Genomic DNA, 62,083 nt, shown 5'->3' on the forward strand with positions numbered 1-62,083 from the left:
ATGGGACTTACTGCACAAAAACGAAACTGGGGGCATCATGTACCTACATCTGGGGCTCACTCCAAAAGTTTCAAGTCTGAAGCCTTGCCGATTTGTCAGCATGTTGGCCTATTCATCCGCTATCCAACAAGATAAAGTTTGTCAAAATCCATCCATGTTAAGGTACCTCTAGACCCAGACTCATGAGAGCCATGTCGGCTGGCGCTGACAGCCCTTGCTATGGGACTTACTGCACAAAAACGAAACTGGGGGCATCATGTACCTACATCTGGGGCTCACTCCAAAAGTTTCAAGTCTGAAGCCTTGCCGATTTGTCAGCATGTTGGCCTATTCATCCGCTATCCAACAAGATAAGTTTGTCAAAATCCATCCATGTTAAGGTACCTCTAGACCCAGACTCATGAGAGCCATGTCGGCTGGCGCTGACAGCCCTTGCTATGGGACTTACTGCACAAAAACGAAACTGGGGGCATCATGTACCTACATCTGGGGCTCACTCCAAAAGTTTCAAGTCTGAAGCCTTGCCGATTTGTCAGCATGTTGGCCTATTCATCCGCTATCCAACAAGATAAAGTTTGTCAAAATCCATCCATGTTAAGGTACCTCTAGACCCAGACTCATGAGAGCCATGTCGGCTGGCGCTGACAGCCCTTGCTATGGGACTTACTGCACAAAAACGAAACTGGGGGCATCATGTACCTACATCTGGGGCTCACTCCAAAAGTTTCAAGTCTGAAGCCTTGCCGATTTGTCAGCATGTTGGCCTATTCATCCGCTATCCAACAAGATAAAGTTTGTCAAAATCCATCCATGTTAAGGTACCTCTAGACCCAGACTCATGAGAGCCATGTCGGCTGGCGCTGACAGCCCTTGCTATGGGACTTACTGCACAAAAACGAAACTGGGGGCATCATGTACCTACATCTGGGGCTCACTCCAAAAGTTTCAAGTCTGAAGCCTTGCCGATTTGTCAGCATGTTGGCCTATTCATCCGCTATCCAACAAGATAAAGTTTGTCAAAATCCATCCATGTTAAGGTACCTCTAGACCCAGACTCATGAGAGCCATGTCGGCTGGCGCTGACAGCCCTTGCTATGGGACTTACTGCACAAAAACGAAACTGGGGGCATCATGTACCTACATCTGGGGCTCACTCCAAAAGTTTCAAGTCTGACGCCTTGCCGATTTGTCAGCATGTTGGCCTATTCATCCGCTATCCAACAAGATAAGTTTGTCAAAATCCATCCATGTTAAGGTACCTCTAGAACCAGACTCATGAGAGCCATGTCGGCTGGCGCTGACAGCCCTTGCTATGGGACTTACTGCACAAAAACGAAACTGGGGGCATCATGTACCTACATCTGGGCTCACTCCAAAAGTTTCAAGTCTGAAGCCTTGCCGATTTGTCAGCATGTTGGCCTATTCATCCGCTATCCAACAAGATAAAGTTTGTCAAAATCCATCCATGTTAAGGTACCTCTAGACCCAGACTCATGAGAGCCATGTCGGCTGGCGCTGACAGCCCTTGCTATGGGACTTACTGCACAAAAACGAAACTGGGGGCATCATGTACCTACATCTGGGGCTCACTCCAAAAGTTTCAAGTCTGAAGCCTTGCCGATTTGTCAGCATGTTGGCCTATTCATCCGCTATCCAACAAGTAAAGTTTGTCAAAATCCATCCATGTTAAGGTACCTCTAGACCCAGACTCATGAGAGCCATGTCGGCTGGCGCTGACAGCCCTTGCTATGGGACTTACTGCACAAAAACGAAACTGGGGGCATCATGTACCTACATCTGGGGCTCACTCCAAAAGTTTCAAGTCTGAAGCCTTGCCGATTTGTCAGCATGTTGGCCTATTCATCCGCTATCCAACAAGATAAAGTTTGTCAAAATCCATCCATGTTAAGGTACCTCTAGACCCAGACTCATGAGAGCCATGTCGGCTGGCGCTGACAGCCCTTGCTATGGGACTTACTGCACAAAAACGAAACTGGGGGCATCATGTACCTACATCTGGGGCTCACTCCAAAAGTTTCAAGTCTGAAGCCTTGCCGATTTGTCAGCATGTTGGCCTATTCATCCGCTATCCAACAAGATAAAGTTTGTCAAAATCCATCCATGTTAAGGTACCTCTAGACCCAGACTCATGAGAGCCATGTCGGCTGGCGCTGACAGCCCTTGCTATGGGACTTACTGCACAAAAACGAAACTGGGGGCATCATGTACCTACATCTGGGGCTCACTCCAAAAGTTTCAAGTCTGACGCCTTGCCGATTTGTCAGCATGTTGGCCTATTCATCCGCTATCCAACAAGATAAAGTTTGTCAAAATCCATCCATGTTAAGGTACCTCTAGACAGACTCATGAGAGCCATGTCGGCTGGCGCTGACAGCCCTTGCTATGGGACTTACTGCACAAAAACGAAACTGGGGGCATCATGTACCTACATCTGGGCTCACTCCAAAAGTTTCAAGTCTGAAGCCTTGCCGATTTGTCAGCATGTTGGCCTATTCATCCGCTATCCAACAAGATAAAGTTTGTCAAAATCCATCCATGTTAAGGTACCTCTAGACCCAGACTCATGAGAGCCATGTCGGCTGGCGCTGACAGCCCTTGCTATGGGACTTACTGCACAAAAACGAAACTGGGGGCATCATGTACCTACATCTGGGGCTCACTCCAAAAGTTTCAAGTCTGAAGCCTTGCCGATTTGTCAGCATGTTGGCCTATTCATCCGCTATCCAACAAGATAAAGTTTGTCAAAATCCATCCATGTTAAGGTACCTCTAGACCCAGACTCATGAGAGCCATGTCGGCTGGCGCTGACAGCCCTTGCTATGGGACTTACTGCACAAAAACGAAACTGGGGGCATCATGTACCTACATCTGGGGCTCACTCCAAAAGTTTCAAGTCTGACGCCTTGCCGATTTGTCAGCATGTTGGCCTATTCATCCGCTATCCAACAAGATAAGTTTGTCAAAATCCATCCATGTTAAGGTACCTCTAGACCCAGACTCATGAGAGCCATGTCGGCTGGCGCTGACAGCCCTTGCTATGGGACTTACTGCACAAAAACGAAACTGGGGGCATCATGTACCTACATCTGGGGCTCACTCCAAAAGTTTCAAGTCTGACGCCTTGCCGATTTGTCAGCATGTTGGCCTATTCATCCGCTATCCAACAAGATAAAGTTTGTCAAAATCCATCCATGTTAAGGTACCTCTAGACCCAGACTCATGAGAGCCATGTCGGCTGGCGCTGACAGCCCTTGCTATGGGACTTACTGCACAAAAACGAAACTGGGGGCATCATGTACCTACATCTGGGGCTCACTCCAAAAGTTTCAAGTCTGAAGCCTTGCCGATTTGTCAGCATGTTGGCCTATTCATCCGCTATCCAACAAGATAAAGTTTGTCAAAATCCATCCATGTTAAGGTACCTCTAGACCCAGACTCATGAGAGCCATGTCGGCTGGCGCTGACAGCCCTTGCTATGGGACTTACTGCACAAAAACGAAACTGGGGGCATCATGTACCTACATCTGGGGCTCACTCCAAAAGTTTCAAGTCTGAAGCCTTGCCGATTTGTCAGCATGTTGGCCTATTCATCCGCTATCCAACAAGATAAAGTTTGTCAAAATCCATCCATGTTAAGGTACCTCTAGACCCAGACTCATGAGAGCCATGTCGGCTGGCGCTGACAGCCCTTGCTATGGGACTTACTGCACAAAAACGAAACTGGGGGCATCATGTACCTACATCTGGGCTCACTCCAAAAGTTTCAAGTCTGACGCCTTGCCGATTTGTCAGCATGTTGGCCTATTCATCCGCTATCCAACAAGATAAAGTTTGTCAAAATCCATCCATGTTAAGGTACCTCTAGACCCAGACTCATGAGAGCCATGTCGGCTGGCGCTGACAGCCCTTGCTATGGGACTTACTGCACAAAAACGAAACTGGGGGCATCATGTACCTACATCTGGGGCTCACTCCAAAAGTTTCAAGTCTGACGCCTTGCCGATTTGTCAGCATGTTGGCCTATTCATCCGCTATCCAACAAGCTAAAGTTTGTCAAAATCCATCCATGTTAAGGTACCTCTAGACCCAGACTCATGAGAGCCATGTCGGCTGGCGCTGACAGCCCTTGCTATGGGACTTACTGCACAAAAACGAAACTGGGGGCATCATGTACCTACATCTGGGGCTCACTCCAAAAGTTTCAAGTCTGACGCCTTGCCGATTTGTCAGCATGTTGGCCTATTCATCCGCTATCCAACAAGCTAAAGTTTGTCAAAATCCATCCATGTTAAGGTACCTCTAGACCCAGACTCATGAGAGCCATGTCGGCTGGCGCTGACAGCCCTTGCTATGGGACTTACTGCACAAAAACGAAACTGGGGGCATCATGTACCTACATCTGGGGCTCACTCCAAAAGTTTCAAGTCTGAAGCCTTGCCGATTTGTCAGCATGTTGGCCTATTCATCCGCTATCCAACAAGCTAAAGTTTGTCAAAATCCATCCATGTTAAGGTACCTCTAGACCCAGACTCATGAGAGCCATGTCGGCTGGCGCTGACAGCCCTTGCTATGGGACTTACTGCACAAAAACGAAACTGGGGGCATCATGTACCTACATCTGGGGCTCACTCCAAAAGTTTCAAGTCTGAAGCCTTGCCGATTTGTCAGCATGTTGGCCTATTCATCCGCTATCCAACAAGCTAAAGTTTGTCAAAATCCATCCATGTTAAGGTACCTCTAGACCCAGACTCATGAGAGCCATGTCGGCTGGCGCTGACAGCCCTTGCTATGGGACTTACTGCACAAAAACGAAACTGGGGGCATCATGTACCTACATCTGGGGCTCACTCCAAAAGTTTCAAGTCTGACGCCTTGCCGATTTGTCAGCATGTTGGCCTATTCATCCGCTATCCAACAAGCTAAAGTTTGTCAAAATCCATCCATGTTAAGGTACCTCTAGACCCAGACTCATGAGAGCCATGTCGGCTGGCGCTGACAGCCCTTGCTATGGGACTTACTGCACAAAAACGAAACTGGGGGCATCATGTACCTACATCTGGGGCTCACTCCAAAAGTTTCAAGTCTGAGCCTTGCCGATTTGTCAGCATGTTGGCCTATTCATCCGCTATCCAACAAGCTAAAGTTTGTCAAAATCCATCCATGTTAAGGTACCTCTAGACCCAGACTCATGAGAGCCATGTCGGCTGGCGCTGACAGCCCTTGCTATGGGACTTACTGCACAAAAACGAAACTGGGGGCATCATGTACCTACATCTGGGGCTCACTCCAAAAGTTTCAAGTCTGAAGCCTTGCCGATTTGTCAGCATGTTGGCCTATTCATCCGCTATCCAACAAGCTAAAGTTTGTCAAAATCCATCCATGTTAAGGTACCTCTAGACCCAGACTCATGAGAGCCATGTCGGCTGGCGCTGACAGCCCTTGCTATGGGACTTACTGCACAAAAACGAAACTGGGGGCATCATGTACCTACATCTGGGGCTCACTCCAAAAGTTTCAAGTCTGAAGCCTTGCCGATTTGTCAGCATGTTGGCCTATTCATCCGCTATCCAACAAGCTAAAGTTTGTCAAAATCCATCCATGTTAAGGTACCTCTAGACCCAGACTCATGAGAGCCATGTCGGCTGGCGCTGACAGCCCTTGCTATGGGACTTACTGCACAAAAACGAAACTGGGGGCATCATGTACCTACATCTGGGGCTCACTCCAAAAGTTTCAAGTCTGAAGCCTTGCCGATTTGTCAGCATGTTGGCCTATTCATCCGCTATCCAACAAGCTAAAGTTTGTCAAAATCCATCCATGTTAAGGTACCTCTAGACCCAGACTCATGAGAGCCATGTCGGCTGGCGCTGACAGCCCTTGCTATGGGACTTACTGCACAAAAACGAAACTGGGGGCATCATGTACCTACATCTGGGGCTCACTCCAAAAGTTTCAAGTCTGAAGCCTTGCCGATTTGTCAGCATGTTGGCCTATTCATCCGCTATCCAACAAGCTAAAGTTTGTCAAAATCCATCCATGTTAAGGTACCTCTAGACCCAGACTCATGAGAGCCATGTCGGCTGGCGCTGACAGCCCTTGCTATGGGACTTACTGCACAAAAACGAAACTGGGGGCATCATGTACCTACATCTGGGGCTCACTCCAAAAGTTTCAAGTCTGAAGCCTTGCCGATTTGTCAGCATGTTGGCCTATTCATCCGCTATCCAACAAGATAAAGTTTGTCAAAATCCATCCATGTTAAGGTACCTCTAGACCCAGACTCATGAGAGCCATGTCGGCTGGCGCTGACAGCCCTTGCTATGGGACTTACTGCACAAAAACGAAACTGGGGGCATCATGTACCTACATCTGGGGCTCACTCCAAAAGTTTCAAGTCTGAAGCCTTGCCGATTTGTCAGCATGTTGGCCTATTCATCCGCTATCCAACAAGCTAAAGTTTGTCAAAATCCATCCATGTTAAGGTACCTCTAGACCCAGACTCATGAGAGCCATGTCGGCTGGCGCTGACAGCCCTTGCTATGGGACTTACTGCACAAAAACGAAACTGGGGGCATCATGTACCTACATCTGGGGCTCACTCCAAAAGTTTCAAGTCTGACGCCTTGCCGATTTGTCAGCATGTTGGCCTATTCATCCGCTATCCAACAAGCTAAAGTTTGTCAAAATCCATCCATGTTAAGGTACCTCTAGACCCAGACTCATGAGAGCCATGTCGGCTGGCGCTGACAGCCCTTGCTATGGGACTTACTGCACAAAAACGAAACTGGGGGCATCATGTACCTACATCTGGGGCTCACTCCAAAAGTTTCAAGTCTGAAGCCTTGCCGATTTGTCAGCATGTTGGCCTATTCATCCGCTATCCAACAAGCTAAAGTTTGTCAAAATCCATCCATGTTAAGGTACCTCTAGACCCAGACTCATGAGAGCCATGTCGGCTGGCGCTGACAGCCCTTGCTATGGGACTTACTGCACAAAAACGAAACTGGGGGCATCATGTACCTACATCTGGGGCTCACTCCAAAAGTTTCAAGTCTGAAGCCTTGCCGATTTGTCAGCATGTTGGCCTATTCATCCGCTATCCAACAAGCTAAAGTTTGTCAAAATCCATCCATGTTAAGGTACCTCTAGACCCAGACTCATGAGAGCCATGTCGGCTGGCGCTGACAGCCCTTGCTATGGGACTTACTGCACAAAAACGAAACTGGGGGCATCATGTACCTACATCTGGGGCTCACTCCAAAAGTTTCAAGTCTGACGCCTTGCCGATTTGTCAGCATGTTGGCCTATTCATCCGCTATCCAACAAGCTAAAGTTTGTCAAAATCCATCCATGTTAAGGTACCTCTAGACCCAGACTCATGAGAGCCATGTCGGCTGGCGCTGACAGCCCTTGCTATGGGACTTACTGCACAAAAACGAAACTGGGGGCATCATGTACCTACATCTGGGGCTCACTCCAAAAGTTTCAAGTCTGAAGCCTTGCCGATTTGTCAGCATGTTGGCCTATTCATCCGCTATCCAACAAGCTAAAGTTTGTCAAAATCCATCCATGTTAAGGTACCTCTAGACCCAGACTCATGAGAGCCATGTCGGCTGGCGCTGACAGCCCTTGCTATGGGACTTACTGCACAAAAACGAAACTGGGGGCATCATGTACCTACATCTGGGGCTCACTCCAAAAGTTTCAAGTCTGAAGCCTTGCCGATTTGTCAGCATGTTGGCCTATTCATCCGCTATCCAACAAGCTAAAGTTTGTCAAAATCCATCCATGTTAAGGTACCTCTAGACCCAGACTCATGAGAGCCATGTCGGCTGGCGCTGACAGCCCTTGCTATGGGACTTACTGCACAAAAACGAAACTGGGGGCATCATGTACCTACATCTGGGGCTCACTCCAAAAGTTTCAAGTCTGAAGCCTTGCCGATTTGTCAGCATGTTGGCCTATTCATCCGCTATCCAACAAGCTAAAGTTTGTCAAAATCCATCCATGTTAAGGTACCTCTAGACCCAGACTCATGAGAGCCATGTCGGCTGGCGCTGACAGCCCTTGCTATGGGACTTACTGCACAAAAACGAAACTGGGGGCATCATGTACCTACATCTGGGGCTCACTCCAAAAGTTTCAAGTCTGAAGCCTTGCCGATTTGTCAGCATGTTGGCCTATTCATCCGCTATCCAACAAGCTAAAGTTTGTCAAAATCCATCCATGTTAAGGTACCTCTAGACCCAGACTCATGAGAGCCATGTCGGCTGGCGCTGACAGCCCTTGCTATGGGACTTACTGCACAAAAACGAAACTGGGGGCATCATGTACCTACATCTGGGGCTCACTCCAAAAGTTTCAAGTCTGACGCCTTGCCGATTTGTCAGCATGTTGGCCTATTCATCCGCTATCCAACAAGCTAAAGTTTGTCAAAATCCATCCATGTTAAGGTACCTCTAGACCCAGACTCATGAGAGCCATGTCGGCTGGCGCTGACAGCCCTTGCTATGGGACTTACTGCACAAAAACGAAACTGGGGGCATCATGTACCTACATCTGGGGCTCACTCCAAAAGTTTCAAGTCTGAAGCCTTGCCGATTTGTCAGCATGTTGGCCTATTCATCCGCTATCCAACAAGCTAAAGTTTGTCAAAATCCATCCATGTTAAGGTACCTCTAGACCCAGACTCATGAGAGCCATGTCGGCTGGCGCTGACAGCCCTTGCTATGGGACTTACTGCACAAAAACGAAACTGGGGGCATCATGTACCTACATCTGGGGCTCACTCCAAAAGTTTCAAGTCTGAAGCCTTGCCGATTTGTCAGCATGTTGGCCTATTCATCCGCTATCCAACAAGCTAAAGTTTGTCAAAATCCATCCATGTTAAGGTACCTCTAGACCCAGACTCATGAGAGCCATGTCGGCTGGCGCTGACAGCCCTTGCTATGGGACTTACTGCACAAAAACGAAACTGGGGGCATCATGTACCTACATCTGGGGCTCACTCCAAAAGTTTCAAGTCTGACGCCTTGCCGATTTGTCAGCATGTTGGCCTATTCATCCGCTATCCAACAAGCTAAAGTTTGTCAAAATCCATCCATGTTAAGGTACCTCTAGACCCAGACTCATGAGAGCCATGTCGGCTGGCGCTGACAGCCCTTGCTATGGGACTTACTGCACAAAAACGAAACTGGGGGCATCATGTACCTACATCTGGGGCTCACTCCAAAAGTTTCAAGTCTGAAGCCTTGCCGATTTGTCAGCATGTTGGCCTATTCATCCGCTATCCAACAAGCTAAAGTTTGTCAAAATCCATCCATGTTAAGGTACCTCTAGACCCAGACTCATGAGAGCCATGTCGGCTGGCGCTGACAGCCCTTGCTATGGGACTTACTGCACAAAACGAAACTGGGGGCATCATGTACCTACATCTGGGGCTCACTCCAAAAGTTTCAAGTCTGACGCCTTGCCGATTTGTCAGCATGTTGGCCTATTCATCCGCTATCCAACAAGCTAAAGTTTGTCAAAATCCATCCATGTTAAGGTACCTCTAGACCCAGACTCATGAGAGCCATGTCGGCTGGCGCTGACAGCCCTTGCTATGGGACTTACTGCACAAAAACGAAACTGGGGGCATCATGTACCTACATCTGGGGCTCACTCCAAAAGTTTCAAGTCTGACGCCTTGCCGATTTGTCAGCATGTTGGCCTATTCATCCGCTATCCAACAAGCTAAAGTTTGTCAAAATCCATCCATGTTAAGGTACCTCTAGACCCAGACTCATGAGAGCCATGTCGGCTGGCGCTGACAGCCCTTGCTATGGGACTTACTGCACAAAAACGAAACTGGGGGCATCATGTACCTACATCTGGGGCTCACTCCAAAAGTTTCAAGTCTGAAGCCTTGCCGATTTGTCAGCATGTTGGCCTATTCATCCGCTATCCAACAAGCTAAAGTTTGTCAAAATCCATCCATGTTAAGGTACCTCTAGACCCAGACTCATGAGAGCCATGTCGGCTGGCGCTGACAGCCCTTGCTATGGGACTTACTGCACAAAAACGAAACTGGGGGCATCATGTACCTACATCTGGGGCTCACTCCAAAAGTTTCAAGTCTGACGCCTTGCCGATTTGTCAGCATGTTGGCCTATTCATCCGCTATCCAACAAGCTAAAGTTTGTCAAAATCCATCCATGTTAAGGTACCTCTAGACCCAGACTCATGAGAGCCATGTCGGCTGGCGCTGACAGCCCTTGCTATGGGACTTACTGCACAAAAACGAAACTGGGGGCATCATGTACCTACATCTGGGGCTCACTCCAAAAGTTTCAAGTCTGAAGCCTTGCCGATTTGTCAGCATGTTGGCCTATTCATCCGCTATCCAACAAGCTAAAGTTTGTCAAAATCCATCCATGTTAAGGTACCTCTAGACCCAGACTCATGAGAGCCATGTCGGCTGGCGCTGACAGCCCTTGCTATGGGACTTACTGCACAAAAACGAAACTGGGGGCATCATGTACCTACATCTGGGGCTCACTCCAAAAGTTTCAAGTCTGACGCCTTGCCGATTTGTCAGCATGTTGGCCTATTCATCCGCTATCCAACAAGCTAAAGTTTGTCAAAATCCATCCATGTTAAGGTACCTCTAGACCCAGACTCATGAGAGCCATGTCGGCTGGCGCTGACAGCCCTTGCTATGGGACTTACTGCACAAAAACGAAACTGGGGGCATCATGTACCTACATCTGGGGCTCACTCCAAAAGTTTCAAGTCTGAAGCCTTGCCGATTTGTCAGCATGTTGGCCTATTCATCCGCTATCCAACAAGCTAAAGTTTGTCAAAATCCATCCATGTTAAGGTACCTCTAGACCCAGACTCATGAGAGCCATGTCGGCTGGCGCTGACAGCCCTTGCTATGGGACTTACTGCACAAAAACGAAACTGGGGGCATCATGTACCTACATCTGGGGCTCACTCCAAAAGTTTCAAGTCTGAAGCCTTGCCGATTTGTCAGCATGTTGGCCTATTCATCCGCTATCCAACAAGCTAAAGTTTGTCAAAATCCATCCATGTTAAGGTACCTCTAGACCCAGACTCATGAGAGCCATGTCGGCTGGCGCTGACAGCCCTTGCTATGGGACTTACTGCACAAAAACGAAACTGGGGGCATCATGTACCTACATCTGGGGCTCACTCCAAAAGTTTCAAGTCTGAAGCCTTGCCGATTTGTCAGCATGTTGGCCTATTCATCCGCTATCCAACAAGCTAAAGTTTGTCAAAATCCATCCATGTTAAGGTACCTCTAGACCCAGACTCATGAGAGCCATGTCGGCTGGCGCTGACAGCCCTTGCTATGGGACTTACTGCACAAAAACGAAACTGGGGGCATCATGTACCTACATCTGGGGCTCACTCCAAAAGTTTCAAGTCTGAAGCCTTGCCGATTTGTCAGCATGTTGGCCTATTCATCCGCTATCCAACAAGCTAAAGTTTGTCAAAATCCATCCATGTTAAGGTACCTCTAGACCCAGACTCATGAGAGCCATGTCGGCTGGCGCTGACAGCCCTTGCTATGGGACTTACTGCACAAAAACGAAACTGGGGGCATCATGTACCTACATCTGGGGCTCACTCCAAAAGTTTCAAGTCTGACGCCTTGCCGATTTGTCAGCATGTTGGCCTATTCATCCGCTATCCAACAAGCTAAAGTTTGTCAAAATCCATCCATGTTAAGGTACCTCTAGACCCAGACTCATGAGAGCCATGTCGGCTGGCGCTGACAGCCCTTGCTATGGGACTTACTGCACAAAAACGAAACTGGGGGCATCATGTACCTACATCTGGGGCTCACTCCAAAAGTTTCAAGTCTGAAGCCTTGCCGATTTGTCAGCATGTTGGCCTATTCATCCGCTATCCAACAAGCTAAAGTTTGTCAAAATCCATCCATGTTAAGGTACCTCTAGACCCAGACTCATGAGAGCCATGTCGGCTGGCGCTGACAGCCCTTGCTATGGGACTTACTGCACAAAAACGAAACTGGGGGCATCATGTACCTACATCTGGGGCTCACTCCAAAAGTTTCAAGTCTGAAGCCTTGCCGATTTGTCAGCATGTTGGCCTATTCATCCGCTATCCAACAAGCTAAAGTTTGTCAAAATCCATCCATGTTAAGGTACCTCTAGACCCAGACTCATGAGAGCCATGTCGGCTGGCGCTGACAGCCCTTGCTATGGGACTTACTGCACAAAAACGAAACTGGGGGCATCATGTACCTACATCTGGGGCTCACTCCAAAAGTTTCAAGTCTGAAGCCTTGCCGATTTGTCAGCATGTTGGCCTATTCATCCGCTATCCAACAAGCTAAAGTTTGTCAAAATCCATCCATGTTAAGGTACCTCTAGACCCAGACTCATGAGAGCCATGTCGGCTGGCGCTGACAGCCCTTGCTATGGGACTTACTGCACAAAAACGAAACTGGGGGCATCATGTACCTACATCTGGGGCTCACTCCAAAAGTTTCAAGTCTGAAGCCTTGCCGATTTGTCAGCATGTTGGCCTATTCATCCGCTATCCAACAAGCTAAAGTTTGTCAAAATCCATCCATGTTAAGGTACCTCTAGACCCAGACTCATGAGAGCCATGTCGGCTGGCGCTGACAGCCCTTGCTATGGGACTTACTGCACAAAAACGAAACTGGGGGCATCATGTACCTACATCTGGGGCTCACTCCAAAAGTTTCAAGTCTGACGCCTTGCCGATTTGTCAGCATGTTGGCCTATTCATCCGCTATCCAACAAGCTAAAGTTTGTCAAAATCCATCCATGTTAAGGTACCTCTAGACCCAGACTCATGAGAGCCATGTCGGCTGGCGCTGACAGCCCTTGCTATGGGACTTACTGCACAAAAACGAAACTGGGGGCATCATGTACCTACATCTGGGGCTCACTCCAAAAGTTTCAAGTCTGAAGCCTTGCCGATTTGTCAGCATGTTGGCCTATTCATCCGCTATCCAACAAGCTAAAGTTTGTCAAAATCCATCCATGTTAAGGTACCTCTAGACCCAGACTCATGAGAGCCATGTCGGCTGGCGCTGACAGCCCTTGCTATGGGACTTACTGCACAAAAACGAAACTGGGGGCATCATGTACCTACATCTGGGGCTCACTCCAAAAGTTTCAAGTCTGAAGCCTTGCCGATTTGTCAGCATGTTGGCCTATTCATCCGCTATCCAACAAGCTAAAGTTTGTCAAAATCCATCCATGTTAAGGTACCTCTAGACCAGACTCATGAGAGCCATGTCGGCTGGCGCTGACAGCCCTTGCTATGGGACTTACTGCACAAAAACGAAACTGGGGGCATCATGTACCTACATCTGGGGCTCACTCCAAAAGTTTCAAGTCTGACGCCTTGCCGATTTGTCAGCATGTTGGCCTATTCATCCGCTATCCAACAAGCTAAAGTTTGTCAAAATCCATCCATGTTAAGGTACCTCTAGACCCAGACTCATGAGAGCCATGTCGGCTGGCGCTGACAGCCCTTGCTATGGGACTTACTGCACAAAAACGAAACTGGGGGCATCATGTACCTACATCTGGGGCTCACTCCAAAAGTTTCAAGTCTGACGCCTTGCCGATTTGTCAGCATGTTGGCCTATTCATCCGCTATCCAACAAGCTAAAGTTTGTCAAAATCCATCCATGTTAAGGTACCTCTAGACCCAGACTCATGAGAGCCATGTCGGCTGGCGCTGACAGCCCTTGCTATGGGACTTACTGCACAAAAACGAAACTGGGGGCATCATGTACCTACATCTGGGGCTCACTCCAAAAGTTTCAAGTCTGACGCCTTGCCGATTTGTCAGCATGTTGGCCTATTCATCCGCTATCCAACAAGCTAAAGTTTGTCAAAATCCATCCATGTTAAGGTACCTCTAGACCCAGACTCATGAGAGCCATGTCGGCTGGCGCTGACAGCCCTTGCTATGGGACTTACTGCACAAAAACGAAACTGGGGGCATCATGTACCTACATCTGGGGCTCACTCCAAAAGTTTCAAGTCTGAAGCCTTGCCGATTTGTCAGCATGTTGGCCTATTCATCCGCTATCCAACAAGCTAAAGTTTGTCAAAATCCATCCATGTTAAGGTACCTCTAGACCCAGACTCATGAGAGCCATGTCGGCTGGCGCTGACAGCCCTTGCTATGGGACTTACTGCACAAAAACGAAACTGGGGGCATCATGTACCTACATCTGGGGCTCACTCCAAAAGTTTCAAGTCTGACGCCTTGCCGATTTGTCAGCATGTTGGCCTATTCATCCGCTATCCAACAAGCTAAAGTTTGTCAAAATCCATCCATGTTAAGGTACCTCTAGACCCAGACTCATGAGAGCCATGTCGGCTGGCGCTGACAGCCCTTGCTATGGGACTTACTGCACAAAAACGAAAATGGGGGCATCATGTACCTACATCTGGGGCTCACTCCAAAAGTTTCAAGTCTGACGCCTTGCCGATTTGTCAGCATGTTGGCCTATTCATCCGCTATCCAACAAGCTAAAGTTTGTCAAAATCCATCCATGTTAAGGTACCTCTAGACCCAGACTCATGAGAGCCATGTCGGCTGGCGCTGACAGCCCTTGCTATGGGACTTACTGCACAAAAACGAAACTGGGGGCATCATGTACCTACATCTGGGGCTCACTCCAAAAGTTTCAAGTCTGAAGCCTTGCCGATTTGTCAGCATGTTGGCCTATTCATCCGCTATCCAACAAGCTAAAGTTTGTCAAAATCCATCCATGTTAAGGTACCTCTAGACCCAGACTCATGAGAGCCATGTCGGCTGGCGCTGACAGCCCTTGCTATGGGACTTACTGCACAAAAACGAAACTGGGGGCATCATGTACCTACATCTGGGGCTCACTCCAAAAGTTTCAAGTCTGAAGCCTTGCCGATTTGTCAGCATGTTGGCCTATTCATCCGCTATCCAACAAGCTAAAGTTTGTCAAAATCCATCCATGTTAAGGTACCTCTAGACCCAGACTCATGAGAGCCATGTCGGCTGGCGCTGACAGCCCTTGCTATGGGACTTACTGCACAAAAACGAAACTGGGGGCATCATGTACCTACATCTGGGGCTCACTCCAAAAGTTTCAAGTCTGAAGCCTTGCCGATTTGTCAGCATGTTGGCCTATTCATCCGCTATCCAACAAGCTAAAGTTTGTCAAAATCCATCCATGTTAAGGTACCTCTAGACCCAGACTCATGAGAGCCATGTCGGCTGGCGCTGACAGCCCTTGCTATGGGACTTACTGCACAAAAACGAAACTGGGGGCATCATGTACCTACATCTGGGGCTCACTCCAAAAGTTTCAAGTCTGAAGCCTTGCCGATTTGTCAGCATGTTGGCCTATTCATCCGCTATCCAACAAGCTAAAGTTTGTCAAAATCCATCCATGTTAAGGTACCTCTAGACCCAGACTCATGAGAGCCATGTCGGCTGGCGCTGACAGCCCTTGCTATGGGACTTACTGCACAAAAACGAAACTGGGGGCATCATGTACCTACATCTGGGGCTCACTCCAAAAGTTTCAAGTCTGAAGCCTTGCCGATTTGTCAGCATGTTGGCCTATTCATCCGCTATCCAACAAGCTAAAGTTTGTCAAAATCCATCCATGTTAAGGTACCTCTAGACCCAGACTCATGAGAGCCATGTCGGCTGGCGCTGACAGCCCTTGCTATGGGACTTACTGCACAAAAACGAAACTGGTGGCATCATGTACCTACATCTGGGGCTCACTCCAAAAGTTTCAAGTCTGAAGCCTTGCCGATTTGTCAGCATGTTTGCCTATTCATCCGCTATCCAACAAGCTAAAGTTTGTCAAAATCCATCCATGTTAAGGTACCTCTAGACCCAGACTCATGAGAGCCATGTCGGCTGGCGCTGACAGCCCTTGCTATGGGACTTACTGCACAAAAACGAAACTGGGGGCATCATGTACCTACATCTGGGGCTCACTCCAAAAGTTTCAAGTCTGAAGCCTTGCCGATTTGTCAGCATGTTGGCCTATTCATCCGCTATCCAACAAGCTAAAGTTTGTCAAAATCCATCCATGTTAAGGTACCTCTAGACCCAGACTCATGAGAGCCATGTCGGCTGGCGCTGACAGCCCTTGCTATGGGACTTACTGCACAAAAACGAAACTGGGGGCATCATGTACCTACATCTGGGGCTCACTCCAAAAGTTTCAAGTCTGAAGCCTTGCCGATTTGTCAGCATGTTGGCCTATTCATCTGCTATCCAACAAGCTAAAGTTTGTCAAAATCCATCCATGTTAAGGTACCTCTAGACCCAGACTCATGAGAGCCATGTCGGCTGGCGCTGACAGCCCTTGCTATGGGACTTACTGCACAAAAACGAAACTGGGGGCATCATGTACCTACATCTGGGGCTCACTCCTAAAGTTTCAAGTCTGAAGCCTTGCCGATTTGTCAGCTTGTTGGCCTATTCATCCGCTATCCAACAAGCTTAAGTTTGTCAAAATCCATCCATGTTAATGTACCTCTAGACCCAGACTCATGAGAGCCATGTCGGCTGGCGCTGACAGCCCTTGCTATGGGACTTACTGCACAAAAACGAAACTGGGGGCATCATGTACCTACATCTGGGGCTCACTCCAAAAGTTTCAAGTCTGAAGCCTTGCCGATTTGTCAGCTTGTTGGCCTATTCATCCGCTATCCAACAAGCTAAAGTTTGTCAAAATCCATCCATGTTAAGGTACCTCTAGACCCAGACTCATGAGAGCCATGTCGGCTGGCGCTGACAGCCCTTGCTATGGGACTTACTGCACAAAAACGAAACTGGGGGCATCATGTACCTACATCTGGGGCTCACTCCAAAAGTTTCAAGTCTGACGCCTTGCCGATTTGTCAGCATGTTGGCCTATTCATCCGCTATCCAACAAGCTAAAGTTTGTCAAAATCCATCCATGTTAAGGTACCTCTAGACCCAGACACATGAGAGCCATGTCGGCTGGCGCTGACAGCCCTTGCTATGGGACTTACTGCACAAAAACGAAACTGGGGGCATCATGTACCTACATCTGGGGCTCACTCCAAAAGTTTCAGGTCTGAAGCCTTGCCGATTTGTCAGCATATTGGCCTATTCATCCGCTATCCAACAAGCTAAAGTTTGTCAAAATCCATCCATGTTAAGGTACCTCTAGACCCAGACTCATGAGAGCCATGTCGGCTGGCGCTGACAGCCCTTGCTATGGGACTTACTGCACAAAAACGAAACTGGGGGCATCATGTACCTACATCTGGGGCTCACTCCAAAAGTTTCAAGTCTGAAGCCTTGCCGATTTGTCAGCATGTTGGCCTATTCATCCGCTATCCAACAAGCTAAAGTTTGTCAAAATCCATCCATGTTAAGGTACCTCTAGACCCAGACTCATGAGAGCCATGTCGGCTGGCGCTGACAGCCCTTGCTATGGGACTTACTGCACAAAAACGAAACTGGGGGCATCATGTACCTACATCTGGGGCTCACTCCAAAAGTTTCAAGTCTGAAGCCTTGCCGATCTGTCAGCATGTTGGCCTATTCATCCGCTATCCAACAAGCTAAAGTTTGTCAAAATCCATCCATGTTAAGGTACCTCTAGACCCAGACTCATGAGAGCCATGTCGGCTGGCACTGACAGCCCTTGCTATGGGACTTACTGCACAAAAACGAAACTGGTGGCATCATGTACCTACATCTGGGGCTCGCTCCAAAAGTTTCAAGTCTGAAGCCTTGCCGATTTGTCAGCATGTTGGCCTATTCATCCGCTATCCAACAAGCTAAAGTTTGTCAAAATCCATCCATGTTAATGTACCTCTAGACCCAGACTCATGAGAGCCATGTCGGCTGGCGCTGACAGCCCTTGCTATGGGACTTACTGCACAAAAACGAAACTGGGGGCATCATGTACCTACATCTGGGGCTCACTCCAAAAGTTTCAAGTCTGAAGCCTTGCCGATTTGTCAGCATGTTAGCCTATTCATCTGCTATCCAACAAGCTAAAGTTTGTCAAAATCCATCCATGTTAAGGTACCTCTAGACCCAGACTCATGAGAGCCATGTCGGCTGGCGCTGACAGCCCTTGCTATGGGACTTACTGCACAAAAACGAAACTGGGGGCATCATGTACCTACATCTGGGGCTCACTCCAAAAGTTTCAAGTCTGAAGCCTTGCCGATTTGTCAGCTTGTTGGCCTATTCATCCGCTATCCAACAAGCTAAAGTTTGTCAAAATCCATCCATGTTAAGGTACCTCTAGACCCAGACTCATGAGGGCCATGTCGGCTGGCACTGACAGCCCTTGCTATGGGACTTACTGCACAAAAACGAAACTGGTGGCATCATGTACCTACATCTGGGGCTCACTCCAAAAGTTTCAAGTCTGAAGCCTTGCCGATTTGTCAGCATGTTGGCCTATTCATCCGCTATCCAACAAGCTAAAGTTTGTCAAAATCCATCCATGTTAAGGTACCTCTAGACCCAGACTCATGAGAGCCATGTCGGCTGGCGCTGACAGCCCTTGCTATGGGACTTACTGCACAAAAACGAAACTGGGGGCATCATGTACCTACATCTGGGGCTCACTCCAAAAGTTTCAAGTCTGAAGCCTTGCCGATTTGTCAGCATGTTGGCCTATTCATCTGCTATCCAACAAGCTAAAGTTTGTCAAAATCCATCCATGTTAAGGTACCTCTAGACCCAGACTCATGAGAGCCATGTCGGCTGGCGCTGACAGCCCTTGCTATGGGACTTACTGCACAAAAACGAAACTGGGGGCATCATGTACCTACATCTGGGGCTCACTCCTAAAGTTTCAAGTCTGAAGCCTTGCCGATTTGTCAGCTTGTTGGCCTATTCATCCGCTATCCAACAAGCTTAAGTTTGTCAAAATCCATCCATGTTAATGTACCTCTAGACCCAGACACATGAGAGCCATGTCGGCTGGCGCTGACAGCCCTTGCTATGCGACTTACTGCACAAAAACGAAACTGGGGGCATCATGTACCTACATCTGGGGCTCACTCCAAAAGTTTCAGGTCTGAAGCCTTGCCGATTTGTCAGCTTGTTGGCCTATTCATCCGCTATCCAACAAGCTAAAGTTTGTCACAATCCCTCCATGTTAAGGTTCCTCTAGACCCAGACTCATGAGAGCCATGTCGGCTGGCGCTGACAGCCCTTGCTATGGGACTTACTGCACAAAAACGAAACTGGGGGCATTATGTACCTACATCTGGGGCTCACTCCAAAAGTTTCAAGTCTGAAGCCTTGCCAATTTGTCAGCATGTTGGCCTATTCATCCGCTATCCAACAAGATAAAGTTTGTCAAAATCCATCCATGTTAAGGTACCTCTAGACCCAGACTCATGAGAGCCATGTCGGCTGGCGCTGACAGCCCTTGCTATGGGACTTACTGCACAAAAACGAAACTGGGGGCATCATGTACCTACATCTGGGGCTCACTCCAAAACTTTCAGGTCTGAAGCCTTGCCGATTTGTCAGCTTATTGGCCTATTCATCCGCTATCCAACAAGCTAAAGTTTGTCAAAATCCATCTATGTTAAGGTACCTCTAGACCCAGACACATGAGAGCCATGTCGGCTGGCGCTGACAGCCCTTGCTATGCGACTTACTGCACAAAAACGAAACTGGGGGCATCATGTACCTACATCTGGGGCTCACTCCAAAAGTTTCAGGTCTGAAGCCTTGCCGATTTGTCAGCTTGTTGGCCTATTCATCCGCTATCCAACAAGCTAAAGTTTGTCAAAATCCATCCATGTTAAGGTACCTCTAGACCCAGACTCATGAGAGCCATGTCGGCTGGCGCTGACAGCTCTTGCTATGGGACTTACTGCACAAAAACGAAACTGGGGGCATCATGTACCTACATCTGGGGCTCACTCCAAAAGTTTCAAGCCTGAAGCCTTGCCGATTTGTCAGCTTGTTGGCCTATTCATCCGCTATGCAACAAGCTAAAGTTTGTCAAAATCCATTCATGTTAAGGTAACTTTAGACCCAGACACATGAGAGCCATGTCGGCTGTCGCTGACAGCCCTTGCTATTGGACTTACTGCACAAAAACGAAACTGTGGGCATCGTGTACATACGTCTGAGGCTCACTCCAAAAGTTTCAGGTCTGAAGCCTTGCCTATTTGTCAGCTTGTTGGTCTATTCATCCGCTATCCAACAAGCTATAGTTTGTCAAAATCCATCCATGTTAAGGTACATTTAGACCGAGACACATGAGATTCATGTCGGCTGGCGCTGACAGCCCTTGCTTTGGGACTTACTGCACAACAACCAAACTGGGGGCACCTTTTTCCTACGTCTGGAGCTCACTCCAAAAGTTTCGAGTCTGAAGCCTTGCCGATTTGCCAGCTTGTTGGCCTATTCATCCGCTTTCCAACTCACAGTGCAGCCTTTGATTTATTGAGCTAACTTTTACTTTAGCGGAATATTTTTGCATTATTGAAAAATTCAGAAAATAACTCAAAAAAAGAGACAGTTTAATGAAATTTTCACTTTTGCTGTTGATCTGGCTTCTTGGGACACATCTTTTATTGGTCTTGCCAACATTTATAGCGTAATCGGTGTATATGTACACTAGTTTTAGTAAATTTAGAAACTTCTTTTTAAATAATCAAAATTTACCAAATGTTAAGGAGGAATGGAAATGGAAGAGGTAAAATCAAGCTTCAATTTGATGTGTGTGTTTTCATTTTTTTTTTCAAACAAAAATTAGCCTTGAAGTTGAACATTTTGGAGAACTGTTCCCGGTTTTTGTAATGTATGCGCTGCTGGCTAAATTTAAAATGCGCCACGTTTTGATGCTAGCGCCCCCACTTGGCAAAATTTAATGGCTGTTTCGATACGTGACCGGACCATGGCTGGATCTGAAACTGGCTACGGCTTTTGACCGTTATTATAATGCCAAAAACTGAAGTCGTAGCCAATTCATCAAACGCGGAAACCACCCTTTTGGAAATTCTACTGGTCACCATTGTCATAATAAGTGAATTAGAAGTATAAAGAATACTAAGTACCAGACATCACTGGTGTCGTAACTTTATCAATTTCTATCGCGTGTGAATGGGAGGGAACCATGGATCTTTCGCTCATACAAAATACAGTTGTAGTTGTACATTGTACAATAGTACGGATCGATCGTACGTACACGATTGTGCAAGATACCGCTGCGCACACACGTACACGAAGTCTTCGAAGTTTTCTGTGAACATTTTTCTCGGATATTAGCTAGTTGGGGATTCTTCAACAAAAACGGATCCATGGATCATTACTGACATTTTCACCCGTTCTTCCTCATAAGCAATCATGTGGTACCTGGTGAACTTCAAATATGCCGACGAATTCGTCACATTTTGGCTCACCGAATTCTTCCACAACTGGCCGCACGTTTCATACCTGGGCTTCGAAAAGATCAGCTCCACTTTCGAACCCTGGGAACTCAAATATGTCCAGGTAACTTCAGTTTTCCTTGTTTTTATTTTCAGATGGAAACTGACAAGTTTTGTTATGTAAGGGAAAAGAATGGTTGTGTTCGGTGTCTTCAAATCAGAGAAATTTGAAATCGGGAAATTGACGTCTGTCTAATTTGGCCGTCATGGCCGTGTTGTGCCGGACGGTTTGTTGATGATTCATGCTGGCTAATCTCCATTGATTACTTCACCCACTAAACTATTGTGCATTGTGATTGTTGTGTCGCGCTTGAATGGGCGGGGCCTCTTTCACTTTCATTCATAGTTTTGCGGATTACACACTTCAGCTGTAAGGAATATTACAAATATACGTACGTGCCAATGAAATGTGTGGTGGTGTATCTTATCACATCATGCATGTCATAAAAATCATTTAAAGGTATAAAACTACAGTACAACTACATCTACAACTTCAATATTTTTGAAAGTAAATTTGAATTTGCAGCCCCCAAACGTTGTGCACTTTGCCATGGAGATTTAAAAGAAAAGTGGCATTTATTTTTTAATTCCATGTTTTGCATATATCCGCATATTTTCAATAACTAAAATATTTTTTTAACAAATTTACATGAAGGCAACACAAATTGTAAATGATTTGTTAAAAATGCAAAGGAGTGCAAAAATAGTAAAGGGAATGGTCAATGTGAAGTATATTCATTGGTTTATTCATTTATATTTGGATGATTGAATATATGTTTGTGATTAGCAATTTAATGATAAGCATAATTCAGAATGGTGACAGAATTTTGGATGCTGAAATGTACCTTTTGACGCCAAGTGAAATTTTTCGGAATGAACATTTTGTCAAGTGATTTATTTTTATGTGCCAAAAAATATTACAATTATTTACCTTAATGGTGCAGATTTAAACATGTGTAATATCATATGGAGGCAGTTTGATTATGTTGTTTGTGGTAGATCGCACATGCTAGTTGGATAAATGCCAATTTTTAATTTTTGTCATTGCAAATTACATGACCAAAAAAAATTAATTTAGGATTGAAAAGCGCTTTCCTATTTTGTTAGATTTACTATGTTTACACAGAAAATATTCACAATTCCCCGAGCACTTTTCACACAAAGACCAAAGTGGCATCAGGATACTACATTATTTTGTGGAAAAACGATACAAGCTTGGAAAATAACATCTGCAAATATGGAAAAAATGCTGATGAAACGAAGACTACTTCACTCAGCATGTGGCAATATAAAACATACCTATGATCATTTTACCAGATTTCAATGTAGTTGGTTGTATATTGATTTGAAGAAAATGTCACTTTATTTTGCAGACCCTTATTTTCTGGGCAGCTATTCCAGTCTTATGGCTGCTAGCCAGCCTGTTGGTCCTTGTCATCTATGGAACGTGTCAGTGCTGTAAGAACAAGAAACGACGAGCCCACCCGGTGCCAAACCGAGAACAGAAGACGAAATGCTTGAAGTGCGGTGTAATTTTTATGGTGTTGCTTTGCGCGTGAGTAAACCAATTATCTTTTAAGCCCGAATTCGTAACAACAACAAAAAACAGTGACTAGGCCCAAATTCCTTTAGCAAAATAAAGTAAGCAAACAATAGTCGAAAACTACTAACCATTTATAAGCATATTTCAAGGGTAAGCTAGAAATGTTGGCTTCCGTGCTTAACGGGATATTCATTAATTAATACATGTATAGTGTACCTGAGACAGTTTTTGTCCATTCCTATTGGTCAAGAGCTGTGACGTGGGTGGTTTTAAACCGTGGATAAAATACTGGCAGGTTTAAACGCAGTTAATGCATTCTGTGCCACATCGTGCAGTACGCGCATTAATTACCATATAAGGAGATTTTTAGCACAATGCCCGCGAGGCACATACAACATACATGGCCCGAGGGGTGTTTCACAAAACATAAAGTAAAATTGTTGAACAAAATTGTTGGAAATTTGTCAATTATTAAACTTCTTTTGAGTTTTTGACCAAAAGGTACCGGTATTTATGAATGGGAATAAAGATGTGCTTGGCTGGTTTGAAACAAGTCCGTAAAAAAAATATGTATGTTTAAAACCAGCTAAGGGGCCAGGCCATGAATAATGGCTTGAGCTGAAGGCATATTTACGTGTATTCCCATAATTGTAGAGTTTCGTGGCTTGTCTTTTGCAAAAGCGCAAAATGGTAAGCATAGGCGCAGAGTTCTGTGGTTACCCAAGACATTGATTTATGTAGAGATGTAATTTTCCATTTCAGTTATTTTCCATCACAGGTAGTTTTCAACTGTAATTCATTACAGTCCATTTTCCATTACAGAACGTTGTACATGTAGTTCCAAGAAGAAAAAAAATTGATTGTGGAATGCTACATGTAATTTTCCCCAAATTGATTGGAAACAAAATTTTCCCAACGAACGATGGAATTTCCCATTACATAGTTGCACAAGAATTATAAAGTAGTTTACAGTACTTGTGGAGTGAAGTACATATGTAATTGTGTATTTATAACTTGTTAAAATTAAATGTAACTTTACTGTACAACATACATACTGTACGTGTACATGTAGGCCTACTATGTGCATTTTATTGTTGCTGATGACAAAGCTAAACATTACATCAGTTTCATTGAGTGAAAAAAATATCTGACAATAATAATAATAATGGAAAGTTCTATAGCGCCGAATCCATTTTAAAAATACTCCCTGGCTGTCTACAATCAAAATAGTAAAAAGGAATATGAATTAAATTTAAAAATGTGATTATTTAAAAGTCAAAAATAGATAACATAACACGAAAACAGGGTGGATAGAAAAGAAAATGAAACCGAGATATCAAATGACACCACAAAAACCACAATTGAAAAGTGGCGCAATTCTCTAAATAGACCCTTTCATAAAATTGGTCACTGCTCAGTCAACCGTGAAGGTAATGACATGATCAGGGTGTCATTTTAATGAGGAGATTCAACCCGAACAGAGGATATCTCCCTTTGATTCACTCATTCACATGTGCCCTACTTCTGTTCCAATTAGCAATAATATCTTGGTTTCGTGTTTTTTTAATCCACCCTGTATAGTATGGTAATTAAAAAGCCTGAACCACATACATGTACATGTAGATCATGTACAATGTACCCCCGGACAGAACAGACAACAACAGCCCCCTCCCCACAAGCTTGACCAAATCAAACAATTTATAGGAATTACAGTACATTACAATACATTGTACATACTGAACTATCAAAAATCCAAGCTTTTGGTTTGGTAAGCACTGAGCCAAATGTGGGAATTTTCGCATTTATATACGGAAATCGTTCTGCCAGTCTGCCAAGTAATTTATGTCACAAGGTTGACCCTTGGACTTGTACACATTGTTGACCCATACTTACAGTATACATGTAACTGCAAGGTATATTGTTAGTACAAGTCTCACACATGATACAATGTGGACAGTGTTTACAATAACATAGCCCCATGAGCCCCTGGCCATGGCCTTTTTTGCATCCTTTCAGATTAAATCTCAGAAGATTGTTGCAGTCATTCAACAGAATTCTTACCTGATTATGTCCTGCTTGGTCTGTTCAAATTCCATCATTGGAGGCTAGGTACACCATTGATTCACAGCGAAAACTTTCTTTAAAACCTATAAAAAAACGTGAGAGATTATTTTATTTCCAAAGTAACCAATACATTTAGAATCAAAATGTTTAGAATCAATGGATTCCAAATAGTTTATTCCAAAATAACCACATTCTCAAAGTGTTTCAGAATTTGTCAGTTTGCTTGAAATCTGTTACTTTATGTAGTGTGGAGAACTTGAGTTAATTTAATTACCGTTTAAACAAATCGCTGTATTTCTGCTACCTCAAGCTGAAAACAAAAGTGCAGTTTTACATCCTAAAAACCTAGGCCTATGCCTATATTTTGGCACTTGGAAAACCTTTAAAAACATAATTTTGATTTTCAAACCTATTAGGAACTAAAAACAGAAAACCAACTCCACAAGTCTAGTGGTGTGCGTTTACGGGTCGTACGGGAATCTGGTACCCTATTGAAGTAAAACACGGGTACCCGTGAAAGAAACCCAGCCCCAAAATCCAAATCCCAGAAGCTGTCTGAAGGGCTCTTAGATAGCCTTATTATGGGTGGAAACTACTTTCATGAGTGTCATCTCGCTTAAAAATTCACATAAACGTGAAGTCTGTGTTGCTTTTCCATGTACATCATAGCCTGGCTTTCAATTCTTTTTGAAAAATTCCCCACAAAATGGCATTCAAAACCTTTCTCTATAACTGTCTGAGAAGTTACTGAGCAATTTGTAAAGTTGGTTACGGGTACCCGATCCCATAATCTGGAACCGGTTCCTGACATCGGCGGTCGGGCACTCAGGTACCCGGTTCTGAAGTGGGTTTCCCAACCCTTTTTGCAGATACACATGAAGAAAAATGTGACTCCCCAAATCTCAACAAAATTTTAATTTGTGTGGAATTTGCCAGTCCCAGATGAAATGGATCTAATGCCTGAACTGTTCTTGCTCTACAACTCGACATTCAATCAGAAGTGCTTGTTATAATAATTGCAAGGCTGGTTTTGTCATTATCACCGCTGTGTCTGGGTCAGTTGGCATATTCTGCGGTGGAATTTCACCGATTGGGATGGATGGAGCATGCAGTGTGTGGAATTTATTATTTTAGGATACTGTGAAGTCATCATAACAGTGTCTTTATTTTTATATCGGTAGTCGTTGTCTAAACATGTTTTTTTCTTCTTCGAATCCCCCCTCCGCCTGAGTTGCACTGTAATTTGTTTTCAAAATTGGGAGTTATTTGACCAACTTGAAATCCCATGCTGTGAGGCCACTCCAGGCTAATTGGGCCCCCTGCTGTGGTCCCACACTGTTGTATGCACAGAAGTCAATCACTGTACAATGTATACATGTACATATCTCATCTATGATCACATTCATTGCTGTAGGATACAGATTCTGTGATCTTATCACACAATCCTCCATGTGCTTGTCAGTTTTCGTATCAATTATCAGATATCTTGACAAGAAGATGTAGTACATTCAGCCAGAGGTGCCCCATGTGAGATTTAAAGCTTTGCATGGTAGAAAATCTACTGCACTGAAATGAATACAAGAACCCCGAGAAATTTGTGGATGATACGGTAGGCCTACCGTGTGAATATCAAACATGTCTCTGAAGAAGTGTTTGCAGGTGTTTGTTTTTTTTGGTCGTATTTTTTTCAAACAGAATACTGACCGACCTGCGAGAAAAATATATTGAGAAATTGTTTTCTTACCGGTACATTTAGTTCTTTCGGTTTAATACATGTACATGTATGTAAACCTTGGCAATGAATTCTCGTTGCCTGGTACAGTCAATCAAAAACAATAAGCAGAGAGTGTTTTTGGTAAAAATGGGTAATTTTCCATATATTTACACACACGTACACATAAACTAGGAAATGCATCAAGTTATTAATTAAATTGAAGAATGATCAACTTCCAGTAGGCGTTTCCAAAAGTTGGCCCACTTCATTACAGTTAATTACTAAACAAATGTATGAAACCAAATTTCGTATTTGTAGCTTACACTATTGTTGTGTACATACTACCGGTGTATTGCATAACTGTCAGGAAATGCATTTATCGTACCAATGTTCACTATAAATTGTAGAATTTCTATTGCATTACATGTGCATTGTATGCGCTCGCCTGAGACTCATTACTGTGAAATTGACAAGACCATGCATTTGTACATGTACATGTACATGGGAACCTGTCTTGTTTACAGTTGACCATGAACAAATAAATCTGGATGGCAGATTTGACCCGGTCATATGAGTTCAGGCAATCTTGAGCTTTTGTATCATTTCCTTTGTAGAGTTCGACATTCCATTGTTGCATGGACTGAGTGACATTTGAAAGACTAAATTTAGAAGGGTTGGTACATTTGGCATATGGTTAATTTAAATTCCATAATGTTTGTGAAGGGACAATCCTTGATCATAAATTTTACATCAAAGAAAACTTCATCTACATGTACATGTATGGTACATGTACGTACACGTATGGAGATGTAACTGACTTTTCCTTTAAAATGGCTGCTTTTGTCCTAAAATGGCAAGGCCAAGAAAAAAACACCTGTGATTTTACCCACTTGTCCACCCATCTATTACTGTAGTAAAAACAACCTTTCATTGTTCATGGCCTCAGGAAAAAATAAGAGTCACATTTTCTAAGACGTTTCCATTTCTCTACCTAGGCATATTCTTAACAGTTAAATGTTACGTTTGATAATCACATTCTTAGTCTTCAATAAGTGAACTCTCCACAGGTTTTGCAATATAAACGTTTGAGTTTTGAATCCTTTCAGGGCATTTGTGGGTGCTGGTTTATATGCCAACGAGACCACGGCAACCGGTGTGCAGCACCTGGTCCAGTCCGCGGAGGATGTCAACAGCACAATAAAAACAGCTGAAGGAGAGGTATACGGATGGATCTATTCTTGGTAGAAGGCTGAAGTTGTTTTTTATTCCCCTAAAGCAGCCTGTCATTGGCAAGCACTGTCAAGCTATTGAAGATGAACCAAATACACTCTTGGGAATTTGGGCACTAGATCAAATATAGCGCATGGGAGGTATGCTCAAGATGTAGTCTTGAACCTAACACTGGGTGGATAGCAGCGTTGTATGACTCGAGTCCAGAACTCGGACTCGATCCATCTTGAGTCGCCATTCAAATGACGCAGACTCAACAGCAGTCAAGCTGTAAAGACTCGGGCTCGTACTCAACTACATGTGTCAAAAACACCAGACTAGACACTGAGGACTTGCGAGTCTTACCGTACTTTGATATTAAAACTTTCCAAAACTGTCCTACACTAGTGTTTTTGTGCCAAAAGTGCACAGACCCATGTCATCTTCACATGAGTGCACTGCAAGGCTTTGGCACTGCATTCAAGTGTCGCGCCTAACTCTTTGTTTGTAACTGTGCTTGTGTACAGAGTGCACGAAATTCCATTCAGAATATACACCCAAAGTCTTTTTATTCATCTGAGCCAGATTTTTTAGCCCATTCATTGGCATTACAGGGTAATCCTATATGATAGCACTGCCCGGCTCACCAGTGTCAGTGAGATTGGTACAAAGATGATACTTGGCTGGTTTTCTGTGACCACGAAAAAAAATGTCAAACACTCTTCGGTGTTGTCACATAACTACAAACTATACCTAAACTCTTTTTTTTTTCATTGACAGATCTCCAAAATACAAACAGGCATCACAGTTGATCTCGCAGGCGAGGTCAAGGAGCTGGAAGATATCTTTCGCTTACCCAGCAGCAACGCCTCGCGGCAGCGCATGCTGCAGGAGACGACGCAGGTCCTGAAAAGCATGCTTGCGAAGGCCGGGGGAAACGTCAGCCATATCAGCGAAGAGTACAGCAACGGTCTGGATCTCAGCGGGGCCATAACGGACGTGCAGTATTACGAAACGTTCAGGTGAGATTGTGTAGCACGCCACTCAATGAAAGGTCTTGTTGCACCCTTCCACATTTGAGGTTGTGATGCTTATAGTTCTGAAGATGTTATGAATTTTTCACTTTTCAGCAATGTCCTCATTTCACATGGAATTGCCCGTAAAATTATTAGACCTATCCGCTCCGTGCACAAGTACCCCATCAACGACCAGAAAAGGAGAGTTGGGAGTGATCTAGACTGGTTCCCGATCCACCCACTGCGTATTTCGAATGTCTCCAAAGTTATTGGAGGCAGAGATTAGTCTCGGAGACCATCGCAAGTTGAATTCGAATGTTTTCGCGCGCCGACAACGCCTGACGCTGACGCGAAGACGCGGTTGCTATAGCTTTTGCACACTCAGGAAGTCATGCGTACTTTGCGCACGAACGCGCATACTGTGTCCCCCGTCCATGGAGCTCTCAAAAGAGGTAAAAACGCGCCCTCTTTTGGTCGCGCACGGAGCTCATAGTGGATAGCCGCTAGACAATCTTTTACACACCTTTACACACATCGTCTGTGCATGTCTTTGGTTGTAAATGTAATACAACCCAGACAGCCTAAATTTCCTTCAACACGTTCAAGCTGTGTCCACCTGTCTGACTAACATACACCTGACATTTTGTCTCAAGAATTATGCACATGGATTCTACTGACATACATGACACAGAACCCTAAATTTTAAGGAATGTGTACATTGGCCCGAGCCAGACTTGGTCTCAAATGTCACATCATACATGTACACTTAATTTTCAGAAAATCAAAGTTCAAACATAATGCAGAGGGCATGATTTTACACAAAAGGCTGCTCGAACATAATACATTGTTAGCAGAATCAAGGTTGGGCTGTTATGTGGGCCGTAACATTGTCAAATTCTGTCCCTAACTTTAGAATGGATACAATACGATATTTGAATGAGCATATCAATTTGTAGTTACAGTGGCCGACATAGAAATTGTACGATGTCAAAAAGCGTAATTTCACTCTGTGAGATGATACCGTAGAAAGGGCGTAACAGATTGAACGCTTGTAGTCAGAAACACTATACATATATGTACATGTACATGTACATGGACATTGAATGCAGACCTGTACATGTACGATAACTGTCTGCCTTTATGATAATGAAGGAATTATACACTTGTGAGCTTTTTTCCCCTTGAAACAAACAAGAAATTGCACAGTAAATTTTTGTGCAATTTCGTTGAAACAGACGTTGCATGAAATTCATGTTCAACTGCTGTGATTTTTTTTTGTATGGAAGTTGTGTCTACGCTGGGTACATGTACATGTATGACCAACATTAAAACCCTAACCCCCTAGGCCCTTTTTGCTTAGAACCATCCTCAATCCTCCAAAATTTTGCAACTCTGCCTAAATTTTTCAAAATTGTCAGACAGTCCTGCCTCAAAATGCATTCATCGTCAATCCTCCAAAATCCTCCTCATCCCAAAATTTTGCACTCGTGTTTAAATGAAGGATAACCAATGCCAAATCCTTCAAAATCATCAGACAGTCCTGCCTCAAAATGCATTCATCCTCAATCCTCCAAAATCCTCTTGTGCTTCAATCACCATTCATCCTCAATCCTCCAAAATCCTCATGTGCTTCAATCACCATTCATCCTCAATCCTCCAGAGTCCTCATGTGATTCAATCACTATTCATCCTCAATCCTCTAGAATCCTCCAAAACCGCCAGGAGGATTTTGAAGGAGTGAGGTGGGTTAGGGATAATTATTAAGTGACTGAAGTCACTGAACCATATAAAGTTGTCTCTATTTGGTAAAGGCAGGACACCTTTTTAAGCTCTGGCAGGAGTTTCTACATGTCACTTGGTGGTTGGTTGGTCGGTCAGATGGTCTGTCTGTCCGTCCTCTAATTCTACCTCCATGGTCTGTCTGTCCCCCAAATATGGATCAAAAGTATGGTGTTCCATACCTGTATGTGCCATCGGCTTCACATTTTTCGGCGTCGCATTTTTAAGCTCTGGCGGGGATCATTTTGATCGATTTCATGCAAGACTTTCATGCAAGACTTCTTGCAACATGGCCAGAGCTTATTGTGCACTCGCACTTGTTAGTTTGTTTGGAAAACAGATTTTGTTGTTCACGTCTGCATTCATCAGCGCACTTTGTAGTGCATATAGTTTTTAGTGCATATTTAGTTTTACACATATACCGTAATGGCGCTGAGTTCACATACATGTACATTTGTACATGAATTTATAATGTGCAGTATTGTGCACCAACAGAAGACACAATGAAGATTTTTTTCTCCAACCCAATATCTCTAACACTTGTCAAATGTACCCCCCACAACAACAAGAGTGCAAAATTCATCCCAATGTTTATATTTCTCTCGGGCGTTATCATTTTGAGGTCAAACCTTTTGTCTGAGCTATTGACACAAGATTAGGGTAAAACCTGTGGTACTGCCAATAAAGAAAGCCACACTCCTACAAATTTCCAGAATTGGACATTTTTATTTGCTCGTTGAAGTGTCTGACATTTTAAAAATTTGTCCAGAGTACACATGTGTGATGTGGTGCATGTTTGCTCAAATGCTTATGAATTTCTTTGAATTGCTGATATTTCTTATTGACACTGCAAAGGTTCACAGGACTTTTATTACGGTACATAACGGTACTGGATTTGCATGGACTTTTGGTGTTTCCTGATTGAAACCCAAAGCCTCAAACAATGGTGAATGTTTACGTATGACTCAGTCTCATGTGGCAAGCTTGTAATGGAAGTCTATTATCAATAGGAAAAATGTTACTTCCAACACACTTATATTTTATTTTTATACAAGTGTGTTGTGTTTCAAAATATATGGAGGATATTGTCAAGCTGATGACTAGTTACCGGGGTTTATAAATTATTTTTGTTGTCGGCAATCATAATTTAATTTTCTTTTGAGTGAATTTTTTTTTAATTGACAAATAACTGTCATGCGTTTTTAAAAGTTGTATAGCAAAGCACATTTTTGTATAGTAATCTGTAAAATATAAAAGTTAAAAATGCCTTGTATTTGGCAATAAGACAAACGAGAAATTGTGCACAGGACATGTACATGTGTACATACATGTACATGTACGTACATACACATGTACATGTACATGTAGGTCCTACAATGTACTATGTGCAGTAAATACAAGATCCCATTTAATATCGTGAAATTGCAGTATCTACATGTTCCTGTATACATGTATGTGTCAATGTTTAAATACACTGTACATGCTGTATGTACATTTCTGTCCCCTTTCGTCTCTCTTTCTAAGATAATTTTTGGTTCCTAATATTTCTCCTTTTTCGTTCAATTTAGGTGGCTTGGTCTGATTGGTGTCTTCTGTTTTGAGCTCGTCATCTGTCTGGTGGTACTGTGCGGAGCTTTCACGCAGAGTAGATGCGCCCACGTCAGGTAACAGAAAAAAATACTTTTTATCAAGTCAGTTATAAGCCAGTCAAAGGTCAGTCACAAGTAGGTCTCAAACCAGTCACAAGTCAATCACAAGTCTATTACAAGTCAGTCACAAGTCAGTCTCAAGCCGAACGCAAGTCCGTCATGAGTCAGTTGAAAGTCGGTCACAAGTCGGTCACAGGTCGGTCACAGGTCAGTCACAAGTCAGTCACAAGTCAGTCACAAGCCAGTAACAAGCCAGTCACAAACCAGTCACAAGTCATTCACAAATCTATCACAAGTCAGTCTCAATTAATTTAGGCAGAAGTTAGGCACAAGTCAATCACAAGTCAATCACAAGTCAATCACAAGTCAATCACAAGTCAATCACAAGTCAATCACAAGTCAATCACAAGTCAATCACAGGTCAGGCACAAGTCAGGCACAAGTCAGGCACGTCAATCACAAGTCAGGCACTAGTCAATCAAAATCAGGCAAGTATGTAATTGACTTGTAATGACTTGGTAACAGAATATGGAGCCAGCAATTTTCTATTCAGCAATGAAGTTTTTTTTCTCATGAGACACAACTTTAAAGTTTGTCACAAACATAAAAAGAACAGTCTCACATTTAATAGCATACACATTGTATTCCTTCACTGATTTAAAAAACCAAACCCTCCACGCCAAGATAACATGAACGTAGGAAACGAAACAGAACAAGTAAACCAGAACTACAAATGGATTTTACCAAGCAGGAACTACATGTATTTATGATGTCAATAAACTTGAAATGCCATCATTTTGCAACACACCCACTTCTGGGAAAGGAAAGAAAATGTTTTGAGAAAAATAAACACATTTTTGTTTACTTCAGCTGAACAAACGGGGCTCATTATTGGAGCTTCATGTAAAAAAAAATTTTGCTTTGTACCAAAACTAGGAAAAATCTACATTGCATGATAATTTAGCGAGTACATGGTTTTGTTTTTGTTTAATAGGCGTTTATTTTCTTTACATGTAGGCTATAGTTTGTGTTGTGACTTAAATAGTTTTTACCCAATTTTGTTACATGTACATACATGTTGATCAACTGCACCATATACGGGTACATGTGCTTTGCAGTGTACATACCTGTACATGTACATGTAAACAGACACAATTTCGTATTCAGTTATTCTAAAATTGGACAATGCGGTTTACCTTTACGTTTGGCAAATTGCCAATACCGCAACTTGAAAAGGGAAATACTGCAGTCTTTCGATTCTCGGATTCTGAATGTTTTGTCGTGTCGAGCTTGAGTTATAAATATGATTTATTTCCTTGTTCGTTTTTAGGAAAAAAACACCAAATTGTGCACGGTTTTTGAGTCAATTTGAGCCACAAACACATGTATGACAAATAAATTGGGCCGCCATATGCATCAAAATGTTCCCACACTACCGTAGGCCTACACTTAACCTCCCGAAGTAATTGTTTTATTGTAAGATCGAGTACGTTCAACCTTGAAATACGAATTCGCGGCATTTCAAGTTAACCTCAGCATTCTGCTGATTCACAAAATGTTATCTGTGGGTGAATAAACAATCTGAAAGAACCGCAACAGATCCACATGTACATGCACATGTACCGGTGCATACACTTGTACATATATACATGTACATGTGTGATGATACACATATTGTGACCTTGTATCCCACTCGGAATTGCATTTCATAAAATTCAGATCCATGGCATTGGAATACATTATCATTTGCATCTAGTGCAAACTGCAAGTAACTGACTACATGTACATTTGCTTGAAACAAAATGTGCAATTCGTGGTTCACATGGGAGGATTTTTCTTAATCAGCAAAATATTAGTTGATGTTTCTTCTTCTTTCTTTGGGGACAAAAATATACATTTGTACACAATTGTGGGTGAATATTAGCGCCAGAAGCATTTCAGTCTGTAGTTTTTGGGGTATTTGGGGGCTATAAAACTTTTTTTGAGAGGGGGGATGGGGACAAATGATACTTTTCAACAAATTACTGTACCAACTTATTTCGGGGGATTTAACTTTTGAAATTTTTCTGAAATTATGATTTCAAATGCTCAATTTGTTTTGGCTCTTATAAAAATCCCGTTTACTGAAGAAAAAAGATGTGGGGGAGGGGAACATTTGAGCATAGCCAGGAATTTTTAAAGTAGGGGATTGTACACGTAACCATATCCTCCAAAAGCTATCAGGAGGTTTATGGAGGATTTTGTAGGATTGAGGAAGGTCAAGCGCGGCCACTTAACATTACATTGACTGAATTTTGGAATAAAGATTGCTCTTGACGAAATACTGTTTTGAGATTAAAAAGTTGTGTGTATTTTTCACTAGTTTCTTGAGAAGTGGAATATCTACTGAGCTGAAGCTTCTACAGCTTTAGGTTTTGAACATTCTCCTTTGGATTTTGAGTGGTGTTATTATTGGAAACGAATAAAATGCATGAAGAGCAAATGATGCTATTCGTGCCTTTAAGTACAAAGAATGTGCCACAAAGTTCCTGTACTTTGGATGATTTCAGAAGTTTCAGGAAGTTTCCTAACTAGAAATGCTTTCAGAGCCAAAGAATATATCCCCTGTTCATGAGACCATTGCCATGATCATAGCAAGTGCATGCAACGTGAGTGTCGTGAAGGGAAGTTTTTCTGCCGGGGAAATCCCGATCGTGTTGGATTTCCAATTCCAAGTACATGGTAATGAAGAATTTCCTGTTTACATTTACTTGCCAGGAAGTCTCAAGCCCAATATTGTCTGTAAACTTGGCAAGTTTCCTTCAATTAGAAATTAGTGCATTTATCTGGTCATTTTGAAAAAGCCTTTTCTTCCTTACTTTACGTTCATTTACATGTGTAAATTCATTTGCTATGAATTGCTTATGTTGCTATAGGGAGTTCCAAGGCTTAAAAGACTGTAAACTGTGAATTTCTGCACGTCTGTCAATTTCCGCAATTTAGTGAATTGTAAGTTTGAGTGCGTGATTTTCAAACAATATGTTTTGTGAGAACATGTCAAATGGAAATGGTGTGAAAAATACCTTCCAAAAAGTTGACTTCAGGGTGAAGAAGTGAAAGTGATACTGCTGTTAGTATGGTAATTTTTGAAGATTTGTATCTCTTCGGTACAAACAAAACATCGAAAATCAAATAAAATAATTTTTTTTCTCGAAATGCCTTTCATGGGGGCTGTTTCATGCTGATATAGAAAATCATTTACCCCAAACTTAAAAACATCTGCTTTCATAAATTATTCATGGAAATAATGTATGCAAATGAAATAAATGTAATCTGCCCGGCCAGAGTGACAGACCCTTATAAAAAAAAACTAATTAAACATGCTCGAGACAGCCTCCGGAGATTAAATGCCACTTACTTAGAGGATAAAATCTAATAGATTACCATCCTTTCTACTAAAATGTCTTGCATTGATGAAAGATACAGTGAGTATCACAGTGTCTATGGGCAAGCTGCTGTCTTGCTATTCTGTCGTCTTGCTATTCTCCCTTCTGTTTTGTGGGTGTTTGTGTCCATGTTTGTCACTCTATTTGGCTTTTGTACATGTACATATGACCAATGCTGTTCTTTTCTGGGTTGTATTTTTATTCATTAATGGCCTCTCACATTCAACGAATGTGTCTGACGGAAATGACGCGGAAGTAAAGACTCTAGAATGAAAAATATCAAACTGTCAACTCAAGTGAATGCTCTGTTGGGAGATTACAGAAAAAAAATCATCCTATCTTGCAGTCTCGCAGTGGCTTGAAACGCTAGCAGCAAGAAGAGACAAGAAATTGGAAATAACGTCTATTTGCTCAAGGGACGGGCAGACATTGCAGCGGTCCGCACACCTGGGAATTTTGGACGTTCTGCCCTCGGCATCTGATGCGAAACTCGGACCGTTAGTTTGGCTTTCCGATCCCACAGCGCCTCGGTAGCTTTTGGAGCTTTTTGCACGGAGATCAGTCGGAGATAGAGTAGTGTTGAATTACTAATCAATATGATTTGGACCATTAGTGTAATTGGATCGTCCAATTTTGGGAAACAAGAGTTTGGTTTCATCTTGTGATCACGCTAAACATTTTTGCTCATTAAGGCAATTTTTCTGCACATTTATATCAGACTGTGCTGTGTGCTACCAGTACCGGTACATGTACATGTAGAGCTACGATACATGTAAAAATGAATTTCAAATTGGCATCTTTGTTGTGTACAGTACAGTATGCACTCTGTCTAGAACGTAAATTTATGGAGTTTTAATTTACATGCAATTTCCCAGCAGAACTGTGTTGCTTTTAATATGAATTGACATTCATGAGCAGTCTTGTGCAATCTATTACATGTACATGTACGTGGGCCTTTTTATTGTCAGTCATGAATAGTTGAGCACACTGGCTGTTAGATTTGTCACATTAAAAAACACATTACATTTGCGGCTTAACCCCAACTCTCCATCTGCTAGGTGGTTTTAGACATTTTTTTTGGCAGAATTGACACGGATGTAGTTGAGTCCATCATCACGTTCCCTGCAAGTCCATCACGCGTCCTGCAGTCCCAAGTCAAATCACAAACACTTCAAATGAGCTTTGACAAAGGCATTCCTTTGTTATTGATCATCCACTGTTACTTGTGACTGGACTTGTGACTGGACTTGTGACTGGACTTGTGACTGGACTTGTGACAGGACTTGTGACTGGACTTGTGACTGGACTTGTGATTGGATTTGTGACTGGACTTGTGACTGGACTTGTGACTAAACTTATGACTAAACTTGTGACTAAACTTGTGACTGGACTTGCGACTGGACTTGCGACTGGACTTGCGACTGGACTTGCGACTGGACTTGCGACTGGACTTGTGACTGGACTTTGGATGGACTAGACTACATCCCTGAAAATTGAGGATGGTACATCAGCTACCGGTACATGTTTCAAATGTACAGTACAGAACAGTAACTTATCAAACATTCCCCTTGAAAGTTGAAGTACAGAAAAAAGTGCCTTTTGCTCCTAAGTGGTCTATTTTAGAGGATTGAGGGAGGTTCCTAGCAAAATTAACAAGATATTTACATACATAGGGATCTTGGTTGTGAATACAGTCATGGAACAATGCTCTATTTCCTCAGCCTGCGGTATGTCCCTAGCAGATGCAATATCAGGATATTGCAATGGAATTTGGATTCATTAAAAACCAAGATACACTGATTAGGAATGACAGGTGATATCATGCGCAAGTTTGAGTCTGGGGAATGGTCTTCACTCACTCGTGTTACTGCCAAAAATAACCCTACCTCTCCAGACCAGGATGGTAATAGCCAATGAAGTCTGTTTGTTTGTGATATACCCCGATGGGACAACAGGGTCCAATTCCATTTCTCTGCTTACCGTTAGCGGAACATCCCCGCTTACCGTAGCAGAACATTCCGTGCTTACTGTTAGCATATTTGATGGGTCAGCGTGGATTTTCAGCTTGTGCACAGACGTAGACGTGTACCGGTATCTTAGGATTCTGTGCTAAGTTGGTTTAGTACAGGATACATTTATTAGCATGATTAGCACAGAATGGTGATGGTAAGCGCGGAATGATGTGGTTAGCAGAGCCATGAAATTAGGACCCATGCATGTACTGTACATGTACATATGAGTATACCTGTGTACATGCATTGTTCTCCTTTGATCTGTGATTAACCAGGGCTGTTGACGCTACTACACGTACCGGTATTTAGGCCAAAATTGGCAACACTAGAATTTCTGCAGTCAAATTATTCATAGAGTTAATAAAGACTTTGAAATGAACTCAGCTGCTGAAAATGAGCTTTGTCACTACACTACTCTCCACTCAAATATACTGAATAAATTATCATCAAGAAAATTTCAATTTCAATTTCAATCTTGCAGGTCTCCCTGTTGAAAATGCATCCGAAATCATTAGGGAATTGTTACTGTGGTTTTAATAGTACATAAGAAAGGCAGGAGGAGGGGAATGAATATGTTGCACTTTTGTTAGGAAAGGCACACTTTGTGGAGAATGAAAGCCAATTTCCCCTACTACGTCAATTTTGGCACATGAATTCAATAGTTTCCCCACCTCCACAATATTCTGCCATGGGGCAGATTACTCATACGTACGTGTAGGTGGGGATGCCAGTTTAGAGCTCCCGCTTAAAAAAAAAAGGATTCACCCATGGGAACGGTTTATGTTTCCGAACCTGAGAAAGAGAGAGAATCTTAAAGACAAAGATTCGCAAATTTCCATGATCAGCCCGAAAGTACCGTCCCGTTTCTTTCGCTAAAACTATCAAGTTCTCATTATGGTGAATAATTAATGGATTCAGCTGGTCTATAGCTGGCAAGACGGAGCTTTTCACACTCTGTCAGGCTGGGGTGACACACTCCTGCTGATGGAAGACGATCCGTAGGGATTGGGCTTCGGTTGAGAGATGGATGCACACTGATTAAGAGTCGACAGAGAAAATTTTGTCAGCGGATGGAAAACATTGGGGATTTGGTTGATGAATTTATTAGCGGTGGTTGTAGGGTTTTAGTTGCAGATGATGGGGAAATTTGTTAGTGGAGGGAAAATATTCGAGTTTTTGGTTACATTATCAGGAGTCCTGAACCACACAGTTGGTTGACAGATATGAAACATATCATTGGACAAATATCAGGGATTGTTTTGGGGGTTTTTTTTTTGGGGGGGGGGTATTTTTTTGGTGAAACTACATGTAGGTGGTGAATGCTAAAACTGATTTTGAATAAAGAAAATAGTTTAGATATGGGTTGATTACAGAAAAGATTTTTTTTGGGGGGGGGGATTCCTTCTGTTTTTTAGGGAGAGAGACGGGGTGTACATTTTGCTTTACAAGTTCAAATTACGTTGTGTCTATCTGTTAAAATATCAGTTGTATACGGAATATCGCATTGAAGTTACCATTTTACTATTTATGGAGGAGACACATACACACATACATGTACACCCAGACTTGTTTCACATACCTAGTGTGGACTTTTCTTTCTTTTCGTGTAGTTAAGGAACACCAGTGGAAAAACTCATTTTTCTCAAACTGTGAAAACTCTTACAACCCAATTTTTTTTCAATGATTCCCTTTAGTGTTTCTCTTCATTCTGCTACAGATAAACCTAACCCAAAAATGCCTCTAAACCTGTTTTCCAGAAATGGGGAAACACTGTGTGGACGTGGGCAAGTCCACACTTCGTCGCTGCTACCTACATTATGTGGACGTCTTTTGTTCGGAAGTCCACACTGCGTATGTAAGACAAGCTCATTTGTACATGTCATCAAGCACAATTACATTGTACATGTACCAGACATTTGATCAAAGTATAATGTAATTTTACAAAGTATAATGTACCAATACAATACATGTTCGTGAGTACAAAGTTTTTGAGCATGTACATGTATGATCTGGTACAAGGTACATGTACCCTGTGGAGACATGTGCATAATAGGGAACAAAAGATTGTATACTGGTACATGTATGTCTCCACAGGGCAATTTCTATAGATGAATACGTCTCCACAAGGTTATCCCAAAATAAATATATGGATTTTACTCAAAACCTAGGAATTTCCAAGGTGGGTTGATCTGTCGCAAATTGAAGTATTTTATGTAAGGGAAATTAAATCCGAATTTGAGCCCAGGAAATTAATTCTGGTTGAAATAAGAGCATTTTGAAACTACACTTTCAAACTCGAGACTTTAGAACATGAGAAGAAAGAAATGATTCCACAAGGATACAAATTCCAGTAAGCATGTATGTACAGTACACGTGTGTTGCCAATATACATGTACACGGGAGTATATTGAATTGAAAGATGAATGGAAAATGTTTCGCACTTTTTTCGTCTGATATATTTGAATGATTCCATCCACACAGACTGCAGGATTACAACATGTAGTCGACCTAGCTTTTCAAACGCACTCAGGAGAATGTAAGGAAACGGATGTGGTTTTATCCCAGTCATGCCCCACACGGCTGGGGTTGTCGGAATGAAACTGGGGAGGGGGAAGGGGGGTGGAGCTGAGTAAAAAGGATCTCCGTCGTTATTTAATTAGAAATTCCTCATTGTGCCCAGAGCAGATGGTAAAGTCGTCTTGGCACATCTGTTAAAGTCTATTAGAAATCGTGTACTGGGACAAGTGGTTAAGGAGTGGGGCCAATGTGATTAAAGGCAGTGTTGCATTTGCAGCTATCCAAAAAGTAACTGACAAATTTATTGTTGTGAAGCTTACTTTGTTTAAGACACTAAACTCCCTGTCAAATTAGTCTTTCCGGCATGCTGTTGTTTTGAAGAAAACAATGAAAGAAGGCAATTTCCAACAATGCGTCACTTGACGCATCGGAAAAATTCCGTTAGTTGGTTTTGTAATTTGGCACATCTGTGAATGGGTGCGCGCAAGCGTTGACACAACGCACACGCGCACTTGGTTGCTATTATTCGTCAGTTGAGCGTGCGACATTGCGTAGCTGCAATCGGCTGAACAGAGAACGTGTCCTGGATTTCGGGCGCAATTCAAAACATGACTCGACAAATTTTGATTTGAAAACGCGATCCTAGAATATTGTGGGTTTTTCCTTGGAATATACAGCATTCACAGAGCTCAAACATCATCAGGTTAGTTGTTAACCACCAGTCTATAGATTTTGAGCACTTTTGTTGCTTCAAACGTTAAAAAAATGCACAAATAACAAAATCTACCCTGCTCTTATCACTGAATCGTGACTTGATAATTATATGCACGCCCTTGGGAAATGCTTTAGTTTAATAGGAATCAAAAGCTGATTAGGCATATCATGTAACCCACATACAAAGTTAATGTGTGTACATGTACATGTACATGACTACCGGTACATGCTTTATCCCATGTAATTACATGACACACAAAAATTAGCTTTCAATATGGTAAACACCATTGTTCTTACAAAGTGAAATTGAATATATTGCAGTATTTTTCTCAATTGAGCAAAACAAAAGTAATATTTTGGAAAGTAATAGACGTTCACAATAAATTACAGTAAACTGTGTTTCAGTTTTTAGAATTCATTGTATACTATACAATGTAGATTAGAGAGTGAAATTGCGCATACGAAAGAGCTAGCACAGTGAAGTTAAAACTGTCACTTGCAAATTCTTTCATCAACTGAGAATGCACTCACAATGCAAAATGTGACTGAGCACATCCATTTTTTGTCTTGACGAAATGGGCATATGGTCGGGAAAAGTCTGACTGTCCAACCCTATTTAATTTATTTTTCCTATACTGTTATGCAACAGGTTGACACCCTCCCTCCCCCACCCCTCCTCCGGCTAAATATAGCACACGTGTCATCCGTGTGCAATATTCACGTGAGGGTCTGTATCGTATTTGTGTCCAAATGGCGGTAAGCTTGTCTTCGCAGGAAGTCGGCGCCGAGGTCCGCGCCGACACGCGAGAAACGCACCAGTTATTTGACGTGTACAGTACCTCCGAGTGATACATGACACTGTAACGGATAGACAGCTTTAGGCAACCGAATTAGTGTCTTTGATAGTGCAGAGATCATGAATATCCTAATCGTTTCGCATTTGCCAGGCTGTTGCATTCTACCTTGTTGGAAACAGTAATTTTGGAAATGCTGAAAAGTTTTAAGGCATTGGATCATTTGCTTTTCTTGCATTTTGTTCATTTCTGTTATAACGCCACTCAAAATCCAAAGAAGAATGTTTAAAGGGTAACCTGTTGAAGTTTCAGCTCAGCAGGTATAACACTTTTCGAGAAAATGGTGAAAACAACGCGCAACCTTTTGATCACTAAACACAATTTTGTCAATAGCACTCCTTATTCCAAAAATCAGTCAATTGACTAATCGTTGGAAATCTCCTATACACTCCTTGATTTCTTTGAACTGACAGCAAGCCAGACGGAATCATTTCACGGGGTGTATAGTATCAGTGCGATCTTTAATCCAAGTAAAGCTTTTTGATAGTTATTGGGTACAGGTTACTTTTGTGATAAATGCAAATGATCCTATATGCCAATCTGGGTTTTTTTCACAGTAGATGATTACGTATCAAATACGTAACAGCAATGTTTTAAACCAAGACTAGCTTTCTGTCTGCAAACAGCAGAAACTTGCTCATGACAGAAAAAAAAAAACATGCCATTTGAAGGGTTTTTTTTTCCTTCACAACAAACTTCCATTCTTTCCTAAAAATAGTTCAGCTTTTGGCAACTTTGAAGGTCGCAGACAGAACACGTACGGTGGTGACTCACCCTGCAATTTCTTCCAAACTTGGTCATGTTGGCCGCCTGGCTAAAGGTACCCATGCGACCCCATCTGGCAAACACAATAGACTCTTTCTTACACTTACAGTCACTATGGCGTGCATAATATCATAGGTTGATATTTCTGTTGATAACAATGCTGCGAAGTCATAACTGCTCATAGTTTTGAACCAGGTATATTTTCTAACAGTCACAGTAATTTGTGAGGCATTCTGGCAAAACGAAACAGTGGGCAGAGTTCAAAATGGGGCTTTGTTAGTAGAGGATAGAGAATACAATTCTCCTTACAATACTGTTTGTTGCACTTCAGTTAGCAATTCCATTGACAAAATATGGCTTAAAGTTCACATTTAGTGACATTTACAAATTTAAAAAAAATTCTCAGATGTACATTTGTACTTTTAAGTACATTGTACATGTTCGTACATTCCTTTTAAAATAAAATGAAACAATGAAATAAACCTCAAAAAAATTAATTAAAAAAAAAGCTCTCAGTGAGTAGGCCTACTGTTCCCTAGAATTCTTGCATAATGTCAGAAAAATACCGGTACACATACAGTAGTGAAATTAATTTCATTTTCGTTTTACAATGCATCTGTGCAAAACAATAATATTTTGATTACTGAATCGTAATTGCACTTTCATTCTCAATATATAGATGTACATAAAGATTGTTCTTGGCTCTGTGCAATAACTGTTGTGCATGTCCTTTTGTAAATAACATACACAAGAAAATGGGCACACTTCTTTTTTTCAATAAAATCTGAGAACCAAATGTTTGGTTTTGTAGTGGTTTTCGGTTGGCGGGTAATGATGTGTACAATGTGAAGTAACAATTTAAAAATGACTTTCATTACGTTAACCAATTTTTATTTTGTTTTTTCTGTCTCTCTCTCTCTCTCTTCTTTTCAACTTATCTTTCTGTCTGGTACCCATCCCTCCCTTTCAAATGCGTGTGGCGTTTGTTCCACAGCTCGGCCATACTGTGTTTAACTGGCATGGTGATAGTCTGGTGCATGGCTGGTGCCGACATGTTTGTCACATTGGTAAGTTGGAGTCGACCATTTTTGTTTATGTACATACATGTACACATGTATGTTCTAACCTCGTTAGCAGTCTGTGAATACCTACCCAGCAAATGTGAGAAAAATCTAAAAAAAAACAAACAAAGAAACAATTGCCCCCAATTTATTAAATTCAGTTAATCCACATTTTGTTTGCAATCAGTTACACATCCATGAACGGGTGCAAGCCAGCTAGTCTGGTTCCCCGACCTGACAATTCCCCGACATCTATAAATTGCTCCGTTTTGTCTGAAGTAGGGTCAGGGAACCAGACTACAAGAACACATTTTTTTCGTGTTTTTTTCCCAGCATCTATGAACACAAAACATTAAACAGGTCAGTTTAACACTATTTGCTATAAAATAGAAACTCCAAAATCCATCCATTGCTGAAAATTACAGCAAAAACAAATGTCACCTTTACAAAATGTAAGTGACACGCATATTTAAACTAACCAGGGTTCCTCCGTGCTTCGAGCCTATTGAAGTCTACAGGTGGATCCATAAAGCCGAATTTCTGACGTCACGTCAAGTTTTTCACACTGCGCATTTGGCAAAAGTTGAACACATCTTGACTCCGGTGAAGTTTGCAGTGAATGCGTCCTGACGTCATATTCGCTCCGCGTCTGCTTTCGCGCCGAGTACAAACCGGCCTTGACCCGTGTATGAAGGGGAATCTGAATTAAATGTGGAAAAGAAAAAAACATCTTAGAACAGCGATTTGCAATGACAGTTATCTTGATCTTCACAGGGCATCAGTGATTTCTGTGCTGACCCAGATGTGTATATAAAGAGAGAAGCCAAAATGAAAGCTGGTTTGTCAGATGGTATGTAATTGACAGTGCATTTCTTATGTAACGTTAATTTCTCTAACAACTGTGGGGTTTTCGAAACCAGATTTCGACTCAAGTTTCAACTTGATCTCTGGCTTCGGAATCATTCAGATACAAACTAAATAGAAATACTCTTAACTTGGTGCATAAGCTCTCCTAAAGTCAAAGCTTGAATGTAGCCTAGGTTTTGAAAACCTAAGAGAAAAGTGCATGTACATGTTTATGGGACGGGTTAGGATAATTTCATCAGCTGACCCTGTGTTGAATCTTAAATAATTGAAACTGTGAAGTTAAAACTTATGCCTTTTTCATTAGCTTTTTGGCTTTGTATGGAAGGTAGTATATATATTGCTTATTATATAAGCAATATTGGACAAGATTAATGATACTTGTTGATTGTAATTGTAAAATAAAAGAAACGTGCCTATTAACATGATTAACAATTACTTTATTAGATGTTTGAGGAACCTTTACTCCAAGAGTCCAAGAATTCCACAAGAATGCCAGTTAGTGGGGACTTGGCCAGCTATGATGTTTCTCAAGTTTTAGGCCTCTTGTCATGAGAAATTCCCCGATATTTTTGCATGGATAGTGAGCTGGATAGTGTGGCTACATTCTCCAACAAGTTTGAAGTCCACAGACCAAATAGAACTGAAGATAATGAGAAACACACATCCATATTTTCACCCTTTGTGTAGTTGTGTATGTTTATGGTGTAAATCGAGGACACACATGTGCAACATCATCGTTGAATGGAGGACAGGTACCAAATCAAGGACAACCTCAATTACAAAACATGTACAAAACCAATGAGAGCTGTTGCCAAAAAGTTAGAGTATAAACAAAGGAAAAGGGAAGAGGAACAATAGAAAGTCAACGATTTACATGTACACCATAAACAAATGACCGCTATGTGTGTGTGTGTGCAGTACTTTCCCTTTGATGGCCTGTCATCCGGGCATCAGCCAGCTGTGACATGCCTTGCTATATCTAAAAATTTTCCCAGATATTTTTTGCAATTGCATGACATAATTTTTTACATTACAATGTTTTCTTGTTCTTTCTTCAGCTTTTCTTGATTACTACATGACTTGTGGCCAAACGCTGAGCCCCTTTAGCAAGGTAGGTAGGTGTGTGTACGAGATTCACAGGGAACAGAAAAAATGTCAGAGGTACTTCCTGCAAACATCTGACACGATTTTTGACACAACATCTTCAGCATTTTCAATAATACCTGAAAACTACAAATGAGTTCTCCATATGTGGAAATATATATATCCAACTTGAAGTTTTGTGGAATTCAACATTTCTGCCATCTTTGTACTAGGGCTGTGCCAAGTATAACCGAATATTTGAATATTCGATTTTCAACCGTATATCCAAATAACATTTGTTTGGACTTTTGTTGAAAGCCGTTATTGCGCATGATTTGAGAACTTCCATGAGGAACATTAGCTGAAATTTCCTCTTTTAAATCGGTCAAATATAACCAATCCAATACCTGTTCTTTATATTATTTTAATAAGCTCTTTGTCCATTTTCGACAAGCGCAGGGGCACGCATGTTAAACGCGAGCAGTGCGTTTTGAAATCAAATATTCGATCAAATCCACGTTGGAATAATTGCATACTAAATTATTTTTGTAACCCTTAGTGCCTTGTTAGGACTTTAGTGTATAAACCAACCTGGGTACAGAGTCGCTGTTACTCACAGTGGCCCCCGGTTATGGCAGAAGCCCTGAACCAGCTATTGTGCAAAACAACCACTCCATGACAGTCATTCTGAATACGTTGGCACAATGCGTCCACCATTGAGTGTACAACTCTGTGCAGGGATTAGGTCTATCCGCTCCGTTCACAAGTACCCCCTCACTGGCAAAGAAAGTACAGTTGGGGGTGACCGAACAACTACATCTTGCCTGACAGCAATATTTTGACGCAAAGCGCGGCCACTGCGTGTACATAGTAGACATCCCCTGGTGTACGTGCGTTACACACTAAGGAACGGTGCGCGCATGTCAACCAGCGAAATGTATGTGTCCCCCCCATGGGACGTCATTGCTAGGTAAAAGGGCGTCCTCTTTTGTTGGCGCACGGAGCCCATAATGCCGATACAAGGAAAAAACACAATCCCATTAACGAAATGGTTAAATAACTTGATTCATCTTCCCTCAATCAACTTGAAATAAAAAAAATTTCTTCCAGGAGGTGTCATTAGCAAACACGAATCTAGCCTTAGCGGGAACCACCTTGGACCGCATAGCGTCTCTAGCCAAGGGGTACTACGACAACGCAGGGGTAAGAAATGTACTCTATTCTAATAGTTGTACAATAGTCATGGACAAATCCTGGAAATTAAAGCTTTCATAGAAAGTCATGAAAAACTCATGAAATTTTGTTATTTTACAAGGGCTCATGGAAAGTTGATATTCGACGAAAAATGTCATGGAATTCTGCACTACCCATGCGTGATGATGCGTGATATTTGTCTATGGCCATCTGTCAGTTTGCATTCCAGTTTTATTTCCTCTATTGCATGTATGCTCTGTACTAGATGCTCGTTTAATGCACCATTGTGATGCTTATGTGGTGCTCAGCGGTCTTTTTCCACACTGGAAGGCTGAAAGGGAGTGGCGTCCCTTGCTTACAGAGCAACAGGTTCCTAAGATGCCAAAACGGCGTGGTCAGGGAAAGCCCTAATTTTGTCCTGGAAAAGTCATGGGAAAAGTAATGGAAAAAGTCAAGGAATTTCATTTCGAGATTTTTGTGGGAAACCTATTCTTTTTATCAGTTACTTCAGAAATCCTTCCACTTCTGCAACTAAAATCTTGTATTTTTTTTCAGCCTAAGATTGCAGAAGCTAAGACCACACTAGACTCTGTTACCAGCTCAGTCTTGACGCTAGCAGGCAATCTGGACTGCACATCATCAGGGCTGCATAAAGACTATGTGACATCGCTGTACGCTGTCTGCTACGATTCGGTGTAAGTCATTTATTAGCCTTATTAAATGTTAACCTTGGATTTTTCCGAGATTTGTTCCAGTGCGCCACGTTAGGGAACACTCGGCCGATTTTTGGGTCGCCACCGTTTTTAAATTTTGGACTAAATGTCATGACAATGAAATTGTTCCCAAAGGTTCAAGCATTATTTAGGTAATAGTACCAGTATTTAGCAGAATGAATGCAGGGTGAATAAAAAAAATGCATCCCAAATGGCAGGACCAATTTTTGAATGAAGTTTTGCCTGTAGCACTTTCAAAATCTATGATAAGAAATCCCAATCACTGAGCATTCTTTTATTACAAGAATCATTCAAATCATGTACTTTTCAAGTTACGGCATTTTTAACACAAACATTGTTTTAAAGTTCTGTCCACAGATCACAAAAAAAGGTACGTGTTCTTTCAGCAAAACGAAAACAATTCTCATGCATCCCTATGAGAATTGTTTTCGTTTTGCTGAAAGAACACTAAATTTCGTAACTTGCAAAGTGCATGAGTGATCTGAATGATTCTTGTACTGAAAGAAAGCTTAATAACTGGGTTTTCATATATCTTAGATTTTGAAAGTGTTACAGGCAAAACTTCATTCAAAAATTGGTCCTGCCATTTGGGATACGTTTTTTTTTCACTCACCCTGTATATGGGAAGTGTCTTTAATTGCTTCCATAGACGCATGTATATTTGCAAGCCACAGCCAAGTAATTTGGACGCGGCTTAAAGTTCATTTTCATTTGCTTCCTTTCTTTTCCAGGGTCGGCTTGACTGTCATGTTACTCAGCTTCGTGTTAACTGGTCTCCTGTACACCTTCACGATCTTTGGAGCCATCAAACTCATTGGCAGATTGCCCAAAAGGTTGGTATCCCGTCTCCTGTTTAAATACCTTGCTACGGTGTCCGTATAACAAAATTTAACAAACTTTTGCGATTAGGGCCCATCTCATTTCATATACGAGACGAGTTCCGGACAAATTGCGGGTAGAATCATTCACTTTGACTGGAAGAAGCTCTGCTTTTGCCACAGACATATACCGGGAAATTTTTCGACTCGCAGGGGCGGATCCAGGAATTTTCGCAGGGGGGGGGGGGGGTCATCAGCCAAAAAATCTGAAAATGTACACAGGTTTTTTTCTCCGTACACTTGGCCTCCGTAAAATAAAAAACTGGGGGGGGGGGGACCATATTTCAATAGGGGGCGCTGTTCAAATTTGACGATTACTAATTATTGCTGTGGTAAATTTTTATGGGTTGCAGCAGGAATAGCATGGGTATCTAAATAGAAAACGCTATAATTCACAAAGTGCAATATGGACCATGCAATATGGGATAATACCGCACTGTTGTTGCCGTGGATTGACCAATCAGGATTTAAGATTCAAATTTGCTTAATGAAACATTGATAAGTCACTGAACACAAAGACTACAGTGAAAATCGGGAACTAGTCACGCACAGAACTAAAGAACCTATTGAAGGGTAGGGTGTCAGGTCAACTCGCCCCCTGGCCGACTCGCCCCTTACTGACTCGCCCCTTGACCGACTCGCCCCCTGGCCGACTCGCCCCCTAGCCGACTCGCCCCCTGACCGACTCGCCCCCTGGAAAATGATGCACCGTACGGGGACATCGTAAAAAAAAAAATAAAGACAGTGGAGGGGAACACAGAGGGTCCAGCAAATCAGATTCGTTATCTGAGTTTTGGGATTGTACTATTACAATTGCCCAATTCAAAATTTGGTTCTGAGCCTAGTTTTATAACTTTTTCAAAACCGTTCGGTATGTTTGATAAGAACACCACTAAACCAAAAAAATGAAAAAATTTTTTTTGATTTTTCAAATATACATCATTTATTCTGAAAAATATTTGTTAATGAAACTGAGGACCCAGAGTCGAGATTTACAATTATTACATTATCATTGTGTCATTGACAAACGGTGAACGCGGGTATACCTGTCGCGCGCCGGCACCCACCGGTACCTGCCGTGCCCGCCGGCAGTCACCGTGAACGCTACTACGCGCACATGCCCAACGGGCCCTATGCCACGGGCACTCCGCAAAAAATCACGCTGCGCTATATCGGTAAAGTTGTGCTAAGGTGTTTCCAACCCAAATTCTTTATAAAGCAAGGATCAATAGTTTTTTGCATTGGTATGGGAAATCCTTCAAACTTGCGTTTGAGTAATTTGGCTCCGACCGGGCAATGTGCTCCACTGTCTTTATTTTTATTTCACAATGTCCCCGTACGGTGCATAATTTTCAAGGGGGCGAGTCGGTCAGGGGGCGAGTCGGTCAGGAGGCGAGTCGGCGAGGAGGCGAGTTGGCGAGAGGGCGAGTTGGCTAGAGGGCGAGTCGGCCAGGGGGCAAGCTTGTAAGGGTCGAGTCGGTCAGGGGGCGAGTCGGTAAGGGGCGAGTCGGTAAGAGGCGAGTCGGCCAGGGGGCGAGTTGACCTGCAATCAAGCGTAGACGGGCCACAAGACAGAAAACAAGGTCGCAGTCTCGAATTTCCAAAAGCAGTAAAGAATGGAATTTTATTTAGTAAATTAACAAAAGAAATAACTACATTTCCTATAGCCCCATTAATGTGGCTTAACCCTAACCCACCTCACTCCTCCAAAATCCTCCTGGCGGTTTTGGAGGATTCTGGAGGATTGAGGATGAATGGTGATTGAAGCACATGAGGATTTTGGAGGATTGAGGATGAATGGTGAATGAAGCACAAGAGGATTTTGGAGGATTGAGGATGAATGCATTTTGAGGCAGGACTGTCTGATGATTTTGAAGGATTTGGCGTTGGTTATCCTTCATTTAAACACGAGTGCAAAGTTTTGGGATGAGGAGGCTTTTGGAGGATTGAGGATGAATGCATTTTGAGGCAGGACTGTCTGACAATTTTGAAAAATTTAGGCGGAGTTGCAAAATTTTGGAGGATTTTGGAGGATTGAGGATGGTTGTAAGCAACAAGGGCCTAGGGGGTTAGGGTTAAGTACTGGACTTCCTCTGGACTAGTAAGCCACACAACGATGGCACACTACATGTGTGGAAAGGTCGGTTGCTAGTGTAGCAGAAAATACAATAAAGATTGAAATTATTTTGTCACTTGATATAATCACCCAGGTGGTTACTCAACTGCCTATTAGCAAAAATGGAAACAATGTTGGAAACAATGTTGCAACCTGACGCCACTTTTTTCTTTATATATATCATCTCAATGAAGGTCAGTCATTGCAAAAATAATAAGACATGAATCTGGGACTGAGAAACATTTCCAATTTTGTTAGGAAATACTTAGAAAATGTTCTTGACTCCCCGTAGACTTTGTACACAACCGCTGAAGTGGCGTCAGGTTGCAACATTTTTCCGCAAAAAAACAGTTGAATTCCGTACCTTCATAGGTCAAGTTATCCTGTAAATTCGGGCAGAATCGGGACAGCTTTCGGCCACAATGAAACACAACGGCGTCCATATTCCCGTAATCCGTTTGAGGTCATGGGTCATGATTCTCGTGCTTTCCGAGCGTGCGTCCACTTTGCCAACGTGCATCGACGGTTGTTGCCCGTCATTCAATATTGGTCAACAGCGCAAAATGTTACAATGTGCGTGTACATTCTCCAAACCTAGGGATGCCAAAAGCCACGCCCTCCACAATATGGATGTGCTGTCACTGAGCTGGGCTCAGCCCTAAATTCCAGGCGACTACAGTTTTAACTGGGCTAGGCCCAAGAGCCTGAAGTTGGACAAAGGGGATTAAGCAAATTCAGCATTACTGAAATATACTAGAGATTAAAGTTAATGGGTATCTGGGTGTAGGCTAAATCACAATAAAAAGATGTAATAAAAGGGTGTTGACTGGCTGGACTAGTCCATATCCTTCTCAGAGGGGAAACCATGTTTAGACTATACCATTTACGTACGGGGCCCCGGATTTTTACTACAATATCAAGGTACGATGCAAAATTAGAAATCAAGAAATAAATCAAAATGGCTACCGAAAGTACAGAGTCAAAAAAAGCTTAACCCCAAAACAAAGAAATATAGTTTATATGTAAAAAACTATGTAGCACCAAAATTAAATATGACTTGGAAGCCCATTTATTAAATCACTTTTAGGCCAAAAAAATAAGTCGGTCTCTGGTCAGCGCGCGCGTCGATTTTAATCATGCGCGTCAATCTTTTTTTTTCCAAAATGTTCCGCGGTAGCTCCAACATCGCCCTCTATTGCCAAACCTCCTCAATTTTTTTTTTTTTTACCAAAGAGCACCAAGGAATGGGAAATTGCACCAAGGCGAATGATCGAGAGCACCAAGGCAAATTATGGAGGACACCAATGTACATGAGGACACCAAAAAAGCAAAATAGTACCCCACCTTGTCTGTACAATCCAAGCTTGAAGAAAAAAAAAAAAGCCGCGTCCCCGCGTCAATTCCGGAACTTTGGTCTGACCAGAGACCAAATATTTTTTTTTTTTTGGCCTTAAGTGAGAAAATTATTTCAATTGCTATACACGTTAAAAGTTTATCACTATTTAAACAAAGTAACCCCAAAACCAGTTTCATTCAAAAGTATTCTGACTGTTTGGAACAAAAAGGAAAATGACACAGAATACTGTTTTCAACAACTGTAGAACACAATATCTATATTAACAACCCTGCTTTGGCTAACAATAGGATTTATAAAATCCACTTTTTTATTGAAAGACGGGCCTACAAAAGGACTTTGTTGAATATATTTAACTTTTAAGCCGAGGTTTTATCGCAGGTGATGTTTGAAGACAATTGTAAAGACAATTCTTGAAATTGCATTTTTGGACGAAACAGATTTTAGGGTCATTTCGTTTAAATGGTGATAATAGTTGAACAGATTGAGCAATTGAAATAATTTTTCAAAGTAGTTTAATAAATTGGCTTACCAGTCGTATGGTGCTACATATTTTTTTTAAAATATATGTCTTTGGGTTTGGGTTCCACTTTTTTGACTCACCCTGTATAACATTATATTTGTGTTGCTTTTGCAGGAAATTGCCGTACGCGGTAGACCAAGAAGATCCCTTCTTGCCTCCGAATGACAACACAGCCACCCTGGAGCGCTACCGGAGGAACGTTGAACCGCCACCGAGAAGGCAAGACAACCCACCGGTGACCCTGCCGTCCGACCCCCGGGCCAGGCCCACTTCCCTGGTCGGCTCAGTCCATGGCTACAGGTACTGGGCTCTTGTGAATTTTTTTCCCCTGATTTGTAATTATATAACAGCTGCTTCTTCATCTTGGGCAATTCTTGGGGAGGATTATTAACCAGCGAAATTGCTTGAATCTTACCCTTCCCAGCGTTGCACTTGAGATACGTGTCACAAGTAAATCACAAGTCCAGTCACAAGTCAACAGCGGATGAATGGCAATTGTGTAGTTACGGGCCCTGATCCTGTAACAGAACGAAAATCCACTTTTAAGTTATTGGACTTACAAAACTAGTTAGAGACATTTAAAACTAACAGGAGTGTCTTGGAGAGATGGCATGGTTTTGATTTTTTTTTGGATAAAAATTTTGGGACAAAACAACAGAACGCACAAAATGCAAAACGAAAATAAAGATGGCAATCACCGGCACGCAGCGTGAATGCACAAAAAATGCGTTGATTCGCATGGCATCAATTGTAAAATGCATACGAAAATTGCATTTTCTACAGAAAGATACAGTTCAAAATTGAAAATTTCCCCCCCCAAAAAAAAAGTGTCATTACTTTAGAATTAAAAGAAGTCTGCGTTAGGTTGCTGAAGTTGTTCTGGAATGATTAAAATAAATATCTTGACTTTAACTTGACCCAAATTAAAGAGGTGCCTGTGATTGCACAATTGACCTATTGCCGTTTGCGAGTAAGCCACGCCCCTTAGACAGCCCTATGGAATGTTTGTACGTTAAGTTTTGTTTGTCTCATATTTTGTGCGTTCCGCGTCCGTTTGTGGGGCTATATCATGTAATTGGACAATATTTCACAAGCTGCGTTGACGCGATTCTAACGCGATTCTAACGCGATAGGTCAATTGCTGGATAAACAATAACAAAACGACTCCTTTGCTACAGTTCAATTGAATAGCGTGTGAGTTGACATGAGATTGCATGACTTGTGATGGACTTGTGATGGACTTGTGATAGACTTGTGATAGACTTGTGATGGACTTGTGATGAACTTGTGATGGACTTGCGATTCCTCACAAGGACCTCGACTTCAACCAAAAACAAAACAGAAAACAAATAAATATGTAACTAAAACAGTTAAAAACTAAAATTGCTTCTTCGGTGAACAACACTTCCTTTAAAGGTAGAGTAGATCATTTGCAGCTATGCAAATAGTTAAAGGTGAAATTTTTGTGGAAAAGCTTATTTGGTTTAACGATAGTATTGGTGCTAAACTCCCTGTGAAATTATTCTTTCTGGCATGCTGTCATTTTGAGGAAAACACTATACGAAGGCCATTTCCAAAGATGCGCCGACTCCATGAATGGGTGCGCGCAAGCATTGACACGATGCTCACACGCGCGTGGTTGCTATTATTCATCAGTTCAGTGCGTGACATCGCGTAGCTGCAATCGGCTGATTGAGAACGTGTCCCGGATGCTGATTTTGGGTCCACTTCAAAACATGACTCGGCAACTTTTTGAATTGAAACCTAGATCCCAGAATATTGTTTTCTCGGAATATACAGCATTCACTGAGCTAAAACTTCATCAGGCTAGTTGCTAAGCACCCATCCTTAGATTTTGAGCACTTTTGTTGCTTCAAACGTAAAGAAAAAATGCACAAATGACAAATGATCTACCCTACCTTTAACAAAGAGAAGTTCTTGAATTTGTTTTCAAATCTACTCTACCATCGGTTAAGTTGGGACCATCCAAACTAACTGACTGACAATGTCAAAAACCCTCTTTTTTCTGACCATTCCACTAAATGAAACATAACTTGACAAATACTAATCCCATAGGCTGATAAAATAAACAATATCTTTGTTTCTAGGATATCAAATTCATTTCAAAATTCTCAACAACAAAAATCATGCAAATCCTGCTTCGAAATTTGCAACTTTTCAGACCGCACTCTCCCAAACCCAACGACGGGCCGAACCTATTCAATTACCTCCAGCGGGAAGGGTAAGTCGGGTCTCCCGAACCCACTGCCCTTGGGCCGTATATATGCTGGCCATTTGACTTGCTGCTCTCTAATGCACATGGCACCTGACTAAACGCTTTAACTAATGCACATCTGCTTAGATTTTTAGACGCTACACAGAGAAATTGTAGTAGTTTTGAGTTTTGAAAACGCCGCTGTTTTCTTTCCAACGCTAGCTTTGTGGCTGAACCTAATTTTCCATTCTATATTAACAATTTCTGAATATTTTTTATACGCTTTCCTTTCAACTTGCCTCTTTTACACTTGTCTTTTAAGAGAAAAGTGCCAGCTCGAACTGCATACAACACCCCCCCCAAAAAAAACCCTCAAAAATTTCATTGAACTAACTCAAACCCTTTTGTGCAATCCAGTAAGATGACACTAGAGTACAAGCGTTATCAAATTCTATAATATCTGCCCTAAAATTTAGATCATTTCCATTTGTTCTAGTAACAGATATTAAAAACAACGTAGCTACATTATAGGTGCGTTCGATTAGCTCACCCAGGTCGACTGGGGTTAGCCCCGTGCCATTTGATTAGCTCTGACATCATTCTCTGGGCTCACACGGGTGAGCCACCACAGACCCTGTTCTCGGAGCAGAGCTCAGTGGTGGAAATACGTCACATGCATGCGTCGTTCATTCCAAGAAACAGACAAATACGGCAGCCAGACAGCGGAAAAGATCAAGTGAACCCCAAAAATCAACTTTATTTGAAGTCTAAACATGACTATTTATCGATCTTACTTCTTAGAGGCTATAATTTAAGCCCGGCGTTCTTACTTTTTGCGTTTGACAAAAAATCAGTACATCACAAAGTAAGACTCAGTCAGAAATTGGCGTTGTGTCAATGGCCAATGGCTACAGACATCACGTTAGGATCATGATGGCCCGCATTTGAGCGCTCGATTAGCACGGCTCTCATGGCTAAACCATCTGCCTTTACCCGAGGCGACCCCGTTGAGCTAATCGAACGCACCCTATGTTAGAATAACTTCCGTGCTGCAAAACAAGCTGTGTTTGATTTGCTCACTGATACACTCACCTGCAGGGTGTATCCATACGCCGCATGGCAAAATAGTGCCCTTCACAGCTTCATGCTGCACGCTTTAATGTACATGCACGTTCGAGTTAATATTTTTATGTTAGAGTGTTGTCTGAAAGGCAAACGGGCAAATTGTTAATGTTCACTACTGTTTTTATTTAAAAATAATTTGTGGATTGGGAGGGTTTTTTTAAATCAACTTTTACTTTGATCTTTTGATTTTTAAAAGCATGGTTAGTTGTTTTGGAGAGATAAAAATGCAAAACAGAATGAAAAAAGTCAAGTATTTTCGAAGTTTTCTTGCTTGAAATGTTTGTATCTCGCGGTTGCCGTGATAGATTATGTGGTTTGCAGAAAAGAGGATTTTGCATCAAGTCACATGAATTATAAACACAAGTTTGGAAAGAAACAGATTTGAAAGTGAAAGAAAATAAATCATGAAAGTCTCTTTCATTACATTCAATCGCCCAAGCTTCCATATTCATGCTGTGCACTCGGCTTTTAGTCATAAAAGTTTTGGCAGGGTTTGACAATTTTAAAAATATTTTTGGGGTTCTCACAAAGAGATGTTACTGTGCAGTGAAGCCATGACTTCATATCAACTTCAAATATTCAATTGTAAGTTGATATATCTCAAGTGTGTGGATCATTCTGAGACAGATCTTGAAGTCAAAGCACAGACAGGATAAAAAGTTCTTTTTTATAAAATTTATTTAACAATGGAACCATCTTTGAGACATTCTGGCAAAATGAGATTGAACTGGGCAAAGGCCATAGTGGAGAAAAATGCAAAAAAAAAAAAAACTAATGGGTGATATCTTTTTTAATTTTCAGATTTATTCATAGTTGTAATCTTTGATACGACTACTACACATAGTTTAAAGAAACAGTATAAAAGTCATCAAATGAAAGTGTGTTTTTTTAAGGAAAAACAATTGGCATCTTTCATTTTCACAAATACAAAACTCGAAACTTTAAAAGCCTTTTTCTCAGTATTTAACTTTTTTGACATAAAATAAATGCGAGCTTTAAACAGCCATAACTTGTCAACGGAATGTCTGATTGAAGTACAACAAACAGTACTGTAAGGAGAATTGTATTCTCTTTCCTAATACCTGCAAAGCCTAATTTTCACCTCTGCCCAGTTCTGTCTCATTTTGCCAGAACGCCTCACATTTTCTATTAAACTGCATCGTAGGTGCTCATGTTCACATGCAACGTTTGCCTCATTTTTCAGGACATGTTTAAAAAGTCTAGTTCCCAGCTCGTTCTGCCATGTTCATTCATATCTTAGTAGGTTTCACCACATCACCATCTTCATTTGTTGTCTTTCTCTGTGATTCTCTTTGTCTTGTGTGGTTAGCTATGAGCCGGGGCCTAGTGGCTGGGGTGCACCCACGGCAGCAGGAGCGGCACACTCATCCTCATCCAACCAACCCCCCGTCGGCCGCGATCGCTTCGACTCCCCTCCCCCATCTGTAAGTACATGTACACGCATTTGTCCAGTTGATGATGTTCACATGTATTAATATGTCATTCACATGCTGTTTACATGCTGTCCACATGTCATTCACATGATGTTCACATGATGTCCACATGCTGTCCACATGTCATTCACATGATGTTCACATGATGTTCACATGCTGTCCACATGTCGTTCACATGATGTTCACATGATGTCCACATGTCGTTCACATGATGTTCACATGATGTGTACATGCCATTCACACAATGTCGATATGCCATTCACATGATGTCCACATGCCATCCACATGATGTCCACATGCCATTCACGTGTGCTGTCCACATGCCATTCACGCGATGTTCACATGATGTCCACATGCCATTCACATGATGTCCACATGATCTTCGGGAGATGTTCACCTGATACTCACACATACATCTAATGTATTTGGTGTTCACATGCTCTCCACATGTTGTGTCAGTGCCGTCCATCGGCGGCACTGGCACATGTTCATGTGAAGATCACATGATGCTTACATTTTCATCACATGTTGTGCAGGTACCGGTACATGTTAACATTGTTTCATTACCCAACACGTATATAATGTACTGCTAGTGATACCATTTGCTAAAATTTGTTTCTAATTTTGTATAACTATTTTTCAGTATACTCTCGCAATGAGCCGCGACCATCAACGGCGTAACTAGGACAACCCTCAACATCGGCAACAGGCTCGACTGAGCTTGGGCGATCTTGTTGGAAATGCACTCAACATTGTACGCCAAGAGACTTTTGCACTCCCAAAGTCAACAATTTTTTCCCTGTAAAGACAAGAAACTTTACTTGGACTCCTTGTTATCCACCAGGCATCAGTGCTTCTCACACCGAAACAGCCCCGTAGCAGTGAGTTTTGTCTTGCCTAAATGTCGCAGTACACAATATGTACCGAGGTAGAGCATGTATAAAGCCTCAATCAATACACTATAGTGGAATGCTGTTTCCTGATAACGAAAAACTACCATCACTGGATTCCTTAAAATAAGAAAAAATGGGAACTCCTATCCCCCTACCCCTGAAAACCTGGGCCCAATTCTTGGCGCAGCTTAACACTTAGCAGAAAAGTAGTGCTTACTTTAGCAAAAAATTGTGCTAACACCAAGCACTATTTCACGGCGTGGATGTGGTAACAGTTGCTCACGCATGGAGATGTCTATTGTTACGTAACTGATTTACATCTAAGCAACTTTTCTGAAATAGACGGAGGCTCTGTTAGCAGAAAATCTGAGCAACGCCATGAAACTGGGTCCTGTTGATTTTCCTCATTTTTTGATCCTCTTCGGTCAAAAGTGCATGATTCTTGCCTTGCATCAGAAAGTGAATGATTGTAAAGTGAATTCAGATTTTGAGATACTTTTTTGTATAACATCACTTTTTAAAAACTGACCTTAAAACATGGCTGTAAAAAGTCCTTACTTTGTCTGTGACACGTTTTAAAGTCATTTTATTGTATCTTGAAAACAGTTTTATCCATTTTATATAAAATTCACGGTGAACAAGTTCGTCACTTGAATAGAGTAGGAATTTTCAAGGAAAGAATTCTACTTTTTTACACCTGGCTGTAAATGTCTTTTAAAAACACGAATCTGGAAAAATATTTTTCTGATGTAATTATCCAACTATTTTCCAATCTGCTAAGTTTTTTTGTATGTTGCTCTGTGTATTTAACAGATACACAAGTGCCTGTGCATTGCAAGGAGTTTATGATAAAAAAAGGCGAAATGAATTGCCACTTTCAACAATTTTGCTAGTTAGGAGCAAAATGAATTAAACTATTTCTGTATTTTCCCATTTTGTTTTTCTTGGCAGTGTTTGAATGTTCAATCGGCTAAGTCCCAATGAATAGTACACAAATAATGAATGTTTAGGAGTGCAATGGTAAGAATAATTTCATGAGGCGACAGATGGAATGTTCCATTCCACTTGGCTTCGACTCGTGGAATGGAACATGCCATCTGTCACCGAATGAAATTATTCTTTCCGTTGCACGAATGGGAAACATTCATTATTTGTTTTATACAACACCTGAATAAATCCTCGTCATCAGATTGTGGAATAGAACTTCTATTTTTGCGGTGTCGCCGGGCAGTGGGTTGGGACGAATAATTCAATGACATGTGATCAATGACCCGCCAATCAGATGACTGGGATTTATTCAGGCGTTGTATTAAAAGAGTTAGCTTCAAATATATATGTCAGTTCTTGTCACCCTGCCCACAATCCTATGCATTTGGTCTTTGTTTAGGATGGCAGGTGCGAGCAAATTCACCAACATACTCTTATAGCCCCTGTCCAAACTGTTTCTAATATAACAGTTAAATTCCAACTGTCTTTGTAACGAGTGCCTTGATAAGCAAAGGCGCACAGTAATCTATTTCGTATTTGCATAAATTAACTGAAATTTGTTTAGTTTTTATTTTAATTTGTAAAATCAGCACTAGTTTACATATTGTTAAGTAAAAAAATATTACAATTTACTGACACAAGTTTAACATGTTTTAACACGCTCTGCATATTTAGAACACAATTTGTTAATGACGCTTCCACTTAGTGCACCGTAACATAATAAGTTGGTATTTATAACCAAAAAAATGCTTAACTCTGTATTTTAAGAAAAACCCACAATACGTTTCACTTGTAGCTGATGGGACGTAGGTTTTATCATATCAAAAATATGGTATTGTAAATAATGTATGTAATTGTTATATAGTATTGGATATACCACACGTAAATGCAATGAAAAAAAACAAAGCGACAAAAAAATCAAGTGCAACAGTTGCTGAAATTATTAGTACAATAGTTAATTGTTCCACGGAGGTAGTAAGGGTAATATTAATAGCAATTGAATAATTGTCTTTTATTTCATAGATCATGGTGTAATATTTGCCATTGCTCCTTCCCTTTTTGGGTAGTGTTTGATATTCGTTATTAAACTAGGAGCTTGTGTTAGTTCTTTTTTTTTTAATTTTTGTACAATGGTGACAAAAGTGACGGAATCATAAATTAACATACATGTACACAAAAAAATGCAATGAAAATGAAATTTAGCACTCACAGTTTTCGTTTTTCTGCCTTTTTTGTGGATGGTTGGTCCCCTCTGCCATGATGAATGGCTATTGATAACCAGGTATAAATCATGGCGCAAACCAGCCACGGTAGGCTGGTCCCGAGTCGTCGACAAGACTAGTCAAACCATCGTCGTCCAGCGTGCGTTCGATCAGAGTTGGTCGAACTATGGTTAACTATGGTCCTTGATCGAACTTGCCCCATATTTGCCCCAAAAAAGAACCACCATTTGTGATTTTTCTTTTTTTGTTGAGAAATTGGGTCACATCAGTTGTAGTGCAAAGTTAATTTATTCTGTAGTGCTCTATTGCTAATTAAAACAAGTTTTACTAGCATGATTCTGGTTCAAAGTTAACACTTGTTGCCATGTGCAGGTTGTTTGTTGTGCTTCGGTTCCTCCAGAGATTTTGCCAATGTGTGTGTGATATGGTACTATATATATATATATAGACAAAATGCATTTATTTTTTGTTCACAAGCGTCACAGTAGACAATAATGCTTCCACTGTTTTGTTTTGTGTTAATTACACACAGATGATTACAAGATGAAGGTTTTAAGTTAAAATGGTAGCAAATTTGTTCCTTTTACGTGACCAGTTCAAAGGTTAAAAAACCTGCACTGCTGCTGGTACATTTCTTAAACATTTGATGAATTTAAACTGTTACATGTACATAGAAGCTGCGCTGCAGGGAAGCTTTGGTTTAAAACAAAATGTCTGTGTTGCAAATGAAATTTCTCGGAAGGGGTAGAGAAAGTATTTCTGTTTAAAGCTTAAAATATAACAAAAGGTGTATATAATTTAAGTTTAAAACAACATGTTTATTATTAACTTTTTTCCATTAGTTACTACATCTGTGACTTCTTCTGCAATCGTTACACATAGCGACGATTCAAATTTGTTGAAATTTTGACAATTCCTTTAACAAATTTCAAGGAGATTTTCATTTGGCCTTGAAATGATATTGGGAATTTGAGTTCCTGTTTGACTACTTAGTCAAACTAATTGGAAACAGAATTTTCATTGGTGCACCAAGAGAAACCTTTTACATCTTGTTTTTGCTCAGTTTCACAATTTTCAAAACTTTTGAATAACATTTTATGATGAATTATGTACAGATAGCGAATTCAAAGCTTTGTTTTTGTACATTTAAGAGTAAAAATGTTTAACTCGTTATTAAAACATCCAAGTCTGTAATTTTAGCATTGTTCATCTCACACATTACATTTTTATTTATTAAGTGTATTTTAATAACGTAATTTGCACATTCCGATGTCAAATACTAATAGAGTTTAAGGGCTATCCAAAAACTTATCATTTTGAAGGTACATTGATAAAATATATTATGACCGCCATCCTAACATACCTACTGTCTTTACAACTTTGAAATTTCCACACAAAAAAATTGTTGAACTTTTGAAGTTCTCTGTGACTTCCCTGCCTCATGTACCTAAAAACGTTGATAATTTTTGAAGGCCCTATAATCCATTGTCTTTCATTTGATCATAGTTTTTTTTGGTTGCTTATAACATTTTGTTGAATCCTTTTTACTGTTTGACAAATACGCAGCATTTTTTTGAATTATCCTGGGCCTGTACTACACACAATGATGTATGGCTAAAGAATG

At 41.9% G+C, this 62,083-nt stretch overlaps 1 protein-coding gene across 2 annotated transcripts; it reads left to right on the forward strand.

The window, feature by feature from the left end:
- The first annotated feature begins 21,033 nt into the window (after positions 1-21,033).
- Positions 21,034-58,162, forward strand: LOC119736089 (protein tweety homolog 1-B-like). Of its 2 annotated transcripts, XM_038210095.1 has the most exons (15): positions 21,034-21,555; positions 22,865-23,046; positions 27,919-28,030; positions 28,802-29,043; positions 32,385-32,480; positions 43,747-43,819; positions 44,588-44,663; positions 45,739-45,791; positions 46,874-46,966; positions 47,513-47,652; positions 48,423-48,524; positions 52,677-52,862; positions 54,745-54,804; positions 57,233-57,347; positions 58,000-58,162. In XM_038210095.1, the coding sequence occupies exons 1-15, from the start codon at positions 21,409-21,411 to the stop codon at positions 58,039-58,041; spliced, it is 1,719 nt and encodes a 572-aa protein (XP_038066023.1). In that variant the 5' UTR covers positions 21,034-21,408; the 3' UTR covers positions 58,042-58,162. The 2 variants fall into 2 exon arrangements, with proteins under 2 accessions (XP_038066023.1, XP_038066024.1); XM_038210096.1 differs by lacking the exons at positions 54,745-54,804; positions 57,233-57,347 and having other exon boundaries at positions 21,036-21,555.
- Positions 58,163-62,083: the final 3,921 nt, after the last annotated feature.

This window comes from Patiria miniata, unplaced genomic scaffold (genome assembly GCF_015706575.1).
Source record: "Patiria miniata isolate m_02_andy unplaced genomic scaffold, ASM1570657v1 HiC_scaffold_29, whole genome shotgun sequence".
NCBI lineage: Eukaryota > Metazoa > Echinodermata > Asteroidea > Valvatida > Asterinidae > Patiria > Patiria miniata.

What these genes read in the sequence shown, in the direction of transcription:
- LOC119736089 (XM_038210095.1), top strand. Translation starts at nt 21,409, where the DNA reads ATGTGGTACCTGGTGAACTTCAAATATGCCGACGAATTCGTCACATTT. An exon ending in GGGAACTCAAATATGTCCAG is followed by an intron (nt 21,556 to 22,864) that starts GTAACTTCAGTT and finishes TTTATTTTGCAG; the next exon opens with ACCCTTATTTTCTGGGCAGC. An exon ending in TAAAAACAGCTGAAGGAGAG is followed by an intron (nt 28,031 to 28,801) that starts GTATACGGATGG and finishes TTTCATTGACAG; the next exon opens with ATCTCCAAAATACAAACAGG.